The sequence below is a fragment of the Carassius auratus genome, chromosome 2 (assembly GCF_003368295.1).
Source record: "Carassius auratus strain Wakin chromosome 2, ASM336829v1, whole genome shotgun sequence".
NCBI lineage: Eukaryota > Metazoa > Chordata > Actinopteri > Cypriniformes > Cyprinidae > Carassius > Carassius auratus.
The window spans coordinates 17,096,121-17,168,209 of NC_039244.1; the positions used below are offsets into that span (position 1 = coordinate 17,096,121).

A 72,089-nucleotide genomic window follows, 5' to 3' on the forward strand; every position below is an offset into this window, starting at 1 on the left:
AGAGGAGAGATAGCTGCTTGGGCTGCCTGCGGAGCTTGCTTCGGCTGCTATAGATGTTGGCTGTGGGAAGAGTAAAAGGTTTAGTAACATTTGATGGGGCAAGCTAAAAATTAATGGGTAGCCTACTGTGTTGCCAGCTTAACAATTGGTTGCCTGATTTGACAATTCCTCAAGCCTTGTCCACATTATTATGTTCCTGTTAGAAAAGCATCTTTCCTCTCATTTGGCCTCCGGCCTTTTTAGACGGCCTCCAGAGCGGATACCAGTCACCCCCCATTTTTTGGCATGGAGACAGAAATTACATACCCAAAATAAAAATGTTTCTGTTCATGATTCTTTCTGCCTAGATACATGATCAACATTTGTCCACGAGCTGACACTTAGACGTTTACCGTTCAGGAATCAGAATTGTTTTCCTGACATAAATTACTAAATAACTGTCACTGAAACGATGTTTTATCGAAACATTGATCAAATATCGAAGCTAGAGTCTTTAGACTTTCAATTGATGCATGGTTTGTCCAGATCAAGTAAGAGAGTGATGTTTAACGTGCTGTGAAAGTGAAACAATGATAAACTGGGACCGTCGGCGATGTTTGCAAGCAAATGGGTTAATAGCAGTTATGTGTTATTCGCTTCCAAGTGGTTTGTAGAGATATTTACTTGGCTGTTTTTGTATTACGGTCCTAAAAAGGCAACATAAATTTTACTCACACTTGCTGTCCTGCGTCAAAACACGAGGGCAGTTGCGTTGTAGATGAATTTTGAGTGATCACGCCAGTGAATGGTGAAATAGGTCCCTAAATAAATTGGTCCTGCCAGAATACTTGCATGGAAATTAAAATTTAAAAATGTATGCATTTAGCAGATGCTTTTATCCAAAGCGTTTTTTTTTCTTTTTAACCTATCATGAAACTTACGTCTGCATCATTTCAGTGAGGTTTAAACATGCACGGTAAGGCGAATGTAATGCAGGGCTCTCAAGTGTCATGCATTGATCGTGACAGTCACTCATTTCGGTCTTTTGTCACGCACTCCCGCCACACATTGTATTTCTCATGCAGAAAAACTATTTATAATATATTTAATATGCCGCAGCGCCCAAAAGTTATCTGGTCACGCCGCTCTCACTATGGAAACCGGCAGGAATCAAGCGTGTCTCCCCTGGAGTTCTGAATCGAGCCTGCCACTTATCAGCCAATCAAAAAAAAGAAATAGGCTACACAATAGCCAATCGGAAAATAGCACTATTGAATCTGGGTAAGATTTAACGCAACAACCAATGGAAAAAAAAGCATCCTGGAATTGTTCACCATCTTCCTCGTTCACCCACAGAGGAAACCACTGGAGCTCCGAACATCACTTTGAGCACAAAGTAAGTAATGAACTCCTGTTACAACAAATTCACAAATGTTTGACACAAACAATGACAACTTGACTGCTGTTAGAGAATGTTTCCCAGATAATTAGCATCAGTTTTTCATGAGTGTCTGTTACTTAGCCAACAGTTTTACAGCCTGTCAGTGTCATGTGTCAAATTTTTTCTTCGGGGAGGGGGGGGGGGTTGGGGGGGGGTTAGGGGGGTGTCACTCTTGCCTGTCTTCAAAACTTGAGAGCCCTGGTAATGTCTTGGACATTTCAGTGTGGATGAAGACTCATAATGCCTTGGCTTCGTGGTTAAAGTGGCATCGTCATCCGACGGAACTACGTTTGTGTCTGTCTTCCAAATTTATGCGCACTCCACACTCCAGATCGGCACTCTAGTTTAAGCTGGTTTGCCAAAACTGCCATAAAACACTAGTAGAAGAAGAAGAAGATGGAACTGCGTCATGACGTCATTTAACAAACTTTAGCCGTGAACCTGCTTTTAGCGTCTTCAACTGAAAATGTATTGGTTTACATCACGCCGTCTGCGCCGCTAGAGGAAGTGGCCTCAAACTGCGCTTTCAGCCAGAAAAGCCGTGGTGAAAGGCTGAGCCGTGGCGGGAAGTGAGAGAGGCTTGCTGCTGTGAGAACTTTTAGCGTCTTCAACTGAAAATGTATTGGTTTACATCACGCCGTCTGCGCCGCTAGAGGAAGTGGCCTCAAACTGCGCTTTCAGCCAGAAAAGCCGTGGTGAAAGGCTGAGCCGTGGCGGGAAGTGAGAGAGGCTTGCTGCTGTGAGAACTTTTAGCGTCTTCAACTGAAAATGTATTGGTTTACATCACGCCGTCTGCGCCGCTAGAGGAAGTGGCCTCAAACTGCGCTTTCAGCCAGAAAAGCCGTGGTGAAAGGCTGAGCCGTGGCGGGAAGTGAGAGAGGCTTGCTGCTGTGAGAACTGGGGTGCGGCCCAGGCTGGTTGAATGCCTGTTACTGCTGCTTCAATCCAGCGCTCGAGGAGAGCTCGGTCTTGGGCGGCACGATCGTTGTGTCGAGTGAGGGGAGCTTGGGGCTGAGTAGGAATGATCGCTGGTCCGGCAAGAGCAGCAGATCTGATAAATCCCCGGTATAACTCTCTTCGTTGGTAGGAAAATTGGGTCTGTGATAAGGTGACAGATGAAGCGAGCCAGCATGCTGATAAACCGTCAATGGATAGAGGTAAGTCAGCGATATTGATACTATGGGATTGATTACTTGATTATGGTCCACCTGTGTCGATTAGGCTAAGTATTTGACGCGCTCCTCCCGAATCTTATTAATAAAAACATCATTTATTGCACTATAGTCCTCCACGTCCGTTACATTCTCAAAACCGGCAATTTTAATAATAACTCAAATATCAATATCAACTGTGGGTGGCAGATCCTTTTCCTACTTGGCTCCCAAACTCTGGAATAACCTACCTAACATTGTTCGGGAGGTAGACACACTCTATCAGTTTAAATCTAGATTAAAGACCCTCCTCTTTAACCTGGCTTACACATGAAACACTAACACATTTCTAATATTCAAATCCGTTAAAGGATATTTAAGCTGCATTAATTAGAACACTTCCCATAGCACAAGATGTACTTGCTACATCCTTAGAAGAATGGCATCTATGCCATAATAATCTGTTTAGAGGTCACCATAGCCACCAGATCCAGTGTGTATCCAGATCAGATGGTCAATGCAGTCACCCAAATCCAGTATGTATCCAGACCAGATGGTGGATCAGCACTTAGAGAGGACCTCTACAACCCTGAATTTCAGTGGAGACCACTGGGCCCCAGAGACAGATCCACAGTCAAGACATTGTCTCCTAGATGACCATCGGGACAAGACCACAGGAAACAGATGAGTCCTCTGCACAATCAGACTTTGCTTCAGCCTGAAATTGAACTGCTTGTTTCATCTGGCCAGAGGAGAACTGCCCCCCACCCCCAACTGAGCCTGGTTTCGCCCAAGGTTTTTTCTCCATTCTGCACCGAAGGAATTTTGGTTCCTTGCCGCTGTCACCTCTGCTTTGCTTAGTTCGGGACACTTCATTACCAGCGTTTTCATTGACTTGATTGCACAGATACTATTTAAACTGAACTGAGCTGGATGATCACATCATTGAATTCAATGATGAACTGCCTTTTTGATTTATTGACAAACTATTTTCCTATAATGCTGTTCAACTGCTGTTTTACATGATCACATCATTGAATTCAATGATGAACTTCCTTTTTGATTTATTGACAAACTATTTTCCTATAATGAAATAATAAATAAAAGTGAAATAAAAGTTCACAGATCAAGCTGGTGAAGATGACACTGGTTTCATTCCTCTAAGTGTCCAAACTTTGCAGCTATAGGCATTATAAAATTAAAAGTTGCAAAAAAAAAAAAAAAAAACTGATTTCAGCCCGAAAGGACAACATCGCCGAATTCACAAATCATGGATAATGATATTCAGTATTATTTGCATTTTTATGATTGCGTACTTATGGCCAAAATAAATCTGAAATGTCAAACTGCAAACTAGGCTATCTTTACGCGTGGTACTCTAATTTGTCCATTTAAAAATTCTAAAAACATAAGAGAAACCATAAAAATACTCTGAGCGTGTACATACAATAAAACACTTACATTTTTACTTATATCATTATTAATCACAAGAACCCACTAAACAAACAGCAGTTTCACCCTACTGTGGCGAAACCATAGAAGCAGTAAGCTGCTCAATGTTCTGTTCTGAATCACTGATCTAAAATACATAATTAAATGAATGGTTAGTATCCGAATCGGATATCGCTAAAACCCCACATGAAAAAAATTGTAATTTATAATGAATAGGCCTACTACAGTGTTTTTGAACTATACTATAATAAAGTACTTGAATTAATTTGTTGTGGTAATTCTATAGTTGCTGTGGTAATATAACAACTATAGCAATATAAACGAACCACTTGACTCAGTAGTTTATATTTTATATTATACTACAATACACTACAGTTTACTGTAGTAAAAACTAAAGTATACTACAGTACGTATTATAGTTTATCAGTTTCCTATAGTTAATACTACAGTATGCTGTAGCATTCATTAAAAAGTGTTGTAAATGCTATAATACAGTAAAGGTTGTTGTGTTTTTACAGTTCACCATGTGCCCGTTGTCTTCGTGGTTCCCTCCCCATCGTTATTCTAATTAGCTACTACTACAGCTGCCATGACACCTGTGACTAGAGCTGCAATTGGGCCTTAAAAGTTAAGCCCGACAGGACCCGAGCCCGACAAGTACATTTTGATTGACAGCTTTTTAAAAGCCCGAAACCCGTTTACAGCCCAACATTATTCAAATGGGCACACGCACACAGCTCTTTTGTCTTTGTCAAAAATTAGTCATTTATTCATGTTTTAACGTAATTTATAGTATAGTAATATAAACAAACCACTTGACTCAATAGTTTATATTTTATATTATACTACAATACACTACAGTTTACTGTAGTAAAAACTACAGTACGTATTACAGTTTATCAGTTTTCTATAGTTAATAATACAGTATGCTGTAGCATTCATTAAAAAGTGTTGTAAATGCTATAATATATACAGTAAAATACACTTTACTATAGTATGGTTCAAAAACCCTACCGTATTTACCATAAATTACTATAGTATTTTTCCATGTGGGATGTTAGAATCTACAACAAGTTAATTAATAAGGTTGCACTTTATTTTACAGTACGTGTACTGACATGTACTTATAGTGTAATTAAAGTGTATTTATCTAAGGTAGTTCTGGTAATACAAGGTAACTACATGGGGTAGGGTTAGGTTTAGGGGTAGGTTCAGGGTTAGTACCTAGTTATTACATAGTTATTGTAATTACTATAATAAGTACATAGAATGTACATGAGGAACAGGACTGTAAAATAAAGTGCTACCATTAATAAAGTGTCATGACTTCGGTCTGATCAGCAGGTTGTTGTGTTTTTACAGTTCACCATGTGCTCGTTGTCTTCGTGGTTCCCTCCCCATCGTTATTCTAATTGGCTACTACTACAGCTGCCATGACACCTGTGACTAGAGCTGTAATTGGGCCTTAAAAGTTAGGCCCGACAGGACCCGAGCCCGACAGGTTTCGGCTCGGGCCCGACAAGTAAATTTTGATTGACAGCTTTTTAAAAGCCCGAACCCGTTTACAGCACGACATTATTCAAATGTGCACACGCACACAGCTCTTTTGCCTTTGTCAAAAATTAGTCATTTATTCATGTTTTAACATAATTTATAAATAACTAACGTAGACTACACCACTTGGAAGTTGGAATAAAGAAATAAAATAAGTCCTCCGTGACATCTTAACATCTCAGCACTCTTAATAGACATAGGATCCTTTAGCCTATAAATAGACCAACACACCAATAAAATCGAGTCTTTTTTAACAAATTAAATTAAGATACATTTTAAATTAAAATGGGTATTTGGCAATAACAAAATTAAGATAAATGCTCCAGATTTGTTTCGCCACTAGCAGCTGACATTTAATAAAAGAATAATGCCAAAATTAGCGTATATACTCTGTACACATTATGCATTTAAGACTCATTGAATATTTAGTTTTCATTTAAAAAAACTTTATTACTCACAGCTATTAGGCTAAGCCTACATGTTTTTGGAAAATGATTGAATCCACTGTAGATGGCTTCAGCGCGTTCCTGCGCTCACTGATGGTGCGTCTTTATTCACTCATTATTCTCATTATAAACATGGTCAAAACTTTTCCACACCTCAGACTTTGCTTTAGTTGCTGGTGCAACCAAAACGTAATCGCCAGAGGCAAGCCTCCTTTACACCTACTCAGCATCCTTTTTCGCATCTTTCTCACGCTAATCAAAACACATCACATCGGGCCCCGTCGGGTTCGGGCAAAGATCTTAATCTCTACCTGTGACTTGTTAATTCCTTAATTCTCCCTCTTTTTAAGTTCCCCTCGAGTGTAGTCTTGTGTCTGACCATTGTGGTGTTAATGTGCTATGCTTTGTGACCTATATCTAGTCTTGTCATGTCCTGCTATGTTTTGGCTCTGACGCTGGCATAGGGTGTAAACCACAAATTTGAGTTTTAAACAACTACATCTCCAGCAAGGATTTTCCGAGGGGTATATTTTTTACCCAGAACTTTATTTAGTTCCTGGGTCCTACGGTGGAAACATACAGAGTACCAGCCCAAAGTACCTAGTTCCTGGGTAAAGTTCCAGCGGTGGAAACGTGGCTTTAAATACATTTGACTTTTTAATCCATGTGTTTCCCTGACAGAATGGTCGGACCAAAGATGGATTCAGCAGGAGCAGACGAAGTCAGGACCGCAGTGACACAACAGTGCATTCTCCTTGCCCAGCATTCCCACCAGTTAATGGCCACCTCCAGGGAGGTTGACCTACTGACAGCCACAGGTAGCTGAACTCAATGTCCGGGTGCAGGAACTCCAGCAAGAGGCCCAGACCAACCGTTCTGCTTCCTCTGTTATCTGTTCTCCACCTTGGGCTGAGCCAGAACCTCATGCCAACAGTCCTCCTCCCTATGATGGAGATCCTAATTCGTGCCGAGCCTTCCTGTCCCATTGCTCCTTGGTCTTCTCACTCCAGCACTGCTGTTATGTCACGGAGTCCCAGGTGTAATTTTTGATCACCCTGCTGAAACGGAGGGTCCGTGAGTGGGTAATTGCTGTGTGGGATGCTTGTGCCCATTCTGTGGCACATTTTAGGATTTCTGAGCTGAGATGATTAAGCCGTTTGATAGATCTGCTCAGGGTGACGAGGCAGCCTCCCAACTGGCACAACTGAATCAGGACGGTCGCTCAGTCACAGACAGAGGTGTCAAGTAACGAAGTACAAATACTTCGTTACTGTACTTAAGTAGAAATTTGGGGTATCTATACTTTACCTGAGTGATTATTTTTCAGCCGACTTTTTACTTCTACTCCTTACATTTTCAGGCAAGTATCTGTACTTTCTACTCCTTACATTTTAAAAATACCTTCGTTACTGTTATTTCATTCCGGATTGTTTTCATTCCGGCTTGTCATCATTCAAAAAAAAAAAAAAAAAACCTATCCAGATAAATCGCGCCATCCGGATGGAGTGAATTTGATTGTGGTTGGATGATAAGTATAAACATATACCATTCCGACACCCTATTGGTCTGTACGCGATCCATCGCACCTGCACGTGACATAAATCACATCACAGTCCAGCCAGGACATAGACAGTTTTGGGTTCGTTTATCAAAAAATATATTTCTTAAAAGTAGGGTTGGGTATGGAACCGGTATCCGATCGCCTCAGAGTCAGTCCGCTTAAATTTCACATGAAACCAGCGTCAGACCGGTCTCCTCCCGTCTTTCAGCGCGCTCTGCAATCCGCAGAGGCACAGACCGCGAACGGAGCAGCGCATGCGCACTTAAACAAACAGAGGACACAAGGTATGTGTTTAGATTGTTAGAATATCCATATCTGTGCAGTTCTTTGTCATAAATACAGTTTACAAAAGGTCACGAGGTAGCAGTCGGTTTCTCATCTGTAAAGTTTTCGCTCATCAAACCACAGCCGTTTCCTCCAGCGAAAATCTAGCCCTTAACACATATGAACGAACACATACTTTAATTACAATTACTTAAATATACTTAATTTAATCATACGTACTTTATACATACACTACTGTGCAAAAGTCTTAGACACGTTAGTATTTTCACTTAAAAGAATGGTGTTCGGACAGTTATTTATATATTTTGCTGTAGTGTGTCAGTATAAAATATCAGTTTACATTTCCAAACATTCATTTTGCCGTTGTCAAGACTGCTTGTGCATTCAAAATCGCACTAGATTATTATTAAAATTAATGGCAAACTGATATTTCCTACTGACACACTACAGATATAAATAACTGGCTTAAAACCCTTTTTGGGGAGAAAATACTATTTTTTCCATAAGACTTTTGCACAGTACTGTATTTTAAAAACGACATTGTTGCTACTTTATAAAGAATTCATTAATGACCATACAGTAATTCACAGAACTGATTTAAGACAGTGACAGACAGCACTCATCTTAACTAAATATCAGAGTGAGTGACAGAGATACAGTACAAACATTATGTGTGGTTTTGTATTAAATAATGACCCAGACTGTGAAATACATTTATTAGCCTTAGATTAAGGGAAGCACAACTTGCACAACAAGCTATGGATTTATTTTAAATATTTGTAATGTTCTTTAAAGTTATCCATAGTTTTTTTGTGGTTCTTTTTTTTAAAGTATCGGTTCAGGCACCGTTTAGGAGCCGGTACCATTTTAAAAGTATTGAAAAGGCACTGGACCCTACTTAAAAGTTATTATTTCTCACTGGCTCATTTACCTAATGAGTGCTTTTTCTTCGTCCTCCACAAATTAAGCTACTGTACGTAGTTCGGTAGCGAGATGTTTTAATAAATTAACGTTTTCGATTGACGATGCGATTGACAATGTTGTGATAAGTAGGCTATACCAACTTTGTAACTCATTACCCCCCGAACACTGGACATAGCAGACGTATGTACTAAATACAAGAAGCTATCAATCAAGAAAGTATCAGGATTATGATTTCTTTTTCAGTTTTAGTTTTTGATTAATCACTTGGATTAATCATTCATTTTGACAGCACTATAATGTTTACTGTAAATAGACAACCATACAAGTGTAATTGTTACTAAGCCTGCACCAATGTTCTTGTCCATTGCCCTCGCAGATTCCTGTAGCTAAGCTTGGATGTACATTTACATTCCATTAAAGGTTATTGATGACAAGCCTCTGAAGTTTGACTTTTTGCACCATAACAATACTTATTGGCAACTAGTCATCATATCTCTAGCCCTTAATGTATTTGCATTGTACTAAAGTGCGTTCATTTTAAATGGGCATATATGCGGCTGAGGAAGACCTGAAGGTCGAAACGTTGCTTGATTAAATTCCTCTGGAGCAGTAGTTTTCAGTGTTCAGACTTCACTTCTTTATTTGTCTATATCATTTAGTTGTCTTGCACCTGCGTCCTAATTGGATGTTTGGAATGTGCACACCATTTTTGTATTTTCATATATGCGGCTGAAACAGGAATCCTAGTGCATCCCAAATTTTTCAACATTAACATTTTAATATAACATTATAGTCATTATGGCCTATGGCCTTTAGAAAAATGTTTTTTGAGGCGGTGGGGTAGTGCACAATAGGCCCCTGTGGTGCGGCCTAAGCTTTTGTTCTTAATGGCATTTGTTCCCACATTACTTTTACTTTTATACTTTAAGTAGTTTTTTAAACCAGTACTTTTACACTTTTACTTGAGTAAAAAGCTTGAGTTGATACTTCAACTTCTACAAAAGTCTTTTTAAACCCAAGTATCTATACTTCTACTTGAGTAATGAATGCCAGTACTTTTGACACCACTGGTCACAGACTATTCCATCCAGTTTAGAACACTGGTGGCTGCCTGCAACTGGAATGAAGATGCTTTGCGCACCAGGTTTCGGGAGGGGCTGGATGATGAGATCTCAGACGATATTGTTGCTCATGAGCTGCCTCGTGATTTTGACTCCCAAGTGGAACTGGCACTGCGAGTAGAGTGGTGTCTTCAGCGTTGTCGTCAGCGCTGGACTGAACGATCCTCCTGGAGCCATCCAGTGTCCTTTTAAAGCCGGGGCCCATCAGTAAGCCTGGGGACCCTGATGGGCGCTTCTGTGTTTCTTCTGTGTTTCCACGATCTTTGTTGAGTCTTCAGTAAGTCCCGGTCCACATCCTTGCCTCCTCACCATCCATCCGCCTGTGACATCAAACTCCTCTCAGGCACTTCTCCACCTAAGTGGCATTTGTATAGTGGCAAGTATATTAAGGAATCTTTAAATGCCAGCCTCATCTGTCCCCTCTTACCTGCTGGCACTGGGTTCTTCTTTGTTAAGAAGAGGTATGGCTCCCTGCGTCATTGCATCGATTACCGGGGAATAAATGACATCACCATTAAAAACAGGTATCCTCTGATGAGTGGAAGACAGCCTTCTAAACCCCTGAGGGTTTTTTTTTAAATCCCGGTTCTTACCCTTTGGGCTTACCAATGCCCCAGCTGTCTTCCAGGCCCTGATCAATTATGTGTTGTGAGACATGGTAAACAGATTTGTCTTTGTGTATCTCGATGATATCCTCATCTTCTCCCCCTCCTTGCAGGAACACACTCAACACGTTTGTCAGGTGCTACAATGGCTGCTGGAGAACCAGCTTTATGTCAAGGCGGAGAAGTGTGTGTTCCACGCCGAGTCAGTTTAGTTTTTGGGCATATTATTTCAGTGGAGGGGGTCAAGGCGGATCCTGCTAAGGTAAGGGCCATAGCCCAGTGGCCAACCCCTGACTTCAGAAGGTGTTGCAGCAGATCCTGAACTACATCATATCACATCCGGAACTATAGCCTGGTTGTTGCACCCTTAACCCTTTGACGCGTACGATCACAGTGGTGTGATCAGTCTTGGCTGGCCCCTGAAGCATACGATCACACAGGTGTGATTAGAACTTTCAATGCGTCACATCATCAACTGCTAAATTTAAATCCGCTTTTGCACTTTGACAGACGCAAAGCCAGTTCAGACACGCTGAGCGATTGTCATATTATCACCATTGTTCAGTTTTTTCAACCATATAATGTTTATTTTAGTTTTCAGATATTTAAATACACATGAGTGTTAACAAAAAATACCTGTACATTCTCATACATTGTAAAATATATGCTGTTGTCTGTGGGAACGGCAATAATGATCCTTACAAATATAATCTGACGACATGTTTTTATTGATATCATAAACAGATTCAGTAGGTAACTATAAAGTTTGAATAATAAGTATAAAGTTTCAGGTGGAATTCTCAGGCTCTTTGATGTTCTCAAGTTTTATTTCATCTCTGCTCCTGTTCTTTGTCTTCCAGATCCTGAATGGCAGTTTATTGTTGAGGTGGATGCTTTGGAGGTCGGGGTAGGCGTGGTTCTGTCCCAACAGTCCCCCAGAGATAAAAAGGTGCACCCCTGTGACTTTTTCTCTCACCGCCTGAGCCCTGCTGAACGGAATTATGACATAGGTAACAGGAAACCTCTGACAGTCAGGCTGGCTCTGGGGGAGTGGCACTATTGGTTGGAGGGAGCAGCGCAGCCCTTTCTGGTTTGGACAGATCATAAGAACCTGGACCTATATCTGTTCGGCCAGGAGGTTGAATGTTCTCCAGGTCCGCTGGGCACTCTTATTTGGGCATTTCAACTTCTCCCTCTCGTATCGGCCGGGTTCCAAGAATGCCAAGCCTGATGCCCTTTCTCCTCTGTTAGAGGGTCCTGGGAGGGATGTGGCTCCTGACGCCATTCTCCCCAAGGGGGTGGTGGTGGGATCCCTCTCTTGGGACATCGAGCAGCGGGTGGGGAGGGCTGTGCGGGAGGGGGAGGTCCCGAGGGGGTGTCTGGCAGGTCAGTTGTTTGTGCCTGCTCTGCTGCGTCCTGGAGTCCTCCGATGGGGTCACGAATCCAGAGTAGCCTTTCATCCAGGGGTTCGGAGATAGCAGGCCGCCATCCGTCAGCGATTCTGGTGTCCGTCCATGGTCCACAATGTCAGGCAGTTTGTGTTAGCTTGCTCGGTGTGTGCTCAGAATAAGACCTCTAACCAGGTCTCCTGTTGGTGTGTTTCAGCCCTTGCCCATTCCCTCTTGTCCTTGGTCACACCTGGTCCTTAATTTTGTTTCTTGCCATCCGTCATTGAGAGGCAGGACAGTGATTCTGACGGCGGTGGATCGCTTCTCCAAGGCAGTCCATTTCATTCCACAGTCTGAGCGAGCCAACCAGGATCCAACCAGGCATCACATAGTCCAAGCTTCTGGAGTCAGCAGCTACTGTGGGTCGAATATTCCCAAAATTCCCTTCCTGTAGCGTCCACAGCTATGTCTCCCTTTCAATGTTTCATGGGTTATCAACCATCTCTCTTCCATGCTCCTGAACCTGAAGCTGCGGTCCCATCTGCATTGGCCTTCATCCGTCGGTGTCACCGCACCTGTAGGAGGGCTAAGGAGGTCTTGGCCCAGGCTTCCAGATGGACCAAAGCAGCGGCTGATCGTCACCAGATTCCTGCTCCTCTGTATGTGTGTGGTCAGAAATTATGGCTTTCCACCAAGGACCTGCCTCTCCGGGTGCCTTCTTGTAAGCTGGCATCCAGGCTCACTGGGCAATATTGGATCACTAAGGTTCTAAGTACAGTGGCAGTGCATCTCAAGCTTCCATACATGCTTGGTCGGGTTCACCCTCTCTTCCATGTGTCCAGGGTTAAGCCTGTGTTTCATTCCCCTCTAAATCCTGTTCTTTCCCGACATTCTAGCTAAGACTCTTGTCAAGGACTTCTGTTGGCGATGAGGTGAGCCCCTCGTTGGTGCACCAGGTGGCATTCCTGGGAGGGGAGGTACTGTCATGACTTCGGTCTGATCAGCAGGTTGTTGTTGTGTTTTGACAGTTCACCATTAGGCTAGTGACAATGCCCCTGAATTTTCGAGATACCCCTACCGGAGGTAGAACTAAACCCAACAATGTTTTTCCTCATCTCTAAGGTCTCCCATATATGAAATGGATTCTTGGCTAAAAATATTTTACTGCTAAGATTGTTAAATTAACAGATATTGTTATACACCACAAAACCAATAAAGGACTAAAATATAGCCTGTCCGTATGGGAGTTAAGGCATATAAACTAATGCAGATCAATCACACAAGCTCTGAGAGCTTTGAAACTTGACATGTTTGTAGTCAGGAAGTTGATTTAACTACTAGAAAAGACTGGATGTGAATATCTTGATGTATGGAATAAATAGACACATGTAAACACATATCTAAAATAAGCGGACATGCACAAATTTAATATCTATGCAGAATGTTTTCATTTACTTTGTGCTTGCTTTGCCTGGCATTATTATAGAAACACATATGATGGCTTGTTGGAAAGGTGGGGTTGTGCTGAATCCAGCAATACCAAATATGTAAATATATAATAAAAGAGAAGTGTTCTGTCACTCAATGTATGAGGTGTCCAAAATGAATGAAAATGGAACACTGACATAATTGAGTCCAAACCCATTCATTATCAGTGGTGAGAAGAATGTTGAGAAATTCAAATATAAGAGACATCAAAAAATATTTAATATGGCACCTTGTACTATATGGAAACAAAGATTGAAATCGAAAGATAACACCTTACCATAGCACAAACAGGAGACCAGGAGTTTTAACTTAATGAACTTTTTAATAAAACTATAACTTAACTGCACACAATACAACTTAAATTACTGTCTTAAATAAAACAAATGGCAATCTAACTAAAAAAACAAACACTTCGAGGAAATGAGCCCTGTCTTCTCAGGCTGTTTAGTTTATTTTCTAGCAGCAACCATTTGGAACATCAACTGCTTTTGGTAACCATTGGAGAAGGGTCTGGCTGCAGACTTGCACTTGCACTCTCAGACACTGCTTCTGCTAGCGACGTCACTTACAGTCTTTATTTTTTATTTTGTTCTATTTATTGATAACTTTTTGTTTGAATTTCCCAACATTTTATAACAGTTGCCATGTGGCGAAGACAAGAAAAATAAACTCAATTACAATGTCAATTGCAATCGCTACTTGCACTCTCCGCTACCTGTGACTTCACTTGCAATCAACACAAATCTTGCATGTTGCCAGTGGAGACAAGACGCTGTGGTTGTGATTAAACGATTAAAACTAATTTAGTACTATAACGTACAGGGTCCTGCAAGAAAAAGACAAGCACAGACCTTGGCCACAGAACAGCAGAATATGAACGCAATGCACAAAGTCTTTCGTTAAGCGTTTTCCTCCTGTAGAAAAAAACTAACACTTAATGTGGCATAATGTATTCAGACACATTAAGTTCAATTAAAAGACCAAATTCGATATATAGTTATTATTCAATGTACTACAAGGCACGCAAATGGCTATGAACACAATGTGCAAACTTTGTCCTCCCATACAACATAACGCTTAATGTGGACTAATAACAGACTAAGATGATAAAGACAATTTAGTAGGCCTTGCCTAGCCTATATGTCTTGTTGTCGACTCTAAGTATATACAGACCCGCAAATATGAACGGGCATTATGCATTAAGTGATTTTAAAAGGATCATCTCCGTACAGGCAAGCAGACGAGTACAGAACGCAGTGCGTTAAATTGTACATTCAACGTTTTCCTCCTATAGAAAATCATTATAAATAAAACACATAATGTAGGTTAATGGACAAAGACAGTGATATAAACAAGTTGTAGACAGTTTATTCTATATTGAAAAATGCTTAATGTGAAACTTTGCGTGTTGCGTTTATTCTGGGCTCACCTGCTTGCCTGTACATATTAGTTATGTATTTTAATAAAGTAGAGAAACATTGAGTTTGGCCTTTCTCATCTATGTCCATTATGCCACATTTTGCAGTATGTGAGGAAAATACTATATACATATTCCTTATATTAATGAACTGTACATTTAATTTGATATTTTAATAGCATCTTAATATATTAAGCCATGTTAAGTGTTTTGTTTCTACGCTTAGCTAGAGACGTCACAGGTAGCGGAGAGTTCAAGTAGCAATTGCAAGTGACATTGTAATTTAGTTTCTTTTTTCTTGTCTTCACCACCTGGCTTTATAAAATGTTGGGAAATTCAAACGAAAAGTAATAAAAAAAAATAAACAAAATAAAAAATAAAGACTGCAAGTGATGTCACTAGCGGAAGTGCAAATGTCTGAGTGTGCAAGTCTGAGAGTGCAAGTACAAGCCTGCAGCCAGACCCTCTTGAAACATTTTGGGGTCAACCCCCCATGATGTTACAACTGCAACACACCACTCATCCACATTGTCATCAGTGACAAAGTGGGTCATATTTGGACAGTCAGGGCAAGAGCAAAACCCTGTGCAGGTCAAGCCCACAGAAAGACACTGGCATTTGGTGGCATCGGTGCAGTTTCCGTCTTTACAGTAGAGGTGGGTGAGGTCTCTAACTCCTTTAGGTGCTGGTGCCTTCTGGAACATCACAGATTAAATGCAGCCACCTTCTCTGAGCCTCCATCCTCTACAAACTGGGATCCAGAGAAGAGTTTTGGCCAGGTGGCTGGCATCTTCTGTTGGGGGTAGATTTGCTGCTGACACCTCAGCTCATCCAGGTTGGTACAAGGATGCCCATCTTGGTGCCTCTTCTTTGTCTTTCAAGATCTTTGATTGAGTGTTGGTGGTCATATCTATCAAAAACTATAATGACACAGCTGTTACCTTCCTTTCCCATTAAAGTTGCGATCTTTTTCCAGACACACTCACCCAGGTCATTGTATTTTTGAAAGGCTGAATCATTGAGACTTTGAAGAAGATCCATGCCATCAATGATATATGCTGATGGTTCTTTTACACTTGGCAGCTGCTGTTGTCTTCTTTATGCTTCCATCATCAAAAAACAAAGAGGGTGGGACAAAATCATGTTTAATCTGAGATACGAGATTTTTATGACTTGGGAGCGGGGAGATACGAGGTTATGCACTCATTGATAAGAATGATACAGACACAGACGTCGCTGCTACCAGCAGTGTTCATCAAAGTCTGCGGTCTTGTCGAGCCTTTTGACAAGAGATAAGGCTTTAAGGGGTAACTAAACCCCTGGTCAGAGCCTGACTCCACCCACTGGCAATATTTGAAAAATGCTGAAAAGTGGGCAGAGCACAGCGGAGATAGAGGGGACAAACCAAGGGCAGGGCTGAGCCGGTGGGGCGTGAACCTGAGACCCTCAGTGAGAGATTAATTGACAGCTGCTGTTAGAGTCGCTAAAATGGAGAGTGACTCTAGTGACGCAAGTAGTTTTGCAACAGAGCGTTCATTTGAAGTAGAGGACTTTTCTCCCCCACCTTCACCTGAAGTGGAGGATGTCGAGGTGTCTGAGGACACAGGGCCAGGGCCTGAGCCATATCAATTCAAGCCATTGGCTCAAACTGCGGTCTTAACTCCCGGATTCTGATAGGCATCCGATGATGCTAGCGAAGCAGTGCCAACTTTGAGTCAGTAAAATAATTATAAAAACAATAATTTAATGCTGGTATCCAAAACATTTAATTCAATACAAGTAGAATTAGAAATTAGATACATTTTAAAACTGCAATGCACATGTATAATAAGCCTAGTAATAATAACCCTAGTACTATCGATCATAACATACTTCTACAGAGACTGGAAAACTGGGTTGGGCTTTCTGGGATGGTACTCAAATGGTTCAGGTCATACTTAGAAGGGAGAGGCTATTATGTGAGACTAGGAGAGCATAAGTCTGAGTGGACGTCCATGACGTGTGGAGTGCCACAAGGGTCAATTCTTGCACCGCTCTTGTTTAGCCTGTATATGCTTCCACTAAGTCAAATAATCAGAAAGAACCAAATTGCCTATCACAGCTATGCTGATGATACCCAGATTTACCTAGCCTTATCTCCAAATGACTGCAGCCCAACAGGAGGATCTTTGATGACATCTTTGTACGCATACGCGAGTGGTTGTGTGGCAACAAAACAAACAGTATGGCGGGCTGTAAAGACGCAACGAGCACTTTCAAGTGAGTTAAGGCCCGTTCACACCAAGCACGATAACTATAAAGATAACTATAAAGATAACGATATTAGCGTCCACACCAGCGAACGATATTGTCTGTGTATTTTAAGCGGACGTGGCACGTCTGCTGCTTTAAATTCTCGAGCTCATTACAGCAGGATTGATTCTGATTGGTTGGCAATGTTTTATCGTTAATCAGGGGGAAAAAAATCATTCTGAAAGTGATTCCAACGATATAGTTTCTCTGTGCCTTTATCGTTATAGTTATGGTGTGGACTCTGCTATTCTTTAATATTGAGAACGATTTTTAGAACTATATCTTTATCGTTATCTTTATAGTTATCGTGCTTGGTGTGAACGGGCCTTTAGCGGGCAAAATCCTCAATATATAAGCACTTTAACATCTGGGGAAGTCGTGGCCTAATAGTTAGAGGGTTGGACTCCCAATCGAAGGGTTGTGAGTTCTAGTCTTGGGCTGGACAGAATTGTGGGTGGGGGGAGTGCATGTACAGTTCTCTCTCCACCTTCAATACCACGACTTAGGTGCCCTTGAGCAAGGCATCGAACCCCCAACTGCTCCCCGGGCGCCGCAGCATAAATGGCTGCCCACTGCTCCGGGTGTGTGCTCACAGTGTGTGTGTGTGTGTGTTCACTGCTCTGTGTGTGTGCATTTCAGATGGGTTAAATGCAGAGCACAAATTCTGAGTATGGGTCGCCATACTTGGCTGAATGTCACTTCACACTGAAGACCGGAGGAGGTTTGGAGAGAAGCTCAAAATTTGTTTTGGTGACAAAATCGAAGCTATTCAAAGCCCATATGAGATCTGGGATGACAAAAAACGTTGGTCCGACTCGCCAGAGTCTTGGCCACCAATCTGCTGGGGAGACATTTATTCTTATTTAATAGAAACCCCTGGACCCTTCACTCATGAAAGATTAAAGGCTTTCAAAAGTCTGAAGGCCTATGATTATTTTGTTTCTCGAAAAGTTGGGCCAATCTTTTCTGCCAAACAGAAAGCAGTGATTGGCTAAAAGCAGAGGTTAGACCTGGCCAAGCAGAGTCACAGCATGATTCGCTTCTCCCGTGGGTGATCGCCAAAGAGAACGGCGAAATAATCACTGCTCACTGCGACTGCAAAGCCGGGTAAGTCTTCATTGACCAGTGTTCTTATTTACTTATTTATTTACTGAAAATGTAGTGACTGTTGTACCAATTCAATTGTTTTCAGTGTGAGACTTTCAATGGTTTCTGTACTAATGGTGAAAAATTGTATATCACAGCTTACACATTTCTCCTTCTTTCAAATCCAGTCTTGGAGAAATATGCAGTCGTGTAGCAGCTTTAATGTTTAAAGTAGAAGCAGCTGTCAGGATAGGACTTACAAATGCTGCATGTACTAGTGAGGCTTGCAGCAAAGCACAGCTACAGAATGATGTGAGGAACATAGTCTGGGTGCTGTGGATTGCGGTTTGGGACACCTGAATCAGAAAGCGAAAACATATGACTCGGTTGATTTGACTCAGTTTTATTTATTTTTATTCAATCTTCTATAAATACATAGTCACTAAGACTTACCATGAACAAAATGTGCCTCACAAACTCGTTCAGAAGCTGCAGGCTTTCTTCGGAACGTCCAGGTTCAATCGCCTAATTGCACGCAACCATTTCTTTCATTTTTCGCTATCCTTTTCGGAGGGAATTCGAAAAAACTTTTTATCAGGCCCCCAACTAACCATACAATCGACCACACAGCAAGAGTGAACCATCCTCTTCTCTAAATCCTCCTCCAAACGTGCAAAACAATCAAATTACAGGTATCTAGCGGTGTTTCCTGCCACACGATTCCCATGATGCAACGCGACAAACATAAACAATGACGTCACAAAAGATCCGCCTATTGACTCCCTCTGCCAATGCATTGATAAAATTAATAGTTGGATGTGCCATAGCTTTCTTCAGCTAAACAAGGAAAAAACTGAAGTCATTGCATTTGGAAACAAACATGAAGTGTTCAAGGTGAATGCATACCTTGACTCTAGGGGTCAACCAACTAAAAATCATGTCAGGAATCTTGGTGTGATTCTGGAGACCGGTCTGAGTTTCAGTAGTCATGTTAAAGCAGTAGCTAAATCAGCATACTATCATCTCAAAAACATTGCAAGAATTAGAGGTTTTGTTTCCAGCCAAGACTTGGAGAAACTAGTTCATGCCTTTATCACCAGCAGGGTGGACTATTGTAATGGGCTCCTCACTGGCCTTCCCAAAAAGATCATTAGACAGCTGCAGCTCATGCAGAACGCTGCTGCCAGGATTCTGACTAGAACCAGAAAATCTGAGCATATCACACCAGTCCTCAGGTTCTTACACTGGCTTCCAGTTACATTTAGGATTGATTTTAAAGTACTTTTACTCATATATAAGTCACTAAATGACCTAGGACTGAAATATATTGCAGATATGTTCACTGAATATAAACCTAACAGAGCACTCAGATCACTAGGATCAAGTCAGTTAGAAATACCAAGGGTTCACACAAAACAAGAGGAGTCCTCCTTTAGTTACTATGCCGCCCGCAGCTGGAATCAGCTTCCAGAAGAGATCAGATGTGCTAAAACACTAGTCACATTTAAATCTAGACTCAAAACTCATCTGTTTAGCTGTGCAATTATTGAATGAGCACTGTGCAATGTCCGAACTGATTGCACTGTATTTTCACTGTTTTTTTTATGTAAAATCATTTTCTAACTGTTTTTAAATTCATTTTAGTTAAGTAGTTTTTTTCATAATTTTAAAAGTTAAAAAATTGCTTGTCTTTATTTTTATTATTTTTCTTCATGATTATTTTACTTTATTTTATGTAAAGCACTTTGAATTACCATTGTGTATGAAATGTGCTATATAAATAAACTTGCCTTGCCTTGCCTAGTAATAAGTAGACATTTAAAATACATCAATAACTGATATCATAGTTTAAAATAGATAAAATCAGAGTTAAGGCTTGCTTTATGTGTTGCTCGACGAGGATTTCTCAATCGTTGCGACTTTAAATCCTGAGGACACAAAATGCCTTGGAAGCTCCTGCCACGGAGAAAGAAGAGGTGGAGTTACGAGGATTCTCAGACAGTTGAAGTGTCCAATGGAGTTAAGAGATTTGCTCTCAATCTATTTTCAACACTTTAGATTGTTTACCACGTGGGGTTTGACCAATAGCATTGAATTGTGAAAAAATATGAAATAGACAAAATTTGGACATGCAAGGATTCTGCCCGTCAGTGACGATATTTTAATAAAGGTGTTACATTCCAATGTTAACCTGATTCAATTGGATCTGTGGTTCATATGAATTGTATAGTATACTGTGCCTTATGAAATGTATCATTATTAAATGTATCATAAATATAGATCAGCACTTACCTAGTGTAAGTTACTTTGCAGTAACCATGAATTTGTCAACATTCTTCTCACTACTGATAATGTGATTTGGACTTGAGGCTATTTTGTCCAGCGTTCTTTCATTTTGGACACCTCATACATTGAGTGACAGAACACTTCTCTTTTATCATATATTTACATATTTGGTATTGCTGGATTCAGCACAACCCCACCTTTCCAACAAGCCATCATATGTGTTTCTATGATAATGCCAGGCAAAGCAAGCACAAAGTAAATGAAAACATTCTGCATAGATATTAAATTTGTGCATGTCCGCTTATTTTAGATATGTGTTTACATGTGTCTATTTATTCCATACATCAAGATATTCACATCCAGTCTTTTCTAGTAGTTAAATCAACTTCCTGACTACAAACTTGTCAAGTTTCAAAGCTCTCAGAGCTTGTGTGATTGATCTGCATTAGTTTATATGCCTTAACTCCCATACGGACAGGCTATATTTTAGTCCTTTATTGGTTTTGTGGTGTATAACAATATCTGTTAATTTAACAATCTTAGCAGTAAAATATTTTTAGCCAAGAATCCATTTCATATATGGGAGACCTTAGAGATGAGGAAAAACATTGTTGGCTTTAGTTCTACCTTTGGTAGGGGTATCTCGAAAACTAAAGCACTTTTTGACCATTTGTCACTAGCCTACATGTGCTTGTTGTCTTCGTGATTCCCTCCCCATCATTATCCTAATTACTACTACAGCTGCTGTCACATCTGTGACTCATTAATTCCTTAATTCTTAATTCCTTAATTCTTCCCCTTGTGTGTAGTCTTGTGTCTGACCATTGTGGTGTTAATGCGCTATGCTTTGTTCAATTCAATTCAGTTCAAGTTTATTTGTATAGTGCTTTTTACAATATAAATCATTACAAAGCATCTTTACAGAAAATTGTGTTTCTACAATATTTAGTAGTAGCTTATAAGTGGTGACTGTCAGTTTGTGCACGTATGACAGGATTTTTCAGAAAAATTTATACAAGACGTAGTCAGTCAGACGATGAACATTATTAACAGCAATTATTATATGATGCAGCCACACTTGTAGTAATATTTGTTAGTTCCGTTTGTTTATTCAGGGTTATCACCATCTGAGGTCCTCTGAGGGGTCAGCATCATCTCTTCTCAGGTGTTCTGGATCCAGACTGGAGCTTGTGTAAATCCTAGTTACCACAGGATGTAAATCCCGTGGCAAAACATAGAAACAAATAAAGACATCATTAGCATAGATACTGTTCCAACAGAGTAAAATTAATTAGTTTAACCCAAGCTAAAGAATAAGAATTCGCATTTGATACAACTGCAGTCACAATTAAAGAGATACATTATTCGAATGCTTGGTGAAAGAGATACGTTTTTAATCTAGATTTAAACAGAGAGAGTGTGTCTGAACCCCGAACATTATCCAAATGTGAAAAATGTGAAAAAGCTCTACCTCCTTGAGGGGACTTTGCTATCCTAGGAACTACCAAAAGTCCAGCGTTTTGTGACCTTAGGGAGCATGGTGGATTGTAGCGTGGTATAAGGCTAGTTAGGTATGCAGGAGCTGAACCATTTAGGGCCTTATAGGTAAGTAATGATAATTTGTAACTGACACAGAACTCAATAGGTAGCCAGTGCAGAGACTGTAAAATGGGGGTAATATGATCATATTTTCTTGACCTGGTAAAGACTCTAGGTGCTGCATTTTGGACTACCTGTAGCTTGTTTATTGAAGATGCAGGACAACCACCTAGCAGTTCATTACAATAGTCCAGTCTTGAGATCATGAATGCATGAACTAGCTTTTCTGCATCAGAAGCGGGTAACATGTTTCGTAGCTTGGCATTAGTTCTAAGATGGAAGAATGCAGTTTTTGTAACATGGGAAATATAATTTTTCAAAAGAGAAGTTGCTGTATAATATAACACCCAGATTTTTGACTGTAGAGGAAGTAACAGTACATCTGTCTAGTTGCAAATTGTAATCTACAAGATTCTGTGCATTTTTTTTTTTTTTTTTGTCCGCTAATTAATATTTGTGTCTTATCTGATTTTAATAAGAGAAAATTATTGGTCATCCAATCTTTTACATTTTTAACACACTCTGTTAGCTTAGATAATTTAGAAGTTGAATCTGGTTTCATTGAAATATATACAGTAGCTGAGTATCATCAGCATAACTGTGGAAACTAATCCCGTATTTTCTAATAATATTACCAAGGGGCACCATTTATATTAAAAATAGAAGGGGACCTAGGACAGATCCTTGTGGCACTCCATATTTTACTGGCGATAAATGAGATGACTGCCCATTTAAATAAACAAAATGGTAGCGATCTGACAGGTAGGATCTAAACCATCTTAGAGCCTGCCCTTGAATACCTGCAGTGGTGGACGAAGTACACAAATCAAGTACTTGAGTAAAAGTACAGATACATATGGTAAAATATTACTCCAGTAAAAGTAAAAGTACTCCTTTTTCAATTTTACTCAAGTGAAAGTACTTTTCTTTTGGTCTGTACTGTATATATGACATGATAATAAGGCCTGAAGTTAGGAAGAACATTTTAAGGAAAAAAATAATTAAAAAAAATTCATAATGATTTTTTCCTTCTCAAATCTTGTCTGTGGGTTAAAAACACCCCTGGCCAAATGGGGTGCATCTCTTCCCACTTTGATAATTACTGTAGTTACCAAGTTCTGAACATCACATCCTTTCTTTTCTAACCAGATGTAATCTATCTATCTATCTATCTATCTATCTATCTATCTATCTATCTATCTATCTATCTATCTATCTATCTATCTATATATATATATGTGGCTGAATAAAAATATTTGGACATTTATAAAAATTACATCAACTTAGCACCAACAAGCTTGTTAGCTAGACAGTTAGCATCAGCTAACAATATTTACTTATTTTCAGTACGATGAACATTCATGTCTCTCTACTCGTCTAGTTAATCCCAACAATATACATATGTATAACGTTACTGCCGATAAACAATATAAAAACAGACGTCACATAGGACATTTTAATAAAACTGTTAACATTACGGCAGCGGTGAATTTGAACATGCATGAGTTATTGTATTTAATCTGTGTTGTTTTAAGGTTTTTGCTGTTGTTGTTGTTGTTTTTTTACCTAAAATTGATGTGTCTGCATCGTCTGCACTCGAGCATTTGAGTGGGCTTAAATAAATCTCTCTTTACAACGGATTTAGTTCCCAAACAACTGACAGTTTTGACCTAAATATCATTTTCAGTTACAATAATTAATCCAAAATTTCGACATAACTCACTTTTAGCAACATCAGACGCACGCGCGCTCACAAGATCTCCCGGTTCTTACTTCTGGTGACTCGCACTAAACGGTTCATTTGAATCAGTGAGTGGTCGACTCCAGAACAGCTGCAATCGGATCATTCTAATTCGTAAACGAATCGTTTGGTGCGATTCGCGATCCGATTTAAAAGTTTCTTTTGAAAAGACGCAGTTCGTTCATGATGAATCAGACACCGCTTCTGAGTGTCGGAGCACGTGATATAAGGAGTAACGATATGTTTTATGAAATGTAGTGAAGTAAAAAGTACGATTTTATGCTTTGGAATGTAGTGAAGTAAAAGTAAAAGTTGCTCAAAATAAAACTACTCCAGTAAAGTACAGATACTTGAAAAATGTACTTAAGTACAGTAACGAAGTAAAGCTACTCCGTTACTGTCCACCACTGAATACCTGTATAGTTTTGTAATCTATCCAGGGGTGTCGGACTGGGGGTAAAACCAGTACTGATTACCAGGGCCCCAAAGGAAGAGAGGGCCCTCGAAAAGTCTGGAATATATATTTTCAAGGGGAGGGGGGCCCATTAGGACTGCCTTTGCATTGGACCCGGGATCTTTTGCAGCGCCCCTGAATCTATCTATAAATATGTCATGGTCTATGGTGTCCAACGCAGCACTAAGATCAAGTAAAACTAGCAATGAGATGCAGCCTTGATCTGACTCAAGAAGCAGGCCATTTGTAATTTTAACAAGTGCAGTTTCTCTGTTATGGTGGGGCCTGAAACCTGACTTTCTTCATACAGATCATACAGATCATTCATACAGATTTTTGCAGGAAGGAGCTCAATTGAGCAGACATAAATGGAAGATTTGAAATAGGAAATAGTTTTATTAGCTTTTGTTTGTCTACAATATATCTTTTTTTTATAAATTTGTATGCAGCTTTAGTTCTAGTTATTTTATTACATAAAATTAAACAAAAAATGACAAATGTTGCCTTGGAAACTAGCTGAAATAAAGTAAGTCTGTGTTTTTTAGATTGTATCGATTGTATTTTACATTCATTCCCATCAGAGATGAATGTAAAATAAAACGTAAAAAGAAGACTGTTCTTTTGAGTGTGAATCATAATTTCCTATAACAAGTTTTTCAAGGAACAAATATTTATAAATATTTCTTAGTTCTATTTTTTAGTTGGCCTAACTATAATAACCCTGACCCTATTCAAACAAGTGCTTCATCAAACTGAACATGATACAAACCCATAATCCCTGCAAATAACAATTACACATTTTATATATAAAAAAAATGTTGGAATACACATACCATTTAAGATACACTTGATATATTACAAAATCACAAATATAAATACAGTGTGTAAAAAATAAAAAATAAAAACAATTAAAAAGAAATCATACAAACATGCACAATGTGTCCATGAACACCAGGGCTATAATAAATCCAATCTAAACAGATCCAAATACCATCATCCAGCCAGCATGTGCATAAAGTTTAAGTCAAATTAAGAATTTAAATAGAAAATGACAATTTAAGTATATACAGTTAATATTGGTAATAGCATTACCAGTATAGTTTATGTACAGGATGTGAGTTAATCTTCTCACTGTGGTTGCCAGAGCCCCAGTAGGCGCAGAAATAAATGGCAGAATGTTTCGGCTGAGAATTACTCAGTTTTAGATCATAAAGCTTTGTTTTGTCCACTGTGAAGTCAGCTGCATCAGCGCTGGTATCACGAGCAACACTACCTCCTTTACTGATGTAGAGTAGCCTCGTTGGGGCTTCTTTGTCTTTAACTTGGTACCAGTGGATATAGTCTGAAGAGCCCTCATACTTGCAGGGCAGATATATAGTTTTGCCCACTCCTTTAACCAAAACCTTTGGACCTTGATCCAAATCCAGTCCCAGCACAACTGCTTTAATTTAACAAAGAAAGCAAACTTCAATACATTTAAATAATGTTTTTATTATTATTGTTATTATTATAATTATTAGTATTATTATTATAAATGTCACTTACCTGGCACCTCTAAGAGGAGGACAATAGAAATGTATAAAAACATCATTCATCTGGTGAAAAATGTGTATAATTGGTGTAAAGCTGTCTTTGAGGTTTCACACTGCTTTTGTATGAACTTCAAAAATGGGGTGCTGATGTCATTTCCTGATATGGAGATACCTTAGAAACCATGTTTAAGCAAATTTAGCATGAGCCTTTTATTTAAAATGAAATTGTCACATTATCCCCAACTGTAATATATTAGACAACTTACTGTATCAGAAGGATTAAAAATAAAAATGGTTATGGTCATACCAACGCTTAAGGTTATTTTAATTATATTGCATTTGTATAGTAAGACTGTATCAGAAAACAAGAAAGCTGAGAAAAAAAAGTGAAAAAATAAACTGACAGGCCAGATGTTTTAAACAAGCTAGTATACAGTAACAATAGACATTATGATTAAAGTTTTTTTTATTGATTTTCATTAACATGCAACAGTCACAACCACACATGCAACATTCAAACCCATCTTGATTTCTGAGAGACACTGCTACTCTGAGAGGCTCTTTTTATTCCCAGTCATGTTGCATATTGACCTAATAAGTTGCAAATTGGTCCTCCAGCTGTTCCTTATATGTACATATAACTTTTCCGGCCTCTTATTGCTACCTGTCGCAACTTTTTTGGAATATGTTGCTCACATGAAATCCAAAATGAACCAATATTTTGCATGACATTTCAAAATGTCTCACTTTCAACATTTGATATGTTATCTATATTTTATTGTGAAAAAAAAAAAAAAAATTATGAGATTTTTAAATTATTCAATTCCTTTTTTACTCACAATTTGTTCAAAATTTTTTGGAATCAGGTTTGTTAATAAAATAAAATAAAAACCCTGGGTTATAAAGCAGAATCTTCATCATTAGCATAATTTTTTATTTTTGCTAAAATGGCTCATTTTGATTTAAATCTGTGAAGTTTTGTTTTTGTACAATTCAGTTAAAAAAACATTTAGCTAATGATTACACTGTGTTCATTCTTCATCTTAAATTTACTTTTGTTGTGTTACTGTCTGTTTTATTAGTTTTTGTTTGTCTACCGTATATAGTTTTTTATTCATATTTATGCAGCTTTAGTTGTAGTTATTTTATTACATAAAATTAAACAAAATAAAAAATGACAAATGTCGCCTTGGAAACTATTGGTAACAAAGTAAGTCTGTGTTTTTTAGATTGTATTTTATTCTGTTGTTTAATTTTCAAGTATTTTAAGGAAGTTGTCTTTCCCATCAGTGATGAATGTAAAATAAAATTTAAAAAGAAGACCGTTCTCGTGAGTGCGGATCATAATTTCCTATAAAAAAGTATTTCAAGGAACAAATATTCATAAATATTTCTTAGTTCTATTTTTTAGTTGGCCTAACTTTAATAACCCTGACCCTATTCAAACAAGTGCTTCATCAAACTGAATATAAAACAAACCCATAATTACACATTTTATTAAAAAAAAAATTGAAATACACATAACATTTAAGATACACTTGATATATTCCAAAATAACAAATATAAATACAGTGTGTAAAAACAAAATCATTCAAACATGTACAATGTCTCTATGAACACCAGGACAATAATAATTCCAATCTAAACAGATCAAAATACCATCATCCAGCCAGCATGTGCATATAAAGTTTGTCAAATTAACCATTTAAACAGAAAATTGCAATTTAAGTATAAATATTGGTAATAACATTACCAGTATAGTTTATGTACAGGATGTGAGTAAATCTTCTCACTGTGGCCGCTGCTTGTGTCCCAGTAGGCGCAGAAATAAACAGCAGAATGTTTCGGCTGAATCTTACTCAGTTTTAGATCATAAAGCTTTGCTTTGTCCACTGTGAAGTCAGTTGCATCTCCAGCGCTGGTATCACGAGCAACACTACCTCCTTTACTGATGTAGAGTAGCCTCGTTGGGGCTTCTTTGTCTTTAACTTGGTACCAGTGGATATAGTCTGAATCACTCAGACCATCCACTTTGCATTGCAGATATATTGTTTTGCCCACTCCTTTAACCACAACCTTTGGACCTTGATCCAAATCCACTCCCAGCACAACTGCTTTAATTAAAAAAAGCAAACTTGAGTACATTTAAATAATGTTATTATTATTATTATTATTATTATTATTATTATTATTATTATTATTATTATTATTATTATTATTATTATAAATGTCACTTACCTGGCACCTCTAAGAGGAGGACAATAGAAATGTATAAAAAACATCATTCATCTGGTGAAAAATGTGTATAATTGGTGTAAAGCTGTCTTTGAGGTTACACACTGCTTTTGTATGAACTTCAAAAATGGGTTGCTGATGTCATTTCCTGATATGGAGTTACCTTAGAAACCATGTTTAAGCAAATTTAGCAGGAGCCTTTTATTTTAAATGAAATTATTGTCACATTATCACATTATAATTAAAGTAGTTGTGCTGGGAGTGGATTTGGATCAAGGTCCAAAGGTTTTGGTTAAAGGAGTGGGCAAAACTATATATCTGCCCTGCAAGTATGAGGGCTCTTCAGACTATATCGGAAAACAAGAAAGCTGAGAAAATAAGTGAAAAATTAAACTGACAGGCCAGATGTTTTAAATAAGCTAGTATACAGTATCAATAGACATTATTATTAAAGTATTTTTTATTGATTTTCATTAATATGCAACATTCACAACCACACAAACATATGCAACTTTCTTTTAACTCACATATTCCCATATTCCACACCAAACACACATAACTACATACATATGTGACCCTGTCACCCATGAAGTCTTAAGTCGCTGGGGTATATTTTTAGCAACAGCCAAAAAAACACAGTATGGTTCAGTATAATATATTAGCCCACGAGGATAAGAAGGGCTGCTAGACCCTGTAGAACTTTCCAAAAGTTTCTGAAGAGGTGGCCTTGACTTTTCCATCCGAGAAGAATGAGGCGTCTAGCCAATAATAAGGAAAAGGCAATATTTTATATGTGGTTACCTGGCACTACCTAAAAAAAATTGGACTGAGGGATCTCAAAGTCTGTTCTTTCCTGTTGGATTGAAAAAAAAATGCCATCTTTGAAAAGGTCCTTAACAAATTGATTCCATTTCTAAACCACAATTGAAATGCCAAATCTATAAGGATGAAACAAAGGGTTAACAGAATAGGGCAGAAGGCAATGCTTATTTACTGTTAAACTGAAGTCTGAAGTGTGACTATATACTGAATGATCTGCAAATAATTGGATTATTTGTCAAATAGTGTTTGCTCACTGGGATTGGAGAACAGAGCAGTGAATGTAGAGATACTGGGTTACGCTCGTGCTGCTCCATCGATTTTAATTTTGATTCCCAAAATCTCAAATAATTTTAGTTTTTTTTTAAAATGTTTTCTGAAAAATAAATAACATTTCTTATATAATAAAATAAATATAATAATATAATAAAATAAAAAGTCTAACTCGCACACACTTTGTCCAACTGAGAAAATAAGATGAATGTCTCCCCCTTGCGTTATTTGCGTGTCATTACAAAACACATGTAAAATTGGCACTGTACTTAAAGGGATGGCTCACCTTCAGTTGCTGGTCCCCATCGACTTTCATAGTATGGAGGGGGGAAAAACCCCTGTGTAAGTCCGTGGGGACCAGCAAGTGACGTTGAACTATCCCTTTAACTACACTGAAAGTTCTTTTAAATGCTCTAACCTGACCAGTGATTGTACCTCACAGGATATTTAATTTGTAGGCCTATAACCAGTATGTATACATAATATTTATACTGATGCTGTTTCCTTTCGTGAAAATAAACCACGACTCATATGAACTATTCTTTATTCACTTTACAGTTAAATTAGCACAGATATGTACATCACAGAAATGCTCTACAGTGAAGCTAACTATACTAACACAGTGATGCAATTTTTTGTCTCAGAACCAAACAATGAAGACAATGATAACTCTATCAACCAATGACATATATTGCATATTTTTTCACCAGAGTTCCAACAAAGCACACATCAATTCGTTGCTGCTCACAGGTAAACAAACATAAAACAGGGATTTGATCTTGGTTTTCTGAGAAAAGGTTGACCATACTATCACATCATGCTTGGTTATTTTCTTTATGCTCAGAGTAGGTACAGTATTTTTGTCTCCTCTTGCTTCGTTTAGTCGATGGTGTTATTTCCTCTTATGTGGTGTTTGTCTAGTCTGATAGTTCAGATGTCATCAGTACTTTAGACTTTATAGTGAGTGGCTCGGTCAGCAGACGTCCAGATCCATGTGCCTTCTCACAACACACCGAAGGTCATTTACTCCAGACGCTGTGTAAAGTTTTCAGGAAACAGTCCTTTCTGAGCCGAAGTGCCATGCTGTAAAAAAAAATGTTGAAATACACATCGCATTTAAGATACACTTGATATATTCCAAAATCACAAATATAAATACAGTGTGTAAAAAAACTCATACAAACATGTACAATGTCTCCATGAACACCAGGACAATAATAATTCCAATTTAAACAGATCAAAATACCATCATCCAGCCAGAATGTGCATAAAGTTTACGTCAAATTAAGAATTTAAACAGAAAATGACAATTTAAGTTTAAATATTGGTAATAACATTACCAGTATAGTTCATGTACAGGATGTGAGTAAATCTTCTCACTGTGGCCGCTGCTTCTGTCCCAGTAGGCGCAGAAATAAACAGCAGAATGTTTCGGCTGAATCTTACTCAGTTTTAGATCATAAAGCTTTGTTTTGTCCACTGTGAAGTCAGCTGCATCAGCGCTGGTATCACGAGCAACACTACCTCCTTTACTGATTTCACGAGTTCACCCTTACATCTAATCTGAAGGCAAATAGTAGGCATATTTTGGCGTGCTGTCCTGGGGGAGGGGTCCGGGCCCGGAGCATAGCCCGAACCCAAATAACTCCCCCTATCCCAATTTGGGATAAATAGATTAGAAGTGAGGAGTTGGGGTGGAGGAGGGTTGCCGAAAAACTGTCGTGGGACAGGAGGTAGGAAGACTGGATATATATACGCGTGCGTGCTATAAGATGATTAGCTAAACGAGATGCACCTGTACCAAATTGGATGATTATCTGATCGTGCTTCTCCCGAACTTTGTTAATAAAACCACATGTAGAGTAGCCTCGTTGGGGCTTCTTTGTCTTTAACTTGGTACCAGTGAATATAGTCTGAATCGCTCAGACCATCCACTTTGCAGGGCAGATATATAGTTTTGTCCACTCCTTTAACCACAACCTTTGGACCTTGATCCAAAGTCACTCCCAGCACAACTGCTTTAATTAAAAAAAGCAAACTTGAGTACATTTAAATAATGTTATTATTTTGTCGTTGTTGATAATTAGTATTATTATTATAAATGTCACTTACCTGGCACCTCTAAGAGGAGGACAATAGAAATGTATAAAAACATCATTCATCTGGTGAAAAATGTGTATAATTGGTGTAAAGCTGTCTTTGAGGTTACACACTGCTTTTGTATGAACTTCAAAAATGGGTTGCTGATGTCATTTCCTGAAATGGAGTTACCTTAGAAACCATGTTTAAGCAAATTTAGCATGAGCCTTTTATTTTAAATAAAATTATTGTCACATAGCTGTAAGATATTAGATAACTTATCAAAAGGATTACAAAATAATAATGGTTATGGTCATACCAATGCTTAAGGTTATTTTAATTATATTACATTTGTATAGTAAGACTGTATCAGAAAACAAGAAAGCTGAAGAACAATAAGTGAAAAATAAAACTGATGGGCCAGATGTTTTAAACAAGCTAGTATAGACATTATGATTAAAGTATTTTTATTGATTTTCATTAACATGCAACAGTCATAACCACACAAACTTATGCAACATTCAAACCCATCTTGATTTCTGAGAGACACTGCTACTCTAAGAGGCTGTTTTTATACCAGGTCATGTTGCATATTGACCTAATAATTTGCAAATTGGTCCTCCAGCTGTTCCTTATATTTACATTTAACTTTTCCGGCCTCTTATTGCTACCTGTCGCAACTTTTTTGGAATGTGTTGCTCACATGAAATCCAAAATGAACCAATATTTTGCATGACATTTCAAAATGTCTCACTTTCAACATTTGATATGTTATATAGTCTATTGTGAAAAATATATGTTTATGAGATATTTAAATTATTCAATTCCTTTTTTACTCACAATTTGTTCCAACATTTTTGGAATTGGGTTTGTTCATAAAATAAAATAAAAACTCTGGGTTATAAAGCAGAATCTTCATCAATAGCACCTTTTTTGTTGTTTTATTGTTTTAGTTTTTTGCTAAAATGGCTAATTTGGATTTAAATCTGTGAAGATTTTTTTTTTTAAAATTCAGTTAAAAAAACATTTAGCTAATAATGACTGTGTTCATTCTTCATCTTAAATTTACTTACATTTTGTTGTATTTCTGTCTGTTTTATTAGTTTTTGTTTGTATACAGTATATAGTTTTTACGCAGATTTAGTTGTAGTTATTTTATTACATAAAATTAAACAAAATAAAAAATGACAAATGTGGCCTTGGAAACTAGCTGAAACAAAGTAAGTCTGTGTTTTTTAGATTGTATTTTATTCTGTTGTTTAATTTTCAAGTATTTTAAGGAAGTTGTCTTTCCCATCTGTGATGAATGTAAAATAAAACGTAAAAAGAAGACCGTTCTCGTGAGTGCGGATCATAATTTCCTATAATACGTATTTCAAGGAACAAATATTTATAAATATTTCTTAGTTTTATTTTTTAGTTGGCATAACTATAATACCCCTGACCCTATTCAAACAAGTGCTTCATCAAACTGAATATAAAACAAACCCATAATCCCTACAAATAACAATTACACTTTTTTTTTTATTGAAATACACATACCAATTAAGATACATTTGACATATTCCAAAATCACAAAAATAAATAGTGTGTTAAAAAAAAAAAAAACTCATTCAAACATGTACAATGTCTCCATGAACACCAGGACAATAATAATTCCAATCTAAACAGATCCAAATTCCATCATCCAGCCAGCATGTGCATATAAAGTTTAAGTCAAATTAAGAATTTAAACAGAAAATGACAATTTAAGTATACATATTGGTAATAACATTACCAGTATAGTTCATGTACAGGATGTGAGTAAATCTTCTCACTGTGGCCGCTGCTTCTGTCCCAGTAGGCGCAGAAATAAACAGCAGAATGTTTTGGCTGAGAATTACTCAGTTTTAGATCATAAAGCTTTGCTTTGTCCACTGTGAAGTCAGCTGCATCAGCGCTGGTATCACGAGCAACACTACCTCCTTTACTGATGTAGAGTAGCCTTGTTGGGGCTTCTTTGTCTTTAACTTGGTACCAGTGGATATAGTCTGAAGAGCCCAGATCCTTTACCTTGCATTGCAGATAAATAGTTTTGCCCACTCCTTTAACCACAACCTTTGGACCTTGATCCAAAGTCACTCCCAGCACAACTGCTTTAATTAAACAAAGCAAACTTGAGTACATTTAAATAATGTTATTATTTTGTTGTTGTTGTTAATTAGTATTATTATTATAAATGTCACTTACCTGGCACCCCTAAGAGGAGGATAATAGAAATGTATAAAAACATCATTCATCTGGTGAAAATGTGTATAATTGGTGTAAAGCTGTCTTTGAGGTTACTCTCTGCTTTTGTATGAACTTCAAAAATGGGTTGCTGATGTCATTTCCTGAAATGGAGTTACCTTAGAAACCATGTTTAAGCAAATTTAGCATGAGCCTTTTATTTTAAATGAAATTATTGTCACATAACTGTAAGATATTAGACAACTTATCAAAAGGATTACAAAATAATAATGGTTATGGTCATACCAATGCTTAAGGTTATATTAATTATATTACATTTGTATAGTAAGACTGTATCAGAAAACAAGAAAGCTGAAGAACAATAAGTGAAAAATAAAACTGACGGGCCAGATGTTTTAAACAAGCTAGTATACAGTAACAATAGACATTATGATTAAATTGATTTTCATTAACATGCAACAGTCACAACCACACAAACATATGCAACTTTCTTTTAACTCACATATTCATATATTCCACAAGAAACACACATAACTACATACATATGTGACCCTGTGACCCATAAAGTCTTAAGTCGCTGGGGTATATTTTTACCAAACAGCCAAAAAACACACTGTATGGGACACTTTGATATACTAGCCCACGAGGATTCAACGTAAGATAAGAAGGGCTGCTAGACCCTGTAGAACTTTCCAGAAGTTTCTGAAGAGGTGGCCTTGACTTTTCCAACTGAGAAGAATGAGGCGTCTAGACAATAATGAGGAAAAGGCATGGTTGAAATGGTAAAAATGTGGTTACCTGGCACTACCTATAAAATTGGACTGAGGGATCTCAAAGTCCGTTTTTTGCTGTTGGGTTGAAAAAAAAGCCATCTTTGAAAAGGTCCTTAACAAATTGATTCCATTTCTAAACCACAATTAAAATGCCAAATCTATAAGGATGAAACAAAGGGTTAATAGAATAGGGCAGAAGGCAATGCTTATTTGTCTGTCTGAACTGTGACTATATTCTGAGTGATCTGCAAATAATTGGATTATTTGTCAAATAGTGTTTGCTCACTGGGATTGGAGAACAGAGCAGTGAATGTAGAGATACTGGGTTACGCTCGTGCTGCTCCATCGACTTTAATTCTGATTCCCAAAATCTCATATAATTTTAGTTTTTTTTTTTTATGTTTTCTGAAAAATAAATAACATTTCTTATATAATAAAATAAATATCATAATATAATAAAATAAATAAGTCTAACACGCACACATTTTGTCCAACTGAGAAAATAAGATGAATGTCTCCCCCTTGCGTTATTTGCGTGTCATTACAAACACATGTATAATTGGTACTGTACTTAAAGGGATGGCTCACCTTCAGTTGCTGGTCCCCATCGACTTTCATAGTATGGAGGGGGGAAAAACCCCTGTGTAAGTCCATGGGGACCAACAAGTGACGTTGAACTATCCCTTTAACTACACTGAAAGTTCTTTTAAATGCTCTAACCTGACCAGTGATTGTACAACACAGGATATTTAATTTGTAGGCCTATAACCAGTATGTATACATAATATTTATACTGATGCTGTTTCCTTTCATGAAAATAAACCACGACTCATACGAACTATTCTTTATTCACTTTACAGTTAAATTAGCACAGATATGTACATCACAGAAATGCTCTACAGTGAAGCTAACAATACTAACACAGGAGTGATGCAGTTTTTTGTCTCAGAACCAAACGATGAAGACAATGATAACTCTATCAACCAATGACATATATTGCATATTTTTTTGATTTCCCACCCCAAACTTTCCCCCTCATCATTGGCTAAAAAATATAAAGTTGAATAAATACAATTTCTCCAAACATAAAACATCATTCACAAATGAATATTCCCACGTCCATTCAAGGATAAGTTCTGCGTTCATGTCCTTATGAATATAATACACATAATGTCTGTAATTATAGGGAGCTACATGTTGTGTTTTGCAAAGCTGTAATAGCCAGGTGCAATATTTCAGATTTCTTCTCACAACATTTCTCATGCTGTAGGAACTCAACACATATTCATCAAGAGGACTTTGATTAATTTGGCATAAACACTGAAAGTCTCGGTCATAAACTGTCAATATTAAATATATGCCAAATACCACCACCATAGCCGCGCACGGCCAGCCGTGAAACTACAGAGAACACTAACGTTGATGCAATGTCACATTTATATCTGAAATATCTCAAAGAAAACACAAGTTCCGTGTAACACTTAGAATGGTTAAATAGATCATATCACTACAAATTCTGATAAAATTCGCTGCAGAGCAACAAAGTCAGTACAATACGCTTGGTGCAGAGAGGATAAGATCACTTTTTTGTCTTTAGAGGGGAAACTTTCACTTGAGTTAATTCGACAGACAGGAATTACATGTGGAGGTCACCAGAGTTCCAACAAAGCACACATCAATTCGTTGCTGCTCACAGATAAACAAACAAAAAACAGGGATTTGATCTTGGTTTTCTGAGAAAAGGTTGACCATACTATCACATCATGCTTGGTTATTTTCTTTATGCTCAGAGTAGGTACAATATTTTTGTCTCCTCTTGCTTCGTTTAGTCGATGGTGTTATTTCCTCTTATGTGGTGTTTGTCTAGTCTGATAGTTCAGATGTCATCAGTACTTTAGACTTTATAGTGAGTGGCTCGGTCAGCAGACGTCCAGATCCATGTGCCTTCTCACAACACACCGAAGGTCATTTACTCCAGACGCTGCGTAAAATTTTCAGGAAACAGTCCTTTCTGAGCCGAAGTGCCATGCTGTAGCCAGTCGCTCTCTCTGATGCCAGTGAGCCAACCAGCATCCTGAAGAGACAACAAAATGAGCAACAAAATCACATTACGTTTATCATAAGAAAAGTTAAAAGTCAAGACAAATCCTACCTGATCTTCAGGTAGTTCTGTGGGTACTACCAAAACAATGTCTCCTTTTTTCAGCTCCAGTTCGTCTGGGTTTGCTGCTTCAAAATCATGCATCGTTTCAGCCTGCAGGACAGCATAGGAATTTGTTCATCTTGTTGCTAGGCCGAATATTCTGTACACTGTAATGGGCTATTTTTCTCAGAGAAAGCTTTAAGGTTACTGTACTGTATATCCACATTATATTTAAGATATTTACAGGCATGGAAATTTTTAAGTTCAGTGTGCAATGCGTCCGGATTCGGCCTTAAATTGTGTTTGCTTTACAGTATATTCACCTTGAAAAGGTATCCAGGAGGCATTCCAGAGGAGATGTCTTTGGTTGCCTGGCATTCTGTGATCATCCCATTGCCACTGGTTGCTACTGGAGATATGATATCACCATCACGGTCATCATCCCCCTCATTACTAGAGGCAGGCTCAATAACAACAGAAGGGATAGGCATCTTTTCCTGAGGTGGGGCAAAGAAGCAGCATCACTCAACATGCAACTCAAGTAATAAACCTGAAGATATGCAAGTACATTTTTGACAAGCAGCTTGATACATAATACACATACATGTAATACATACTTAATGTAATAAATAAAAACAACTGAATAAAAGAAAAATGGGTAACATTTTACATCACATTAAATAACCCCTTTTCTTGCACAATGGGGCTTTGTTGTAAAACATTGCTGAAAATAACTGACATTTTGATTCAGTGATTAAGTCTCAGTGAGTTTTAAAGTACAGTCCAGAACGGTTAGAAAGAAACCAGGGTCTTGTCAATGGCCTGCATACCAAAGTACAGAATCACAGGTGAATATCTACCTCCTCATTCCCATTGTTTGCAGCACCCTCCTTACTGGTTTCATCCCCTGGTTGGGGCTCAACATTATCAGGAGCATCTCCTGGTTTGGGCTCAATATTATCAGGAACTTCTCCTGGTTGGGTGTCAACCATATCTGGTTCATCTGTTGGTTTGGGCTCAACATTATTTGGTTCATCTCCTGGTTTGGCCTCTTCCTCTGGTTTGGCATCTATAGTCTGGAAGAGGTGCTCAGGAGTGAGAGCCAGTGTTTGAACACTCAACACAAGCCACTCATGTGGATGGATCGGTTTACAGAACCACGGAGGGGAGCACTCAGAGTGTCACAATGAAGGATGCAGGGACCAGTTTAACTTCTGAGGTTAAAACTGTCCCTGATGAGGAATGGCAAGTCAGTTCTCAGAAAAAAACAGACTTGAGTTTCACCAAAAGTCAAGTACTTTGGTTAGGGGAAATGTTCAACAGACGGCATGAAGGAACAGGGATCATGATTCATAGTGGATGATCACTGCCTACTGGATGAAGTAGAGTAGTGTGGGTGAACATTCCTCAGATCATACTGACTATATGATCTCAATATACATGTGAAGAATTCATCAAAGAACTCAACATAACTCATTCAACAACGAGCCAAGGATAACGGTAAAATGGAATCCATTTTTGATCTTTCAGCAAGTGGACTACATAAATAAATTCCAAATCCCCATACAATTCAAAGCGGCTGAATGCAGATTCAACTAAACATAGATGCATAGATAATATTTATACCCGAACATTTTTGCTCCACTTGCTTAGTCACTTAATGTGCTTCGAAAGAGAGAATGTAAAATTACTGCCCGTTATGGTGATGTAAGAACGCAGTCACCATGGAAACCGAACATGGTGATTGGAGGGGTAATAATAGTCATCAGTGAAGACACTATTTAAAGGTTCAGTAAGCAAGGGAATGATCAGGTTATAACATCATCTCTGTTTAACTGGATTCAATGTGTGCAACCTTATGGATCAAAACTAAAAGACCAGGGAAGAAAATATGAAATGAAAATCAATTAAAGGTACAATCAGAAATGGCAGAAACAGTGGCAGCGTTAGCCTTCTAATCAGCTCTGGATCTAAAAACAAAGTTTTGCATTTGGAACGATTAGAATATATTATGTCAGAGCTGACAGTGTTTGTTGTTGTGCTGCCAGGTGTTGCAACTGCTCATTATACCCTCAAAAACTTCAAATAAAAGATACACATACAAAAAGATGGGTTATAGGTTCTGATTAATGCCACAGCACATGTTAGAAGTCTCCATCCATCAACACACACTGTTAAAAAGCATTCTGCATAATGACATATGTGGCTACCATCCTGTCCCAGTGCATCAGTTTGGTAACCACACCAAGTGTCATGTGAAGCCAGATGATGATTTAATATCAGACTGAGACTCTTTATAAAACGCTACAAGGTATTCTGCAGAACTCACAAAAAAATATTAAGAATGAAAATTTTAAGGAAACCCAACTAGATAGTCAAGAAATATCTGACAATATTAGTGTTTGAATAATACATAAATTAAAAAAAAGTATTTTCATATGGCTTCACGATGATACAAAACAATTTGCAAAAAGAAATAAATAAATAAATAAAAATACAGTAAATATTTAAATAGCAATGTTGGAATAATAACATGAAATAAAAATATAATAACAGTATTATAAAAGTTAGTTTATTTATTTAGACTTGAATAGTTACCGGAGTCTCTTCAATGGGAGACTCTTTATCCTCAAAAGTAGCCTACACACAAAGAAATGTGGTTGTCAGCATCATTACACATTCATTTATTCAAATTAATAATGACACATACTGCAGTGATTAGTCAATAAATCTGTCTCTGGTCATGCCAGTGTCTGGCTTTCCTTCATAACCGTTACTACCCATCTGTATCAGAGCCTGGATGCTTATGAACATCTCAGTGAATGTGATGCTGGAAGGCCTTTATTACTAATAAAAAGCAGTACTGCAGTAACATTAAATATATAGGGATGCAATTACCAGAGCCGCCTCTGTAGGTGACTCCTTCTGTGTTTCTTGGATGGAAGCAGAATCCTACATGCAAATAAAAAAACATCCATGCTATCTCCAATTTATGTTATATTTCCAAATAACACCACCTGTTTTCTTGTCATATCTTACATCTCATACATTAATATTCATTTGGAGACATTGCAAATGCCAAAAGGCATTACTACTGAGAACAAGAACTTGATAGATACAGTAACCAAGCACATATGCAACGGTGCTGCATATAACTTGAGTTTCTCTTATGTCATTCAATGGACATAAGTTATAGTTACCGGGGCTTCTTCACTGAGTTGCTCCTTTTCTATGTCCTCAACTGGAAGCTAAAGAATGTTTGAGACTTTTTCATCAACAATTTAATCTAAGGGTCAACCAAAACTGTTATTTTAAGATCTACAACATAACTGTGCTTCTGACTCCTACTGTTGCTCATGAAAAATAAAACCAATAGTAAAAACTGACCCCAAAGCATGTGTAAATGAAAAAAGAAAGTAATAAAAATGATAATATTTGGTATGCCATTTTACACAAATAAACACATTCAAAATTCACCTCCATAAAAATAACTCATTAAAAGAAACATATGTAACTGGCTAATACATAAGAAAAAAACGAAAAGTCAGAGCTCGCACTGGTAGTGCATGCAATTTTGTGTTATGGAAAAAATCTACATGTCAACAAAATAATAAAACAATTATATGTATGTACAATTCTCTCAATAATGTAAAATAAACATTTGTTAAATCAGTGTTAAAACAAATCAAATATGTTTAAAATAACAGAACTCAAGAGACTTTCTTTTCCAAAACATTTGAGTTTTGAAAATACAAAAGGTGATATGGCCAACATGCAGGCACTGTTTAGAATGATTATTCAGAGGTACATACCTCAACCTGCTCAGCTGCCTCAGTCTCCGCAGACACCGGAGACTCCACAGTGCTCTTTATAAACAACAGTACACAGATATGATCAATGACTACAGCTCATTTCTGATCTGATGTGAGAGAATACATATGTACCGTATGTAGCCAAAAATATAACATGATGATCATATCATGACAGCAAGGGCAATAATCTTGTTTTATGCACTGATGATGATGATGATAATGATGATGAATTCTAACAACACGGTTATTAAAAATGATAAAAACAGTATTGACAGATTGATGTAAATTAAGATGACGATCACAACAGCTATAATGAGGATGATGATTTAGTGATGAAAGTGATACCAGTAATGATGGAAAACACTGATGTAAAAACGTTGACAATGGCGTTGATGACGATGGTGATGACAGTTTTACTGATGACGTCTATGATTTAACTCTTTGTCACTCACTGTAGCAGTCTCTGCAGGGGGGCTTGAAGCAGTGATCTCCGCCGGTTGTGTGTCTGTAGGGGGAGTGGTGACAGGACCCTCCCCACCCTCAGGTACTGAGGCTGGGGCTGCTTCACCTTCTCCTTCAGCTACATCACCCTCTGGGGCCTCAACCTCAGACTTTATATACATTTATAAGAGAACAAACAGAAAGACTGTCCAATGACACCTTCACTGCTGGACTAGTATTAAAACCCTTAGGTTTAAAAACACTTTCAAATATATAGTTTGCAACAAGCAATGACAGATGTATTTATGTACGTAGTACAGTCAGAATTTGAGACAAAATTGTCTTGATAAAAATGCGTATGAAAACAGTTTTCTACAAAAGGGGAAGAAATAAAAAGAGGAAAAACGAACACACACACAAAAAAAAAATAAAGACATACTCATGGAAATATTCATGGGAATAAATAAAAATGCCCATTGACACCCATTAAGTAAGAAGTACAGACCATTACAGTTACTTCAGTCTACTCACCATCTTATCAAAGTCGGCCACAAATGTTGGGACTGTTGCTTCCTAAAAAATAACAGAGAATTAAAAAGATAGAGTTAAGCAAATCAAATGTACTTGTATAAATTCTGAAAAATATAATCAGCTACGTTAGACTGTTTTTTGTTTGTTTGTTTGTTTGTTTGTTTTTATAATTCCTGTGAGAAATGGTTTAATGGATCATTCGGGGAAGAGGAATTAGTAGGGATCATAGATAGATATAAAACAGCTTTTGGTTTATTAAAGCAGGGCCACAGTTATTTTTATCGCTGGGTTCTACATGTTCATTGTAAAATTGTTGTCATCATTTACAAAATTAATAGTATTTGTTACTCATAAAATACATGTCAGGAATATTTTTGAAACTCCCTGGGGGTTGAATTTTGTTGAAAATGATGAGATCCATCATTTCTTATCTTTTTTAAAGATGCTCTTAAATTTGTTTAAATTTTTCATCCTTTTTTTTTTTTTTTTCAAAACAACCAATTCTAAGCATTGCTACAATGCCATTATGAAAGCACAATCAGTTGGGACAATGTGGCTGTTGTGATTGGCCACATTGTCAGTTATTCATAATGTCATTATGAACTCTCTTTTAATCTATTAAAAAGTTAGATTAATCTTTCTAAGATCCTATTTACCTTAGAAAATCCGTTAAAAGCCTTGTTGGACACCTAAACCGAATTAAATAAATAATTAGCATGTAAACCCTCAAAGACATGTATTGTAATTGCACACACTTGGAGGACTGTAAATTCTACTTGAATTTAGCAAAAACAACAAACAATGAAAGCAAGCAAAGGAGAGAGAGGAGAACAGGTCTTGGGACTGTGGGCTGTGAGAGGGGTTCCGGGGTCAGAAGGGTTTTGTAACAGGAAAACAGTACTTCATCTGCAGGAAAAGAGGGGAGTATCTTGCTGTAGTCTAATCTACACTAAACTAAGCAGAATTGCAGGAAGTCAGGTACCTCTTCCAGCTCTGTATCTATTTCTTGGTATAACTTTCCGTATCTCCGGTTTGCAACTTCGTCTTCTGACAGGTCTGAGTTCTCTGGCTCTTTATGATAGACCTTCTCCTCTGCAATGGTACTTTTAAGATTAGAGGTGTCTTGTTGCCCAGGGAAGGAGGTAAAGGGGTCTTGAGATGGAACAGCCTCACCTGGCCAGCCTGCGGTAAAGTTTCCTTGGCCATCAGAAGAGAAGAAGCCACTGCTATCACTCACCTCCTGCCAGGAGCCCTTACTGGAGTTCTCAGAGTCTGCAGCTGGTGCAGGAAAAGCTGCCCACTGGGCAAACCCATTGGCATATCCAGTTTTGTCCTCAAAGACATCAGAGTCTTTTCCTTGTCCAATAATCTCCTTTGTCCCGGTGGATTCCCAACCCCCTGCCCACCCCTGGTTGTTCTCACTGATAAATGGGTCTCCACCGCTTTCACTGGCAAAAGGATCAGATGTGATCTCATTAGCAAATGGGTCCTGATCACCCCCAGTAGCAAAAGGGTCTGATGTAAATTCAGTGGCAAAGGGGTCCGCTGCCCACTGTCCTTTGTCTCCTAGCTGGGTCTCTGCAAACGGATCAGAATGAAACCCACTTTTTGGACTCTTCGTTGATAACCCTTCGGTATAAAAAAGATCACTGCCTGTAGTAACAAAGGGTTCACTCCCAGAAAAGCCACTGGGATCTTTGTCCGAGGTCGCAAATGGATCATTTACATTCCCAAATGGGTCATCCCCTGATGCTGCAAAGGGATCATCCCCTGTACCAAATGGATCTTTACCTTCAGTGTCAAATGGGTCTGAACTTAGAGTAGATTCAAGAAAATTTTGAGGCATATTTGCTCCTGCTTTGGTTGGATCTGCAAGTGGCTCATCCAAGCTTTCATTTTCAAGCTCTGAGGCAGATGGTGTTGCTTCAGGCTGATCCCAGTTGGATGCAAATGCATCACCACCGAACCCAGAGTCAGCAGGGGTAATCTGCTCGAGGACACCATCACCTGTGCCACAATCTGCAAAGCACTCTTTGGCCACAGTGCCTTGTTCTGGAGCCACAATGGGATTCTCATTCTCGGCACATTCAAGCTCATCATCTGCACTGACCCACCCACTATTTTGTCCTGGGACATCACCCCATTCTTCAGCAGTCTCGTACTCTGAGCCGGATCCGTCTAGATCAACCTGGCTAGACAGACCCCATCTGGAACTATCTCCCCCTATGCCCTCTGTGGTATCCTGAATCTCCTGACCAAACTCATCAGTGAATATGATTCCAGGCATTGGTTGCAAGCCCGCTGTCTCCTCTGCATCTCTCTCCTCTGACCTGCAACCTGCCTTTTCTTCTGCCCATTCCACCTGATTTTTAGCCCAGTCTGTCTGACCTTCCTCTACACTCTCTTTCCCCTGTCCTGGATGCTGTTGCTTGGCCTCATCACCCCCCACAGCACAGGGATCACAGTCTGGGTCTGGCTCAAGATAGTTTTCTGGATTCCAGGCTCTAACCTCATCTGTGGCTGCCTCTTCTGGAGGCTGTGATGTTGCCTCTGTAGGCCAACCTTCGGAAGGTGGCCATCCCTGCTCATCCACTGCAGGTTGACCATTTCCAAATTCCTCTGTACCTGTAGTGGCTGAAGAGCCAAAGTCAGCTGCCCAGTTGGCAGTGAAGCCAGCATCTGCAGCCTGGTCAAGGAAAGAAAGGTAACAAGTGGTTACTATGCAAATAAGTTTCCCCTATGATGGGGGCCACCAAAGATGGAGACAGATTTGTCACAGACAGACACAGATTAAAGAAAGTAAGTAGGAATAGCTTTTATGAAAACCATCGTATATAAAAATGTGTAAACCACAATCCAATGTCACACTGGAGAAATGGAGGACAGGATCTAATTTGTAAAGTTAATGAATAAATGAACATTTAAGAAGTTATCAGCCAATTGTCCAAAGTCTTGAAAGCTGGAGGTTAAATCTGGCAGTGAACTTTAATTACATTTGCAATTGCTTTTTACTAAGACACTCTCGTCATTCATTACTTACGGGCTGTGCAGGCTCTGCAGCATTTCCCTAGAAATGAACAGAGATATCAGAGGTATTTGCTGTCAAATTAATGCTCGAGAGGAACATCTTTGATCTTGTCATAAAATTACAGTGAATTTACATTTTTATGTCAGTGCAAATTTATTGTCTTAAGAGACTACAAATCTAGACCACATCTTTTGACATCAGGACAGGAGACAGGATTCTGTCACCAAGTTACTATTAGCACCAAGATTTCTCTCCTTTGCATCAGCTCACATAGATCAGGGAGTACAAGCAAAGAAAGCAGACTTACCGCCCAAAGATCCCAAGGAAGTGTCTGTAAGACAAACAAATCAATAATTTAGCCAACTATTTCCTTAATGATTGATTAATGTTATATGAACAAAATGATTGCTAAGACATAAAAGTTTTCATTTGACCTGTCACTCTCTCAAGTTTTTTTTTTATAAAATAAGCAAAGTGTTAAGAATGACCTGAGATATGGGTGATTGGGTCTGCCCAATAGGTGTACTGGCATCCGGCTTGAATGGATCAAAATCCAATCCAGGAGAGATTCTCCAGGTTTTTCGTTTGGCTAAAGTAAGAAAAAATAAAAATAGGAATGCTGCAGATGTAACTACTAGCAGATATTATTCTTATTCCACATTACCAGGAAAATAAGTGAATGCTCACTCACTTGTGGTGACGTAACACTGATCTCTGGAAACCCTCCATCGAACAGGTCAATTATCTGCTCTTGTTGGAGCTCCTTAGTTGGAGTAACTTTTGGAGGAGGTGGTTTTGGAGGTCCCATTTTGAGCTAATATGAAGAGATATCATGTGTGCCTTTGAACCTCGCAAATCAAAACCTCACAAATACTGGTCAAGGAGATCATTGTACTCATTTTAGTGCTACACATTATGATATATACTACAAACTTCCTAACTACTTGAATCATCTTCTCAATGTTGCAGGACTTTGGAGGGGTTTTCAGACCTACCTGTGAAGGTGATTTGGGTCGAGGTGGGCCAGGGGATGTGGGCCTAAGTGTGTGGTTGGGGCTGACAGCTGGGCTGCTGTCTGGGCTCTCATCATCAGGTGGGGTGGGAGTCCTCGCTAATCGCAGTGGCCCTGAGTCGCTGTCAATCAAAAATGACACACAAATAACATCTTGCCAACTCATCAAGGCTTCTTTTGTTCTGAATATATTATTTTCACTATATCAGAGCTCTTAGGGGAGATTTCTAAGAAGGGCAGCTTGCAAGCAACATATCCGTGCTTTGCTATGTGAACTATTTAAGAGATGGTCTCAGTTCATCAAAGTTTTCAATTGTGTCCAAGTACCATAAAATGTATCATTTCTTTCACAATGTGCTCTGCTTATCACCCATTTCAATGTAAATTGTTGCACCTACAGTGAGATTCACTGAAACAAGCGAAGGAGAAACATCTACTGCATAATTACTCATCACCTACCAGATCTACAAAACTAAACACTATCATCATCTGCGTCAAGCACAGTGCTGCACTGCACTACAAACCACAGGACATTTACTTACTCAAAGGTGTTCTTTCACAAAGAACAAAGGTGTTCAATTCTCAAATTTCCTTTCTAAACTTAGAACACTTTAGAGGAAGTAAACCTCCCATGTCTTTACATACACTAACAGTCGATGTGATTACACTTACCGTTTCACTCTGTAACAGGAAAGAACACGAACAGAGCCAAACCATATAAATATTTGATTAAAAGCCAGAATTATGGCGATAATCTCGTTTTCTTATCTTCTTTGAAAGTGGTAAAAATATATACCATTAGTGCCATCAGTGAATAAGTGCATTCTGTGCAGGGAGGTTAATGGAGGTTAAAGACTGTTCCTTACCTGGGTGCTCCCTGGATCGTGAACATTTTGTCCGAGTGCTGCTCAGCGAGCTTATTCATCACTTCATACAGCTTATGACAGAGCTGGATCCAAAACATAGAGAAAGAAGTCATTGGAAAAAAATAATTATGAGAAGAGCTAAAGCAAAATGACTTGCCTTAGGCAACCTTAGTGAAATAAATGTTGTCATTCAGGTACTGTGGTACTACCGAATGTGATACTGCGCCTGCTAAGATTTGTATTATTTTCATTCCTTTTTGTTGGCATAAACTTGTACATGATCTCAGTCATTAATAAAAACTAATTATGCAAATCATAATACGTTCATAATAATTCATCATCACCTTCATGAACACCAAATGCTCAAATGGCTTTTTCTTAATGTGAAATAAAGGAATACAAATGGTTTTCATTCCTTCAATAAAAGTAAAAATAATGCATGCGTCAATAGAGTGATGCATTGACCTCTATACGGATCACACTGACACAAATAGAGCAGAACTTTGCAGTAGCTCCTCTGCAGAGCAGCGTTGTTTAACCCTTCTGGCAAAAAAAAAACGTCTTTAACAATGCATAGATGCCCAGTGACAGCAACATGCTGTGTCTAATAATAAACATAATCTACCAATGCAGAGTGCACAACTAAAACATTATAACCTTCAGTGTGGACCCAAAATGAGAGATGTGGATCTAAAGAGGCACAATTAGCACTGTTTAATGTCTCTAACATTAGAAAAATATTATAATAAATAAGTCTAAAATAAATATAATAAATAGAAAACTAGAAAATAGTATTTGGAGCAATATTCAAAGAGTATTTAAAGAGTTATCTACTGGATGAATGTAGAGCAGGCAGTGCATTTAAAAAAAGTTGTTCTCCCACACTGTTAAGAGTTAAACAGCCCTAGAAATATCACTCAATAGCTCATCAGTGTCTCTTCTGTAATTTTGAAAACTAACACACACACACACACACACACACTTTATCCGTCTTTCATGAGGAATTGCTGCACAACTAGCAGCTTGAATCAAAAATGAGATTTCATGCGAAGCATTAGAGCTTTTCTTTGACTGACTACATGGATCAGAAACAAAGCTCCTAATCTTACTATTTAAGCCATGAATTTTGTCATAAACCACTCTTGATAACACAGTAGCCTCTATAAACCCTCATGTCGCAGGAACTGTTCCTCGGATGTCAATCAAAAGTGTCTAGAAACAAGAATGATTCACAAGGAGGAACATGTGCTTTGTGTTTTGTTTGAGACATTTAGGAGGAACATCATGTTAACAGTTTCAAGAGCTTTAGAAATTAATCTAACTCACAAAAGAGATCTCCCTATGGAATCGGGCTTCCAGGCTGGAGACGTTTTTGAAGGTGCTTACATAGAACCCCACCCGACTGCAAAGAGGAAAGGAGAAGAATAATGATTAGGCTCCGGCCTCCAACAAGTGCGCAATATGTTGAAGAAGCATCTGGATGGTGTACAAAAGGAAAAACAGATGGACACTGATGATGACATTTAGAGTTTAAAAATTCCTTGTTTCTGTTTTAAAATATCAATAACTTTTTACCACATATATGTGAACCTGGACCACAAAACCAGCCTTAAGTCGCTGGGGTATATTTATAGCCAAAATACATTGTAAGTATTTTAATGCCAAAAATCATTAGGATATTACGTAAAAATCATGTTCCATGAAGATATTTTGTACACTTCCTACCATTAATATATCAAAACTTAATTTTTGATTAGTAATATGCATTGATAAGAACTTTTTCATTTGGAACTCTTTAAAGACAATTTTTTCAATATTTAATTTTTTTGCACCCTCAGATTCCAGATTTTCAAATAGCTGTATCTCAGCCAAATATTGTCCTATCCTAACAAAGCTTATCTATTCAGCTTTCAGATGATGTGTAAATCTCAGTTTCATAAAATGTACCTTTATGACTAATTTTGTTGTCCAGGGTCACGAGTGAAAAGAGATCCAAAGTCAAATAACCTCTGCATCTCAAACATTAATACATCAAGCAAAATAGTAAAGCTTATTAATCCTTTTGAAACAAAGAATGCAGAATCATATCTGCAAGTTGCTCCTATAAGCTTTAATGCCTCAGTTCACGCCTGCATGTCCGTTAGAACCCTAAAATTCTAAATAATACAAATATAAAGTGATACAGCCATTGATGTCTGCAACAGTTATTAATGTATCTCAGTCATTTATGCTTTCTGGTTTGAGCTGAAATGAGCACGGCTGCAGGGTCTGGTGCAGAGAGGAAGCTGATGATTGGATAGATTATGTAACCAGGATGTTGCTCCAGTGAGCAGACAGACCCTTTCAGCTCAAAACAGCATAATGCTTACCGGAGCATATTCACCACAACATACAGCTGACAACAAGATACAGCACATATTGTATTACCATCAAAATACTATAATCTACAATAATACTTAAAGTAGTAAATGGCATAGTTTACACATCATTTACTCAGTCATTCTGTTCCAAAATGCGACTCTTTTTGTCCAATTAACAGAAAGTCAAAGGAGTCCAAAGCAACATTAGACCCAACTGACTTTCATTGTATGAAGAAAAAAAAGTGATCCACAGCAGGAAGAAATAATTTTATTATATGGGCAAAAAGAACTAAAGAATGACATGAAGATTAGCAAACAATGTTTATTGTTGAACTGTTCCTTTTTAAAAACACAAATTTATATAAAAAAAGCATCATAAATAAGTACTGTAAATCAACTGATGACTAATCTAGACACTTACACTCTGATCCTTGTGTCAAAGCAAATGACTCCTGTTGTGTAAAACAGCTATTCATAGTATGTTACCATATCTACCATATCAATCATGCTATTTTCATCTATATGAATTTTGTTAATATCTAACTCATTCAATCAACAATGGAAAACATACACTACCCTTCAACCCACACGTCAGAGCACACATTTATATAGCTAGCTTAATGCCATGGAGTTGCTTTAAATATCCAGATTAACTCCCGCCAGACAAACATATAAAGCAAGGCTTTTTTTTCCCAACAAGACCAACAGTATTCAATCTACATGAAATATATTTTACAAATTTGCCCCAATTTCTTCTTGGATCAGTGCAGCATATTCCTTTCCCTTTAAAAGTGTTGAGAAAACATCATCTTACCTCCTCTACTCCGTGTAACCGCAGCAGTGACATGAGTGTTCACAGCTAGCATGCTGTGCAACTAATGGATAAATGTAGAATGTTGGGATGTAAATGTAAATTCCATGAAGGCCTTTGGTCAAATGAAATCAATATTATTGGCCAGAGCCTTGTATTGTCAGGGCACCAGGCTGTACCTATTACTGCCACCCCACTGAGAATACAGTAATTATACTGGGCACAGCAGGGCTTTAGTTATATAAGAGACTGGTGGCTATTTATTGAGCTATTCTTCCACATAATGTTGTTCTCCAGTTAGTGCCGAATGTGAACAAAGGGTCAAAACATAACCCAACAAAATGTCCAACTACAACAATGAGAACAACCAGGGAATTTGAACTCTTTTGGACCTTTTCGCACCATATAGGTCTGGAGGTCTCATCATATCAGATGTTTCTTACCAGAATTAAAATAATAAAGCAGCAACTATAGAAAGCCGTCAGGATAACAGAAACGATTCTTTGAATGCTTTTCACGTAGCCTAGTATTAAACTCAGATTTTAGTAGCAGTCAGTCTTAAAATGTCTCACCTATCCCAGAGTGTGGGCAGTTCATCCTGCAGGCCAACGTTGAGATCATCAAAAACCCTTTGGGCCTTTTTCAAGTCTTCCTCTGCCTACACACAGATATGGTACATATGTTCAGGCAATAGCTCAGATCACTGGGGCAGCAATTTTATGGTTTCAACCACTGTTTTCATAACATTTTAAAGATCAAGTTGTGATGCACAAACAGAAAAGACTTGTATACCTTTGCTATCTTTTTCTCATTCCTCATGGTTGAAGCCTGCAGGGTCTCAAGATGGTGCCTTGCACTGTCATAGTCAATTAACTTCCTGCTTCTCTTTGCAACACGTATCTGGAGGGGGGGAAACACTTGGGGTTACTATGGTTACCCTTCTGCTGAATATGTTTTGCATTTATTCTCAGCACTGAGCTGGCGCATGCATCCTCTTAAATAATATGGATAACAGGGATATGAATGACCCTTCCCCTTTAAACCAATTCAGCATGAGTAAAATGACATCGGCACCTTGAGATCTGGGAACTGAGTCAAATATGTTTCCAGTGTGTCGATGGTAGAGTCTACCAGCTTCTGATGGAAGTCCTCCCACAAAGCATCACAGTTCTGCAGAGGAGACAAGACAGCCATCAGTCAGATTAACTGAGAGCATTTGACAAGCATGAGAGATTTAACAGAGCGACGGAAGAGAGAATTTACTGTATAAGCCCCTCTGAATGTTATTCTGCAGCTTCTGCAACATAGATGAGTATGGGTGTTGGATTTACGATTCACCAGCAGAGAAATTAAAATCTAATTAGGCTCTTACTCATCCACAGAGGATGCGAATCAGATCCAGGAAGCTGAATTCGGTGAGGTGCGAGTAAACAAAAATAAGTGTCAATTCTCTAAGGACAGCCCCACTTCCATACTAAAAATGACATATGTCATTATTCACTATTAATAACTTCCTCCATCAAACCACATCATCTGTGTGTCTGTGACAGAAGGACAGATGGAATGGTTTGGTTTTTTCTTCAGTCTGACACATAAACTTTCTCTGCTGCTGCTAGTGAAAAAAGCACTAATATAAACAATATGCAGCCTGATAATTAGCACTATTGCTTGTGTGATACTCAAAATAAAATAAAATGACTTGAAGCATTTCTTTCCTCTAAATAATAAATATACATTATACATACCTATATGCTATAATTCCAGCTATTAAATTTGCTGTATGGGAATTTTAACAGCCTGAAGATTAATTAAGATGACCAGTTGACATGACCCCTTCTGAATATATCTTATAAATTATCTGTGAAATGCATGTGCATGGGCTGCATAATAGACCTAAATGGCTCAGTGACTTGACCCCATTTTTCCTAAAAGCCACAGCATTTTATCTTTGGCACAGGTACTGAGTACAAATCCCTCAGCGGAGTCGTGTGAGAGACTGCCAAAACCTCTTGCCTGTTCTTAAACTTCAGATCGGACTAGAAAAGAAGAGAATGTTCCAGAGTTGGTGAGAATTTTTTTGAATTTTGAATTGAACACAATCCTCAGGGTACCAGAGGTCTTGTATTTCATTTTCACCCACTTTAACAACAGTAGTATGTCTTTTTATGAAATTTGGCAATGCTGTTTCAAAATCATTATAATGTCAGTATTTTAAATACTAGTACTAACACATGGACAATCCCAACTGTATTTCTGGTTACCTTTCCAATAACCATGACATCATCTTTGCCGTGCCAGTCAGACTCATATACTTCGTGTAATGACTCTGTCAGGTTCCTAGACGCTTGCTGCATCCCTGAAATCATAACAAAAAGAGAATCCAATTCAGTAGTAAGCAGATATGTGACCCTGGACCAAAAAACTAGTTTTAAGTCACTGGGGTATATTTCTATAGTATTTTAAAATATTATTTTATTTAGATTTTTTTTGCTCCCTCAGATTCCAGATTTTCAAATAGTTGTATCTCAAACAAATATTGTCAGATCCTAATAAATCATACATCAACTGAAAGCTTATTTATTCAGCTTGGTAATGTATAAATTGACACTTAAGACTGGTTTTGTGGTCCAGGGTCACATATGTGTATGTACTTGTATGAGTGTATTTTGCAATGGTTCACCTTTGACAGCTGCTATGTAGGCTTTCATCTCCCTCTGAAGCCTAGAGCCCTCAAACTATGGATCAGAACACAAAAAAGTTGATTTATTTTTAACGTCCATCACATCAGGCATTAAACCACACAGGCTGATAATGTAAACATTAAATTGCCTTGCTATACTAGTGAGGTTTTCTTTTCAGATTTTTTCAGATCTGTCAAAGAAAGAAAAAGGCAATAGTTTTAGACATCCTCTGCAGTTTAAAAGTTTGTGGTGCGTATATATATATATATATATATATATATATAAACATTCATTCTGAGCATTCATTCTTAAATTCATAGCTGAAGCGAATCGAATCACAGTAAAAAGCTCTTCATACTGCGGACAACATAATAACTAGCATTTCAAGCAGCGGAGAATAATTGCTGTCCATGGTGCTGAAATCAAAGCGTCACACTGAAAATCACAAGCAGACTAACAAAAGATGCGTTCACAGTTAGCTTTCCAGTTAATGCAGCAGATGGAAGTCATTTCAGTTTCTGCACTCTAAGGTGGCTACAAGGAGAATTTAAATGAAAAGCCCAGCTCTGATGATCTTTATCTATACAATATGGTTAAATAATGCACCTTTAGAAGCGTAAGTCTGAAATATGCAAGTATTACTTCGATTACTCATCACTTTGATTAAAACACACACAAACATTTCAGCAAAGGTGCTCATGTTGTTTTAACAGACAAATTAATTAGTGATATCTTGTGGCCACTAGAATATGTCAATATGTCATCTGTGTGTGAAATATTATAATGGTTATTTTAGCTCGACTAAAGGATTGGGATGTGGTTGTTTAACATTTACTGAGTCTGGTGTCTTTTACAGTCTAGGGTGGCCATTACAAGTGACCAGTATCAAACTGACAGTATTTTACACGCCCTGATGCAGAGAATTGATGTGTACAATATCGCAACGCAGTTAATGGCTCCATGTATCTGCTCTAACAAGCATTTTATGAAACAGACTTTTAGCATATGCTGTGTGGGTTCAGTTTTGGCTGTGACTGGTATCCTCCAGATGTAGTGATCGACTCTGACTCAGCAAATTAATATTGCACCTATTTATTCTGCATGTACTTCACTTTCCACAAACCAATTTATCACATGACTACGGAAAGTACAGAGCAAACAGTCCTTGAGAGAGAGGGGTTAAATGAAAAGAGATGTCTGGAGGTGAGAGAGGAGGTGAGCAGAGGAGAGGAGAGTGTTTCTAGAAGCACTGGCACAATGGAGCATAAAGCAGTCTAATCAGGATTAGTGAGGACAGGTGAAGAGGGTGGGATTAGACTGCTGCTATTTCTTCAGCAAACACACACATCTTCTGGAACACTTTCCCTCCCTATCTTCCCTCACAGACACTTCACTAAATCTGTAATTGTGGAAATATAAAATTAAACATCATTTGATGAATTTAAAACACTTTTTATTTGCCCAATACATTTCATAAAAGTTTGTTTCGAGATGTCTCACGAGCAAAAAAAGCATGAAGGCTTTTAACTATCACAATTAACTATCTAGATTAATTTTGCTTGACTCTTAAAATGTATTTTAAGATTTCCATATTAAAATCTTTTAGTATGAATATGCTGGGGAAAACAATTACTACGTTTTTTTTATTATTATTGTTTTCACTTGTATTCTAAATCTAATTGGCTACAATGTCTATTTGGTTTTAATGACAGCTCCTGTAATATAAAAACACCCCTTTAAATGCTGAGATATATGTAAAAGCCAAAAGGCCACAAATAATGAGAAATAGCTAATGGAGTGTGTATTGCATTAGCCGACATAGTTCTAAAGAAAGAGAGTAGAGAGAGAATTGTATCTGTACTGTGCATCCTGGCAGTGCTTTTGTAGTTCTGTGGCATTGAAGTGCTGTAGTGACAGCAGGAATGAGAATCAGTACTGTTGTAAAAAGGCCTACAAACCTGTAAGCAGGAAAAAAACACATGGATACCGATATTCTCAGATCGTTTTCAGGCCTCATTCATATAAATAAATCTGATATGAATTTTGTGAACATTTGTGAATGCCCTGTTAGCAGAAAGATCGGAAATTCCCCTGTTAATGCAAGCTGCATGTCAGATGTTTTTGACACAGCACGCGGTACAGATATATCTATTACAAATGAAACATTTCCTGTTGACTAGCAGAGTATTAATTTCAATCGTTTGTGTTAAATAAGAGGAGATTTGAAGCTGAAAGGTGTTGCTTTTGAAATCATGCTGAGTGCACGTTGCCGCTGATATCAGTGACAGCGACTTGTGCACAGACGAGCACATTTGGTCTTAATGAGGAAAAAAACGATATGAGGGCAGATTAGAACCCAGAACCGTTAACACGCTTAGCACAAGTTCAACCGCTAGACCCCTGGATGTTTACAGCGGATCTGTGTTTATAATCACTGTTATGAAGAATCTGTACTAATTAATGAATTTGATGAAAGGATTAAACTATCACATTAAAAATATTTATATGAGTTCTGTCAAGATAAATCATTGCAGTCATATTCAGGATTCATCTGCTTCTCTATTCATAGTATGCTTTATTAATAAAGTGTGTGCCGAGTTTGGTCTTTTAATATTACTGTCTAATGCAGTGAGCCATGTTAAACATTGTTAAAGTCAAGCCTGTGTTGTATATATGCAGATATCGTTCAGAACTCTTACAAGATAAAAAGTGTAACTGGATATTTTTCCACTTATACTGACCCTTCACAAAGCATAGCCCTATAGACCAGACTCATCTTACCTCCTGTCTTTTGAAATTCTGCACACACTGCTCGAACTGTTCATCTTTTGTCTCATCCGCCTTTCCCAACTTCTGCAGAACCTGAAAACAGAGTCAGAAACACAAGGAGTCAGAGAATTATATATATATATATATATATATATTTTTTTTTTTTTTTTTTTTTTTTTTGACGAGGTATCCATGCACTCTTTTCCTGACAAAATACTTTAGTGTTAATGCCTAGACCAAGTAAAATACCAAACATCACACATAACTCCCAAACTTTTTTGTAGTCTATATAAATGCTTGCATGTCTAAGTATCATTAAATTAATGATAAAGGCCAGCATGAACCCGTTCCCACAGCATTCTCATTGATTCAACCAAGCCATGACTGAATTCCCATGAGGGAATCCTCTAAGAGTGTCTGAAAACCCTGTGGACAGTATGACACACACACACAGAAAGGGCTGAGCAGGAGTGGGGGAGGAAGAATGGGCATAAATTACACTTCCTAGTCTGTCAGGTCTCACTGCCAAAAAGAGGACTTCTGTCACATGACCAACTTGCTGCCTACCCATAGTAACAAACACGTCTTGACTGTTACTCAAAGATTGAATTTGCTAAGATCAAGAGGAGTGCCCGTTTCGATTTTATCTCAGCTAGAAGTATTCAAAAGCTTCTCAGTTTTCGCTATAGTCTTTTTATGTAATGTTTGAATAGCTAAATATTTACACAGTATGATTCTTTCATTCAGTACGCCAAACAACATGAATAATACACAACATTCATACAATGACAACATGAAGTCAATGGACATAATGTACGCAGGTTCTGTGCAAACAATTGAAGTCTTTATAGTCTAATGCAAAGGCAGTGGATGTTTTGCTTTGGCAAACACACACATAGTGCTTTACCAACAACCTTGAGTTTTTTTCACCCAGTACAGCTAAACCAGATGTCAGTATGTTCTTCTATAAACCAGCTATCCTGTTTGTCATGCAACCTTAAATGTTATAAGTATGATTACAATCACACTAACATGTTTTATGTGTTAGTACAGTAAACTGTATGTACAGTTCAGTTCAGTATACTGTTACCTCCCACCACATGTGAAAGTATATGGCACGAGTCTCCTTCAGTAAACCACAGGGATAGCCCCCGGGGAACATGAATAATGTCAAAGCTCCTCATGGTAAGAACATGCCATCTGGATGATTTCTTTGTAAGACACTGATATTGGAAGAGGCTTTGATATGGATCAATAGATAACATCCCATCATACATATATAATGACATCATTATAATCATCATCAAATTATCTACATCACAGTATATTAATATTAATGCAGTGCTCTATAATCAGGATTCAGGAACAATACTTATAAGGCACAAAAATATTAATAAAACTGGCAAATGGAAAGGGTTCAGAATGTTTTTTTTTCTGCTGGGAACATTAATGATAGAACCAGATACCTCCCTTTGTTTTTAGATATATTGCCTAAATATGTAATTATTTAAAAGTGCAAAGTTTTAAACAGCACTGTATCACACTATAAAAGACAAAGTGTGTGCTAATCTGTATGTTTCATTTCTTAACAAATGACGTAAACCTCACATCTAGAGCCAGAGGATCAACACTGAACTCTAGTCTGAGACACAAAGCCCAAACTGGAAACACGATACAACGGTAGCAACCGGCCAATGAAATATTAACCCAACTTAGGCCTTTAAAACACACTCCACCCTACCGTGATGTCCTAGTTTATGTCCACAAATAGGTTATCCTTCATAAAGTGTTTTATAATGTTTAAAAAATAATCTCATATCTTTGCAAAATATTGTGGAAAAGCAAATGTTTTATAGCAAACTGTACAGTGCTACTTCAACAATGATAACATTTATCATGCAATACACAAGAGCATAAGACAAAATAATTTACATGCATTATTTATTTATTTTGATGCTGCTTAGTAAAGGTATTAAATTATTTGTAAAACAATTTACAGCGCTTAGCACAATGTTTCATTCAGTTCACAATTACATTGTCATGTTGCTTCAATCTTTCTGTGACAGTAAGCAACAGGATTATGAGTCATTTCAGTTGACTGTGAGGTATTTTGTCCCCACTGGGATTCAGATTAAAGGATCCCTTACACCCCTTATCATGTTATCTGCCCTGCTCAGGACCTTCTGTTCCAGAGGCAGTATATTGTATACCTGTTCCTAAATGTGCTGGTCTTAACCCTTAATGGAATCATGTTACACTGATAGACATTGTGAGCAGCCAGACTGAACATTCTTGAACTGTGTGGCTTCATGATGCTCTTATGAAATCAGAGAGATATTTGAAATCTGATTAGATATTTTGCTGCGTGGCTTCAAAACTGCATCATCAAAATTGTGAAATCATAAATAATAGGAACTAGACAAACTAGAAATTATACCAAAATATGACAAACATTTAGTATAATACAAATTAGAGAAATATAAATAAATGTTGGCAACAGACCAAAGATATGATTTTAATTATTACCATTAAGCATGAGTCATCAAGGTAAGAAAAATAATATTAAATATCATGAGGCAATCAAATGAAACAGTCATTAATAAATGCCACAAAGGTCTTGTCATTATGAAAATGTTTTCATTTTGATGTCTAAATGATCTCAGCAATACACACAGAAATATTTACAATAAACCTCTATTAAGATTATAAACTTGCACTGTGGTTAAAAAAATCACATACAAGCTAGAGAGAGAGAGAACACTCGTGTTTAATTTTTCTTTATATATATATATATATATATATATATATATATATATATATATATATATATATATATATAATCATTATCATTATGTAAAATATATGTAATACATTATGTAAAAATTATCATTATTAAAAGCTATATGTCTAATAATTGCAAGTAGTTCTACTTCTAGTTCTACTATTATTATAATATTTTGACAGTATCTTTTATTTATAATGGGACATTATTAAAACTGTTCTGATAGATAATGGCCACTCATAAGTATATTATTAAGAGATAACATGACATACAAGGTTGCAGTGAAATTCTGTAATTGGAGCAAACACACATGAGATAAATGTGATCACCAGTCTATTATTTTGATCTAGCCTATTTACAGAGGATTTTGGCATCACAAAATCCCAAAAGACTTATGAAAAAATATGAAGCTTTCATCAAGCCTCCACCAGGAATCTACCAAAACCTGTCCCACTTTCGCACAATTCACTCTGAAAAACCCCACCACAGTGTGACACGCACAGTTCATACACATGATAAGATGAAACACGGATCTCCAGGGAATCTTCACTTTCGATGTCTCATTACAGGTGGCCTGCCTTCAGTCTGTGAGTGAACCATGGGGATTAAAAGAAAAACAATCCTCTTACTGCAGCTCGGCTCGGGCTCGGCAAAACCACTACTGCTCTGTTTACCAGACGCCTTCGGTTTACTAGCTGACAGACGTTTCCTATTCAGCTCGATACCAACTGCAAAATATTGCGCAGGCTGTCAAAGCAAAACCATCCCATTCTACAGTTAAATGCCAATTTATTGTCAAAAACATCAAGCAAAAGCGACACACACTTAATGGTCTATTCATATCTCGGTCTGAACAGAGAAAGACTGTTGCGTGTCTCTCCACAAACACATTAAAAGCGGCCTTCACGATCTCGTGGCCGCTCGGAAACCTCCTCCCGCTAGTATTCATACCGCATAGACGAGGGCATCCCCGCCTCCCCTTCTCCTGACCTTGCAGGAACATGACAGCTTCAACCAATATCTTGAGTAATAATGAATAACATAGTCGAAAATGCAAGGAAAACTGATCTAGGGAAAAACAATCTGTCAAAATAAGAAGGATGAATGGTGAGACAAACAGGAGTCGAATACGTGGCACTGTATCCGTGACACATTAATCTAGGCTACTAGTCATCCATTGCTTTCAAACTGAGATGAATCATTTCTCCTTCAGGAAGTTATATACAATACATTTAGAACACAAAGTATCATGATTCCTCTTGGGTTTAAGTGTGATGTCTGTCAGCACCTGAGTTGCTTTTAAATGGCAGTGCTGGCTAAGATTGCAGTCTGCGCATTTTTGACGCCGGGAATTATGTTTAAGGTCTGATGCAGTGAAAATGTAAAATAAGCATGTGAGAAAGCTGAAAAGAAGAAGAAGAAAAAATCCTTTAACCTAAAATATTGCTGGTTAAATCGCACACCTGAAACTCCTTCCCCTGTCTGGAGAATCTGCTGGACAGCTCCACGAACACAAAATGCTGCCTCTGGCTTTGTCAAACGTCTTCTAACAATCAAGTCGCTGTTGATCTATCACAAATAAGGAAGTCATTAAATTCATACCTTTTCCTGCGCCCGACTGAGCCTCTTTTGGACGTTTTTGGCAAAAATGCCCGTCTTTATTTCAGCCATGGCTGCTAGAGCTCTGAAACGAGAAAGGCGACGTTTCAGCACCTCCAGAGCAGAGGAGAGCGGAGGGGGAGGAGCGGCATTTAAAGACACAGTACGCGCATCAGAGAGCCCTCACCAAAGCGCTAATCGTCAATATCTAAAACACAGGGTATCAAATACTCTTGAAAAAATCATCGACTATTTTTTGGACAACATTTTAATACGTATAAGCATGTGCAAGGCTATGTGACTACCTAGAGAGACTGGTAGAGCTTCGCAAGTGAATATGCTCTACTGCTTCTCTTGTGGTTGCATGTATTCTTACACTCTCACGTTTACGCTCCAATCCCTCCCTTTTGCCCACTTTTAATGCCCCCTCATTGGCAAAGGCAAAGCAGGCGCTGTGTGGTCACGGTCACCCATATTGCCCATAGCCCTGGTCATCCTCTTTTTTTACATTAAGTAATTATTAATAAATATTCAATATAACATCCCCCCCCCCCCTTTTTTTATTTCAGTTTTAGTTTATCTTAAACTGACAGCCTACATACTTCGAAACGTGTACATGTAAACCTTTATTTATTCATTAATTTATTAATTTATTACCAATTTCACTTTCAAAATGATCTCCTATTATTACTATCAAAAATAAAAGTCTCAACCATTCTGAAACAAACTAGTGCTGTCATCTAGTGGATAAAAAATATCCTACACAGCCTTGGCCTGGGCAGTGGTAGATTACTAGGGTCGGACTGTTTTAAGTTTAAAATCATATAAAGTCATATCCTGAAGGCAAACAATACAGAAATATGGCAGACGGATAGGCCGAAGCCACAAATGTTTTTTTTTTTTTTTTGTATTATTATTATAATAATTTTTTAATTAAAATTAATATGATTAATAAGTAGGCCTATTCAATTCAATTCAATTCAAGTTTATTTGTATAGCGCTTTTTACAATACAAATCGTTACAAAGCAACTTTACAGAAAATTATGTTTCTACAATATTTATTAGTAGCTTATGGTGGTGACTGTCAGTTTGTGCAAGTTTGACTGGATTTTTAGAAAAATTTAATACAAGACGTAGTCAGCTAGACGAAGAACATTATTAATATTATTAAATTATAATTATTATATGATGCAGTCACACATGTAGAAATAATTGTTAGTTCTGTTGTTGATTCAGGGTTAGCATCATCTGAGGTCCTCTGATGGTCAGCATCATCTCTTCTCAGGTTACTTAGGCCTATGATAGCCTAAGTAAATATAAATATTTACCAATCATCATGAAAACTTATCCAAAATCATGAGCTTTCAAGTGAAAAAAAATAAATGTATTCGCAAATAGTGGTGTGACATAGGAGTTATTTTCCAGCAGAAATCCTGAAAAGCAAAATTGTTTGTGCACGACAACTAGATGAAAAATCATTCACCACAAGAGAAATGGCTTGAGAAGTTATTTGTTATTATGCTATGGGGACTGATAATAATAATAATACACATTTATTTGTATAGCACTTTCCATAGGCTAACGTTACATAAAATGAAACTCAAAGTGCTTCACAAGAATAAAATCAAATAAAATCAAAATCAAACAACTATAAAAGGTTCAAGTTGTAAATAAAGCATAGTTTGACCTCAATATCAATATAAATAAAAAACGATAAAAGAAGATAAAATAAAACATAAAAACTGACTTACACACAACTTCAGACCACATAAAACGCAAACAAGACCAAACAGGCGACAGTGTGGCACCGAAAGGATCAAAAACTGTTCAAGAAACGTTTGCTTGAACAAATAAGCTTATCGTCGATTAAAATAAGAGGATGTAGCAACAGCAGCAGAGCGCCGGAAAACTACAAATCCCACGATCCCCTATTCACAGGAAATATACATTTTCGAGTTATCATATTTTGTAGTCCCTGTTCGGCAGGACAGTAAAAGCAGGTGAGTTTTTTTGATGAGTTTTTTTTTTTTTTTGGTCTTGTTTGAAAATGGTTAGTAAATCATTACTTTGTTACTATTCGTTTCGTTACTGATGTGAGATTGTGGAGTTTGTCAGAATGCGGAAGTGTTTTTGTTTATTTTTTTTTAGTGTGTGTGTGTGTGTGTGTGCGTGCGTGTGTGTGTGCGTGCTAGTCCCATAACTTCTTTTATATGCAGAGATCCAAGTTGAACGTCTCTGCCCAGCAAACATGCCCGTGCGGGCCCACTGCGGGTTTTCTGTGGGACAGTGGGGGCAGAGCAAACCCACACTAAACCCATGCTTGCTGGGTGTGGATTTGTCGTTATGATGTAGGTAAGATGTGCAAAATCTCCAAGTCACCAAGTCCATGAATAACCATGAATAAAACCGCCCAGAAGGAGGCTAAATCTACTTCTAGTGACAGTCAATCATTCCCGCAGGATCTGATGAAGACGTCGTCTGCTGAAGATGAAAAGAGGTATTCTGCCTGTCAATTCAGCTCTTTCAGTGCATGCAGTATGGCTGAAGCTTACCATACAATAGGTGCTTATGGAGAGCATACTTTAGATTGTACCACTTTTACTAAAGTGTTAATCAATGCAAAGAGAAATAACAGTAGATAAACTTAATACTTCTAGCTATAATTCTAGATATATGCTATTATGTGTAATTGAGATCATACTCGGTCCGTTATGTCAAAGGTTAAGACAAGTGATTTTGGAATACATTTACGTTTCCTTACATTACATTTACATTTCATTACATTTTCCTAATGGAATACAAGATAAAGCTTACTATCGCTTTTAGTGACACACTTTACTCCACACCAACAATTTTGAGCAATTGCTTGTTTGAAAAATTAATTGTGTATCTTTAGTCTATTTATTTATAGACTAAATAAAATTATTTGAATATTTTTAGTAAATTATAATACTTAAAAACCATTTCTAATTAACAGAATTCATAAAACCTTTTTTTTTTTTTTTGATAAAACTATAAAAATGTAGTAATTTTTTGGCCAGTTTTTGAAGAATATTCAGTGTGTACTGAAATGTTGCAGAGATGTCTGTGAGGTGCTTTATTCCCATCAGCGGCTGTTGGTGAGACCCAGAGCAGTGTATCAGCTGCAGAGGATCTTCAGACCTACAGCAGGAGAGAATGGAAAGGCAACACCACAAAAAGTCTGCTTATCCGAAAGGTGAGCCTGCTTCTTTCACACATTACTCTAAGTGTTTCTTTTTTAAAGGGCATTACTCACACATGTCTCTCTTTTTTTTTTAGGGATATGAAGCAATAGCCAGTGAGTTCAATCTGTGCAGAGTGAGAGGTGATAACTATTGTGCTCTAAGGGCGACTCTCTTCCAGGTGCTCAGCCAATCAAAACAGCTTCCTGCCTGGTTGCACGACTCTGACATTAGTAAGGTAATTAAGCCTTATAGTGATAGACGTTAGACATCCATATTACATCCTCACTAATTCTGTTCTTGCACAAAGCAGCGTTACTTGATCATTCAGGGCTCAATGCTAAGGATTTTTTCTGCAGACCCAGTAGGGCCAGTGGTTCAAATGTGACACTGTCACAAAATCAAACAAAAAAATTGTTGCTGTTATTATTGTTTTTGACCCGTGCTATCTTTTTATGACACCAAAATTTTAGATGTTAACATTTTCAGTACTCTATTCTAATTTCAATACCACATCACAAACTAAAAGGCTAACAAATATAAAGTTCAAAAATGATTAAAAACAGTTATTACTGGACAGTTTGTAAATAAGAACAAATGAACAAATGAAGTTCCCCTCAGAGCTTCATTCATATAAACCTCCAATTAAATCATTAGGATGGAGTACTAAATGGAGTCGATGGATTTTTTTTTTTTTTTTTTTTTTTAAGAAAGGCTTGTAAATATGTGCAAATGATAAGCTTTTGTGACAACGCAGCAGTGGCCCAATCAGGCCTGTGACAAACTCATCAACTGTGTTCTGAATGTCTTTGACGCTGGCCCTGGGCCATCAGGCAGTTCTTATTGTCGAGCCCTGTCATTATTTTTTGTATATTAATATAGAATGTTATTATGTGTTAAGTTGATTTTGATGCATTATGGGTTTTCCATTGTAGTGGGCAAAAGAAATGCACTCAGATTTTATTACGGAGTGGCAGTTTCCATTTGAAACTAGCATGAGCAAATTGCAGCATCTTGAACAATGTCTGGAGCTACTGAAGAATAAGGTAACCTTTTTTTTAATTGCTTATGAATATTTATATACACTACCGTTCAAATGTTTTGGGCGAAGCTTTTTTAAATGTTATTGAAAGCTGTCTCCATTGCTCACCAATACTGCATATTTTGATCAAATATACAGTAAACAGGGTACTATTGTGAATTTGTATTACAATTTAAAATAAATTGAAAAATAGAATTTATTCCTGTGATGGCAAAGCTGAAATTTAGCAAAAATTATTCCAATCTTCAGTCTCAAATGATCCTTCAGAAATCATTCATTATGCTGATTTGGTGATCGGGGGAAAATTGTTTTTTTAAACAATCAGTGTTGTTCTACTTAATATATTTGTGGATACTGTTATACATTGTTTCAAAATTCTTTGATGAATAAAAAGTTCAAAAGATAATTTGAAATAGAAATCTTTTCTAACAGTATAAATTTATTTACTGTCACTTTTTAACAATTTAATGCATCCTTGATGAATAAAGGTATTAATAATAATAATAATAAAAAACAATCGTATTTACCCCAAACTTAACTGTACCCACTTGGAAATATTTTATTGTTTTATCTTCAGTGGCAAGAGGCTGTCCAGTATAAAAGTCTTGAGGACAGGGAGCACATGTGCCAGCATGTGTTCAGAGGTCATGATGAAGAGTATGAGCTTCTTGAAGCGCTGAAGTTCTTGATGCTGAGGACTGCCATTCAGTTGCACTCAGATATGGAGAAGGGCTCTGACGTACCAGAGTTCTGCTGGCTCCTCTTTGCTCGTGACTCGTCTAAATGCCCCAAGACATTTTTCACCAACCACCTCAGACATGTAGGGTTTAGTGGTGGGCTGGAACAGGTTAGTGCGGTTTATATGAACGATTACAAAAAATCTTTAGCCTTATTATGGACCAGTCATGTACATTTAATAACTACCAGATTATTATATCTACTGTTAATTCATTAATTGCATTGTTTCAGTGGTTGAAGTGATCTTATTTCATAAAGAAACCTCTACTAATGTAATGTTGTTTAGGTGGAGATGTGCCTCCTGGGTTATTCCCTTCAAGAGATGATCCAGGTTGTTCGGCTGTACAAGTGTGATACTGAAGAGTTTATTACATACTACCCGAACGACCACAAGAATGCCAGTCCTCTATGCTTGCTTACAGAAGATGACGGACACTATAATGTACTCGTCCCCAAAAAGTCCTCCAAATTTGATGCATATGGTAGACCAAAGTGGAATCAATCTTCAGGTGGACAACCAAGCATAACGACCTGTCTTTAAAGAGTAAATGGCAAGGAGTTACAATCCTTCATGTTTTCCACATGGCTGTTCTTGAGTTTATGTTTTGGGATATTTTTCTTTCATGTTTTAATTCTTATAAATTTTAATATTTGCTTATCTTTACTTTTCTACCTATGTAATTTTAAATAAGGAAAAAACTATACATTTCTTAATAAATTCTGTGCAAAAGTTTTATGAGACATAGAATGGGAGGTTTGTAATGTTTTTTTATTTAGTTGATAATTTGCAAAGCAATTATTAACTTTGTATGTTACAATAAAATTCAACTGTAATTTTAGGTGTTACATTTAGCTAATTTAGTGTGCCATTCAGTTCAGGAGTTTCTGCTGGTTTCAGTTTCTTCTTGTACTGTCTTCGGTTATCATCATCTTAATAATCTGACAATTACTACTTTGCAGAGCAATTTACACCGTGGGCAGATTAATTGTTCACTGAAACATTATATTGAAATGTTCTGATGATAGAGTAAAGAAATGGCAGATGTTTCAGAAGTTTATGAATGCATGAACCTTTCAATTGATAAAAGGTATTAGATTTTGGGGGTGTAATGGTTTAAACCAGCTTCAGCTGATCTTGTATGGTTTACATTACATTACAATGCAAATGTAATATGGTCTCTGCAGTTGCGGCATTTTGTATCAAATGTAGTTTATCAATACAGTTGGAAAACCAGTTTAAAATGACAATATTCAGGGCAAAAGAAAATAAAAGCATAAATCAATATTTTTGCATCATACAGTGAAATAAAAATCAGATTCAAACAATACTGAAATGGGTCTCAGTAACAATTTAAGTTAAATTTAAAACTAATTATTTTTAATGACCACGAGACTCAAATAATACATTTCGTGATTTGGTTTGGACTCGCCTTCTCATTCAAAGAGTTTTCTTTATTTTCATGACTATGAAATTGTAGATTCACACTGAAGGCATCAAAACTATGAATTAACACATGTGGATTTATATATGGAATTATATACATGACAAAAAAGTGTGAAACAACTGAAAATATGTCATATTGTAGGTTCTTCATATAGCCACCTTTTGCTTTGATGACTGCTTTGCACACTCTTGGCATTCTCTTGATGAGCTTCAAGAGGTAGTCACCTGAAATGGTCTTCAACAGTCTTGAAGGAGTTCCCCGAGAGACGCTTAGCACTTGTTGGCCCTTTTGCCTTCAGTCTGCGGTCCAGCTCACCCCTAAACCATCTCGATTGGGTTCAGGTCCGGTGACTGTGGAGGCCAGGTCATCTGGCGCAGCACCCCATCACTCTCCTTCTTTGTCAAATAGCCCTTGATGCCTTCAGTGTGACTCTACAATTTTCATAGTCATGAAAATAAAGAAAACTCTTTGAATGAGAAGGTGTGTCCAAACTTTTGGTCCGTACTGTATATGTATTTTTTTTTTTTCAAAACAAAAGACTCTTATTTTTTATTTTAATGTGTGTATTCCCCAGGAAACATTGCCCCTTGGGGGTATGAGTTCAATGAAAACAGAACACTTGTTTATCAATGCTTGTTACAAAATGGTTGTATTTCCTGAACGCTTTATAATACAGATTTAAGGTTGGTCTCTTTTTAAAGAAAACACATACCAGATTATCAAAGTCAAAGCATTAAAAAAAGTATAAAAAGTTATTTAGAAATTGTTGTTTACAGTAAAGTATAATGTAGTATACTTTTTTATTGAATATAAAATAAATATTTTCTAAAATATGTTGCACTCTAAAAAAGCATGCATATAAAATCAAAGCCATATGTAAGTTATGTTTCAAATTTGAAGTCAATATCACAAAAATTGTGGTTCCTTTGAGATTTTGTTTGGGCATTATACCAGAAAATTACCACTGGTTGACACCCAAACTATATAGAAAGTTTTTGATGCAGTTTTCTGTCACAAATCAATAATTTTCTGTCACGATATAATTTATATTACAAAGCAGTTAACAAATATGGAACCTTGGCTGACAGACCTTTCCAACAATAGGCCTATGTGTTTTGTCAAGATTACAAAAAGATTAGATTTTCTAAAACAAGCCACAAAATCTCAGTTTAAATATACATTTTTATATCTTGAATTATACTCCCAAAAGGACAACGTATCCCCTGAGATACAAACATTTAGAGACAAGATTACACACACACAAAAAAAATAATAATTTAAAAAGTATTTAATTCATAAAATTGAAAAAGTAAAACTATGGGCATCACAAGGCCATTTTTAGGCGGACTACCATAGGCTGAATAAAAACTGGACTACTCATACATATTACAACTTAAAACATAGTGCATGTGGCAGAGGTTTGCATACTTGAGCTAAGGAAAGAAGGGGGCCTACTAGATATGCAAACAGTAAAATTTAGTGTTTGTAAAGTAAACAGGTGTGTCAGAGAGAGAGAGATCAGCAAGACTTTGGCTTATTCGCTAGTCAAATGTTATACCTATCTATTCAATACTGTGGAATACTGCAATAAGTTTGGTATGCCACCCCTATAAGTCAAGCATTTTTTATTATATTTATATAGTGATGTATTTATTTTTATTATTATAATAGCCTCAATGGCTGAGCCCCCCTAAAATGAAAATCTAGAATCGCCCGGGTAAACCTAATAAGCTAATGCTAACAGCTTTTTAAACAGATAGCCTAACTCCCCTCCTGCATGTGTAAATATGTGTACTGCCACTCCCTATACGCAGAGCACATGATTATAACATGAGCATATACATAATTATAAAATATACATTTTAGGGTGAATGCAGTAGGCTAGGCACACGTGATGCGCCATTCCCGTTCCGGTGAAACTTTTTTGGTCTGTTGGCATTAATAACATTCATTAATGTTAATTAATGTTTTAATTATAATATGATGATGACTCATTGACGGCTTCACCTCCAAAAAAGCAGGAGTGTGCCTTTGTAAATGCTGAAATTTGGAATGCTCCAGCAGATGAATAGCAGTGTTGATTTTCGGAGTGTCTATTTACACTAAGTGCAAATACCTTGCCTTGTTGGCAGAAGCTACTTAGACTAATTTTGCCCATCTACGTTTAATTAGGATAGTCAACACTACAAAAGACTGTTGACTGACATTTGCTTCAGTGGTGTAGAAGGCACAGCAAGTAACGTTGCAGCTTTGATGCGATTGACCCGAGTTCGAATCCATCTTTTGTTCAGCTTTTTTATTGTCTCTCTTTTTAAATCTTCTATTGCACCGGAAAGGCATTTATTGTCAATATAAATTAAGGAAATAATTGAAAAGTTGAAAATAATATATCTGGTAGGGTTAGGGTAGGTTTAGAGGGATATTGTCCCAATAAGGTGGCATCCATTTTTTTAAATTTGAAATAAAATTAGATTTTACACTCAATATGCATACTGTTTTAGAATTAACTACAATATTGAGGTTCAGACAATTGCCAATATTTGTATAAATACTGTAGTATGAATAGAAGAAAATCTTGCTATTTTAGTGTACATGGAATCTATAGTTAGGTTATTTACTCTTGGTTTAAAGCATATCATTAAGAAAATACTGACATTTAACCCTTAGTGCAAATAGCCATTGCTATTGATTTTTGATCGTTTATTATTTTTTATTTTGATAATATTTAATCTTTTAAAATGTTTTACTTAATGTGTGTCATTTAAGTTTAGTTTTTCTTTTCTTTTCTTTTTTTTTGCTGTAGAGCTACAATAGTAAATTATACAATTGAATTCCAATTTATTTATTTACCTACTTTTATGTTTTATTAAAGTTCTATTTTGACCCCTAGAGTAGTATTATTAGTATTTTTTTCAAAATATTTGGGGGAGAAGGCACAACAATACAATTCTGATAGGTTACCCATTTGGTCAGCACCGGCCCTGGAACTATCAACTTTTATCGGAGGGTGAGTAGATTTCCCACTACAGGTGTTAAATAATTCTTACGAGCTAAACAAAGAATGTAAAAAAAGAAAAAGAAAGAAAAAAAAGAAAACCAAGAAATATAAAACCTACATTTTCACCGCTTCTGCCCACAGCTTCTCAAATGTTTGTATTCCCCAGGATACGCCTGTTAGGGTTATATTAGAGTTAGATTTTTTTTTTTTTTTTTTTGTAGTAATTTCAAAGGCAACATGAATAAATTATTCAAACTGTATTATATTACATAGGCAATTTAAATTAACCTAAATGAACTGACCTAATTTAATATAAAGCCATGTGGTCCCTTTAGAGACCCCTGATGGACCACGGCCCCCTGGTTAAAAGATATTCACTATGTGTCTATTCAATACACATGGCGCACAAAATGAGAAGTTAGTCAAAGTGACATCCTCTGTCACACAAAAAAAAAAGGAAGTCATAGTTTGCACATTTTGGGGTGAACGGACCCTTTAATTGACAGTCTGTCAGACAGCAGCGCGTCTCTCGAGACTTGCCCGCTCTGCAGCCCCACCTGCTGGCCGAAACAAAATAAGACGTTCGGTCTTCACTGAGATTCCTCCGAGTCATTTAAATGTTATCTTGACTTTTAATTCTCATTCTAATGTGTTATTTATTGTATTAACACTTCATGCCAGATGAACTTATATGCCTACATGCAGGAAAGATATAATGACGAAGACGGCCATTTGATCCCCCTGTCCCGTGCTCTGACCTACCTGGCAAGCTCTTCTCTGAACCTGAACTCTATTTTAGGCATCATCTCTGTGTGGTTCAGCCGTGCGTTCCTGTGTTTTTCTGCACGCACCAGCTGACGTTCAGAAGAGGAGTGGCTTTTATGCGCCGACCGTCCCCCACGTGTTGTTAAGGGAAGGATGATGATTTAAGTACAGTTAACCGAGTGGCCATCTACAGCAGAATTGCGGCTGGCCAATCGACTCCATGCATACGGCTTTATACTCGTGTCGCACTTAATCTCCGCGGCCGATTATATGCATTTATTTTTCCTCTCCACTGACGGGTGAACAATGGAGAAGCCGTCAGCAGAAATTTCTGGCGACCCTCCTATTTTCCCATGCACCAGATCATTGTTTATGATGCTGTTGTTGTGTAGGAGGGCAGGGACGGACCTGATCTCGTCGGATTTCTGCTAGAAAACACTCAGAGCTCGACGGGCTGTGACCGGCCTCGCATCCTTCCAGATCCGAGCCGCTGTTGTTGGCAGTGCTGCTGCTCTCCTCCCGGCGAACATGGTGGAATTCCCGGTACTCACGCATTACTGGACTCTTATCCGATTCCTGGTGCCGCTGGCCATAACCAACATAGCCATCGACCTCGGCGAACAGGCAAGTGTGAATGAATTGTGCATCAAAATACAAGGCTGCATGACGTAAGATTGGTTGTGTATCCTTGGAGCTAGACTCTGCAGCAATGGGCATCCATCAGATTATTAAAGCTCTGTTTATCAGTCGCCTCGGAATATGTAATATGATATGAACGTAATTTATAGGTTAGGTCGACCCTGTGGTTTTATTCCCTAAGGAAACTTTGAAACGGTGGCCCTTCGTAAACAAGCATCATCACAAACAACAGGAGCCGGTCAGCTGTGTTCGTCAACAGCTGGCCATACAGCGCATCCAATGACGTGTGTCCCACTGAACAATGCACTTTTGGATGGGCTGATTTTGTTGTCACCTCAGCGTGAACTAACTTGTTTTTGTCAACCATTAAGGAATGTTTAGTTTTTCTAACAGTATTTACATGTCTAAAGTGAGACGGCTATAAAAATCTTAAACCCTTAGCTGATTAAATGTTTAATTCATGTAATTCAAATCTCATTTTGATGCTCTTATGTTTCTTCATTGGCCATATTGAAAAGTCTTTCTTAATATTATGAGATTAGTGTCCCTGTCATTTTTACTGAAACAATTAATAGATCGAGAAAGACTGACAATCGGTTTGACCAGTGTTTTTCAGATATTCACCCTTTTCAGCCTAATTGGTTCCTCAATATTAGGTTTATAAATAAATTAATAAAATTTGTAATAATATATTTGGATAATTATTGAACTTTCATAATGAAGTAATTTATTCTCCATCAAGAAATGTGTAGCTTAATTGCATAATTGGGTAACACTTTAGAATAAGGTTCCATTAATTAATGTTAGTTAATGTATTAATTAACATGAACAAACAATGAATAATACATTTATTACTGTATTTATTCATCTTCGTTAATGTTAGTTAATGAAAATACAGTTATTCATTGTTAGTTCATGGTAATTCACAGTGCATTAACTAATGTTAACAAGCACAACTTTTGATTTAAATAATGCATTAGTAAATGGTGAAATTAACATGAACTAAGACTTATAAATGCTGTAGAAGGATTGTTCTTGCTTAGTTCGTGTTAATGAAAGTAGTTAACTAACATTAACTAATGGAACCTTATTCTAAAGTGTTACCCATAATTAATTAAAATAATTAAAAAAGTAATGATTGCAACCCTTTACACACAACTTGGCAATATAATCACCATTGGCTAGTAATTTTTTTTTGTTTAGTCGCCATACTGATAATATTTTACACACACTCACAAACACACATTTATATATATAGAAACTTGGAAACCATGTATTAATGCTTATTCGTCATTTTAACTAAACATAGGACTGGTGGTGATATTGTTGGCCATTCAGGGTTTCTTTAAAAAAAAAAAAAATAATAATAGAAATAGATAATAGTAATTATTACTAAAAGATAAAACTAAGCCTACTAGTTCTTTTACGGTACTAACAATATACACCACACTACGGTTGATGTGCTGCTGGTTTCATGAATATTAAACACGTTGTCAGCGTTCCCTCGAACTGATTTGCTAAAATCAAAACAGGGTCGTTAATAGATGAGCACCAGACAATGGGACTGCCATTTGCGCATTAACCCCACCCACTACCAGAGAAATTGAGAGATCTTCTGCTTGTTTTTAAAGCTGAATAATTCTAAATGAACTCTGTTATTTTGACAGGAAAAAAATTTAACAAAGAATGGTTTATATAAAACGCGTCGATTCAGCATTGTATGAAAGGCTCTTTCTCTTTGTATGTGTGAAAACCATAGACTGCATAAAAACATGGACGTAGTGTCCGTGACGTCACACGTAGACTCCTAAAGAGTGTTTTTGAAGCTCAAAGTGTGCCGAGCAGGCCGTCGCCATCTTGGCAGCACGTCACCGCGTGACTCTCCCAACAATCGAAAATGGGCAAAAAGGCAGGAGCTGGTTGCTGAAGTCACGCCCACCTAGCACGACAGCGGTGACAGCAGCGGCAATCCACCTGTCATTCAAGTGACCACGCCCTTAATTATGCAGAACTTTAAGGCTTAATATAATTTAAACTGATGAGATAAATAAAATTCACCCCCTTCACAGTTATCATGAAGAGCAAAATATAGCTATATATAATATTAGCTATATAGACCTAACAAATTATTTGCACCAGGTAGGGCTGTGCAAAAAATCGAATGCGATTTTCTTGCACATCTCATCAGTAAAGACGCTCCTGTAATTAGAAGT

General features: G+C 37.4%; 2 protein-coding genes, 1 pseudogene and 2 gene segments (V, D, J or C); 2 read left to right on the top strand and 3 right to left on the bottom strand.

Moving 5' to 3' along the window:
* Positions 1-25,358: 25,358 nt before the first annotated feature.
* On the bottom strand, positions 25,359-26,326 carry LOC113040711 (T cell receptor alpha variable 34-like). The segment is given in 3 exon segments: positions 25,359-25,711; positions 25,816-25,824; positions 26,323-26,326. Coding segments are annotated over 3 exon segments (366 nt in total).
* Positions 26,327-29,618: 3,292 nt separating this feature from the next.
* Positions 29,619-33,528, bottom strand: LOC113118258 (immunoglobulin kappa variable 3-20-like). The segment is given in 4 exon segments: positions 29,619-30,212; positions 30,470-30,653; positions 33,170-33,343; positions 33,438-33,528. Coding segments are annotated over 4 exon segments (468 nt in total).
* A 1,516-nt stretch (positions 33,529-35,044) lies between these two features.
* LOC113118234 (amphiphysin-like) lies at positions 35,045-59,206 on the bottom strand (annotated as a pseudogene).
* A 1,778-nt stretch (positions 59,207-60,984) lies between these two features.
* Positions 60,985-64,863, top strand: LOC113118274 (ubiquitin thioesterase otulin-like). 2 transcript variants are annotated; one of them, XM_026287340.1, is made up of 8 exons: positions 60,985-61,046; positions 61,263-61,398; positions 61,506-61,543; positions 62,157-62,263; positions 62,347-62,487; positions 63,185-63,295; positions 63,869-64,138; positions 64,316-64,863. In XM_026287340.1, the coding sequence occupies exons 3-8, from the start codon at positions 61,534-61,536 to the stop codon at positions 64,568-64,570; spliced, it is 894 nt and encodes a 297-aa protein (XP_026143125.1). In that variant the 5' UTR covers positions 60,985-61,046; positions 61,263-61,398; positions 61,506-61,533; the 3' UTR covers positions 64,571-64,863. The 2 variants fall into 2 exon arrangements, with proteins under 2 accessions (XP_026143125.1, XP_026143118.1); XM_026287333.1 differs by having other exon boundaries at positions 61,263-61,543.
* Positions 64,864-69,303: 4,440 nt separating this feature from the next.
* Positions 69,304-72,089, top strand: part of LOC113118287 (progressive ankylosis protein homolog B-like) — a 17,284-nt gene continuing 14,498 nt past the window's right edge. The window contains exon 1 of the mRNA XM_026287351.1: positions 69,304-69,861. Within this exon, the coding sequence (XP_026143136.1) occupies positions 69,766-69,861 (96 nt within the window). The 5' untranslated portion in view covers positions 69,304-69,765. The remainder of the gene's footprint in view (positions 69,862-72,089) is intronic.

Excerpts from the sequence above, each read along its gene's own strand:
- LOC113118274 (XM_026287333.1), top strand. Across the intron at positions 62,264-62,346 it reads AAAGTCTGCTTATCCGAAAG|GGATATGAAGCAATAGCCAG; the intron begins GTGAGCCTGCTT and ends TTTTTTTTTTAG. Across the intron at positions 62,488-63,184 it reads ACGACTCTGACATTAGTAAG|TGGGCAAAAGAAATGCACTC; the intron begins GTAATTAAGCCT and ends TTTCCATTGTAG.